Genomic DNA, 72089 nt, shown 5'->3' on the forward strand with positions numbered 1-72089 from the left:
ATGGTTGATGCTTGGTCATGTCACCAGTAATGGTTGATGCTTGGTGATGTCACTAGTAATGCTTGGTGATGTCACTAGTAATGGTTGATGCTTGGTGATGTCACTAGTAGTGGTTGATGCTTGGTGATGTCACCAGTAATGGTTGATGCTTGGTGCGTCGGGATTCTCTGCTGTTACCAAGCAAACATTTAAAAAGTTATACTTTTTAGATAAAACTATACTAAATGTATTCAGGTCACCAAATAATTGATTAAAACAAACTGTTTTACAATGGTCTACAGTAGCCTCAACAGCACCTTATAGGGTAGCACCATGGTGTAGCCAGAGGATAGCTAGCGTCCGTCCTCCTCTGGGTACATTGACTTCAATACAAAACATATGTGGGAACTCTTTCAAGACTGTTGGAAAAGCATTCCAGGTGAAGCTGGTTGGGAGAATGCCAAGAGTGTGCAAAGCTGTCATCAAGGCAAAGGGCGGTTACTTTGAAGAATCTCAAATAGAACATATATTTAGATTTTTTGGGGTTACTACATGATTCCATATGTGTTATTTCATAGTTTTGATGTCTTCACTATTATTGTACAACATAGAAAATAGTAAAAATAAAGAAAAACCCTTGAATGAGTAGGTGTCCAAACTTTTGACTGGTACTGTATGGGGTCATGACCGTGTTCTGACGCTGTGTTAGCTGTCATGACATATTATGACATGGTTATGACCGGGTGTCAAGTAAAGTGTTACCCACTATTTTGTTAAGCTCTACATTTTTTCAGGTAACCATTAGCTAATCTATAACTTACAGCAAAGGGTTTCCCTGTTTAGGTTTTAATGCTCGTTTTTTGCTTCCGTTTGAGTTTACCATGTAGCTAACCCATGTCGTTAATCCATGGTACAAACGCAACACAGTCATAGCTAATTATCATTTTTCTCCACCATAGTTTGGGGTTATAAATCTAAAGCTATCATTGGAGATCGTAGGATATCTATTTTGAGTTCACGCTCGTATTTCCCCTCCGGTATTATGTAGCTCGGTATTATGTAGCTCAGTATAGCCTGTAGCAGCCTAACGCCTCATTGCCATGGAGACGTTTATAAAAGTGTACGTCAGTACATGTAATACCAACTACATCCACTAGAGGGGACACAAGTAAGGGAATGATTTATTGACCTTCATAAATCAAATCCTATTTTATTTGTCACATCCCCCGAATACAACAGGTGTAGTAGACCTTACCGTGAAATGCTTACTTACAAGCCATTAACCAACAATGCAGTTGAAAAAATATAGAGTTAAAGAAAATATTTACTATTGTACAACATATAAATGATGATTACTTTTGTAAGGCACTGTACAAGGGGTTAATACAGCATCTGGTTCAGGGACAGACCAGGGGTCTTATTATATAGTCCTCTGGTTCAGGGAGAGACCAGGGGTCTTATTATATAGTCCTCTGATTCAGGGTGAGACCAGGGGTCTTATTATATAGTCCTCTGGTTCAGAGAGAGACCAGGGGTCTTATTATATAGTCCTCTGGTTCAGGGTGAGACCAGGGGTCTTATTATATAGTCCTCTGGTTCAGAGAGAGACCAGGGGTCTTATTGTATAGTCCTCTGGTTCAGGGTGAGACCAGGGGTCTTATTATATAGTCCTCTGGTTCAGAGAGAGACCAGGGGTCTTATTGTATAGTCCTCTGGTTCAGAGAGAGACCAGGGGTCTTATTATATAGTCCTCTGGTTCAGGGAGAGACCAGGGGTCTCATTGTATAGTCCTCTGGTTCAGGGAGAGACCAGGGGTCTCATTGTATAGTCCTCTGGTTCAGGGAGAGACCAGGGGTCTTATTATATAGTCCTCTGGTTCAGGGTGAGATCAGGGGTCTTATTATATAGTCCTCTGATTCAGAGAGAGACCAGGGGTCTTATTGTATAGTCCTCTGGTTCAGAGAGAGACCAGGGGTCTTATTGTATAGTCCTCTGGTTCAGGGTGAGACCAGGGGTCTTATTATATAGTCCTCTGGTTCAGGGTGAGACCAGGGGTCTTATTATATAGTCCTCTGGTTCAGGGTGAGACCAGGGGTCTTATTATATAGTCCTCTGGTTCAGGGTGAGACCAGGGGTCTTATTGTATAGTCCTCTGATTCAGGGAGAGACCAGAGGTCTTATTATATAGTCCTCTGTGTGAATGGATGTTACTTTTCTTGTTTTTCTTCTGTTGTTTTCTTCCCCTCCACCTCCCTGTCCCCCTTGCAGAGTTTTTCAAAGGTTTTGAATAGCCTTAATCTTAACTATGGCATTGCCAAATAGGCGAGTCGGGGCAGCAACTCCATTTGGCAGTTAGAACACGCGCCGTTTGAACCACCGAGTCAACTGTGGTAGGTCACCCGATCCACTATAGTAGATCACCCAGTCCACTATAGTAGGTCACCCGGTCCACTATAGTAGGTCACCCGGTCCACTATAGTAGATCACCCGGTCCACTATAGTAGGTCACCCGGTCCACTATAGTAGGTCACCCGGTCCACTATAGCAGGTCACCCGGTCCACTATAGCAGGTCACCCGGTCCACTATAGCAGGTCACCCGGTCCACTATAGCAGGTCACCCGGTCCACTATAGCAGGTCACCCGGTCCACTATAGCAGGTCACCCGGTCCACTATAGCAGGTCACCCGGTCCACTATAGCAGGTCACCCGGTCCACTATAGCAGGTCACCCGGTCCACTATAGCAGGTCACCCGGTCCACTATAGCAGGTCACCCGGTCCACTATAGCAGGTCACCCGGTCCACTATAGCAGGTCACCCGGTCCACTATAGCAGGTCACCCGGTCCACTATAGCAGGTCACCCGGTCCACTATAGCAGGTCACCCGGTCCACTATAGTAGGTCACCCAGTCCACTATAGTAGGTCACCCAGTCCACTATAGTAGGTCACCCAGTCCACTATAGTAGGTCACCCGGTCCACTGTAGTAGGTCACCCAGTCCAGACCCGGTCCACTATAGTAGGTCACCCGGTCCACTGTAGTAGGTCACCCAGTCCACTATGGTAGGTCACCCAGTCCACTATGGTAGGTCACCCAGTCCACTATGGTAGGTCACCCAGTCCACTATGGTAGGTCACCCAGTCCACTATGGTAGGTCACCCAGTCCACTATAGTAGGTCACCCGGTCCACTATAGTAGGTCACCCAGTCCACTATAGTAGGTCACCCGGTCCACTGTAGTAGGTCACCCAGTCCAGACCCGGTCCACTATAGTAGGTCACCCGGTCCACTGTAGTAGGTCACCCAGTCCACTATGGTAGGTCACCCAGTCCACTATGGTAGGTCACCCAGTCCACTATGGTAGGTCACCCAGTCCACTATGGTAGGTCACCCAGTCCACTATGGTAGGTCACCCAGTCCACTATGGTAGGTCACCCAGTCCACTATGGTAGGTCACCCAGTCCACTATGGTAGGTCACCCAGTCCACTATGGTAGGTCACCCAGTCCACTATGGTAGGTCACCCAGTCCACTATGGTAGGTCACCCAGTCCACTATGGTAGGTCACCCAGTCCACTATGGTAGGTCACCCAGTCCACTATGGTAGGTCACCCAGTCCACTATGGTAGGTCACCCAGTCCACTATGGTAGGTCACCCAGTCCACTATGGTAGGTCACCCAGTCCACTATAGTAGGTCACCCAGTCCACTATAGTAGGTCACCCGGTCCACTATAGTAGGTCACCCGGTCCACTATAGAAGGTCACCCGGTCTACTGTAGTAGGTCACCCGGTCCACTATAGTAGGTCACCCGGTCCACTATAGTAGGTCACCCGGTCCACTATAGTAGGTCACCCGGTCCACTATAGTAGGTCACCCGGTCCACTATAGTAGGTCACCCGGTCCACTATAGTAGGTCACCCGGTCCACTATAGTAGGTCACCCGGTCCACTATAGTAGGTCACCCGGTCCACTATAGTAGGTCACCCGGTCCACTGTAGTAGGTCACCCGGTCCACTGTAGTAGGTCACCCAGTCCAGACCCGGTCCACTATAGTAGGTCACCCGGTCCACTGTAGTAGGTCACCCAGTCCACTATGGTAGGTCACCCAGTCCACTATGGTAGGTCACCCAGTCCACTATGGTAGGTCACCCAGTCCACTATGGTAGGTCACCCAGTCCACTATGGTAGGTCACCCAGTCCACTATGGTAGGTCACCCAGTCCACTATGGTAGGTCACCCAGTCCACTATGGTAGGTCACCCAGTCCACTATAGAAGGTCACCCAGTCCACTATAGAAGGTCACCCGGTCCACTATAGAAGGTCACCCGGTCCACTATAGAAGGTCACCCGGTCCACTATAGAAGGTCACCCGGTCTACTGTAGTAGGTCACCCGGTCCACTATAGTAGGTCACCCGGTCCACTATAGTAGGTCACCCGGTCCACTATAGTAGGTCACCCGGTCCACTATAGTAGGTCACCCGGTCCACTATAGTAGGTCACCCGGTCCACTATAGTAGGTCACCCGGTCCACTGTAGTAGGTCACCCGGTCCACTATAGTAGATCACCCGGTCCACTATAGTAGGTCACCCAGTCCACTATAGTAGGTCATTTATTTTTTTTGAAAAATCGTTTTCAAATATCGGACAAAAATGTCAGTTTTGTTTTTGTGCAGGGCAAACTATATAACATCCCATTTGTATTCGCCAGTATTTACGCTCCTAATTGGAACCCCGACCAGTTTTATCCTGAGAGTTTCTCCGCTCCTCCCAGATCTGAACACTAATTTATACTAGCGGGGATGTTAAATGTCCTGCACCCCACATTAGACCGCTCTAACTGTCCTGCACCCCACATTAGACCGCTCTAACTGTCCTGCACCCCACATTAGACCGCTCTAAATGTCCTGCACCCCACATTAGACCGCTCTAACTGTCCTGCACCCCACATTAGACCGCTCTAACTGTCCTGCACCCCACATTAGACCGCTCTAAATGTCCTGCACCCCACATTAGACCGCTCTAACTGTCCTGCACCCCACATTAGACCGCTCTAACTGTCCTGCACCCCACATTAGACCGCTCTAACTGTCCTGCACCCCACATTAGACCGCTCTAACTGTCCTGCACCCCACATTAGACCGCTCTAACTGTCCTGCACCCCACATTAGACCGCTCTAACTGTCCTGCACCCCACATTAGACCGCTCTAAATGTCCTGCACCCCACATTAGACCGCTCTAACTGTCCTGCACCCCACATTAGACCGCTCTAAATGTCCTGCACCCCACATTAGACCGCTCTAAATGTCCTGCACCCCACATTAGACCGCTCTAACTGTCCTGCACCCCACATTAGACCCCTCTAACTGTCCTGCACCCCACATTAGACCGCTCTAACTGTCCTGCACCCCACATTAGACCGCTCTAAATGTCCTGCACCCCACATTAGACCGCTCTAAATGTCCTGCACCCCACATTAGACCGCTCTAACTGTCCTGCACCCCACATTAGACCCCTCTAACTGTCCTGCACCCCACATTAGACCGCTCTAACTGTCCTGCACCCCACATTAGACCGCTCTAAAGCTCGATCAGGCTCCCTTTCTAAATCAACACGTGTTAATCATTATTTTAACCAGGCATATGGTGTAATACTGTTATTTAACCTTTATTTAACTAGGCATGTCAGTTAAGAACAAATTCTCATTTTCAATGACGGCCTAGGAACAGAGGGTTAACTGCCTTGTTCAGGGGCAGAACGACAGATTTTTACCTTGTCAGCTCGGGGGATTTGAACTTGCAACCTTTCGGTTACTGGTCCAACGCTCTACTAGGCTACCCTGTCGCCCCAACAGACCCCTGGAGATTTAAAAATCCTACATCTAAACAATATTCTGTATTTTCCCCCAGTCCATCAGGCGTATTCCAGAATTCATCTTTTCCTCCTAGACAAGATTCTCCCGATTCTAAAGTCCACTTATTTATGAGGTCATCTCAGACCACATCTCAGGGGTAATGGTGTTATCATGAGGTCATCTCAGGGGTAATGGAGTTATCATGAGGTCATCTCAGACCACATCCCAGGGGTAATGGTGTTATCATGAGGTCATCTCAGGGGTAATGGTGTTATCATGAGGTCATCTCAGACCACATCCCAGGGGTAATGGAGTTATCATGAGGTCATCTCAGACCACATCCCAGGGGTAATGGTGTTATCATGAGGTCATCTCAGGGGTAATGGTGTTATCATGAGGTCAGGGGTAATGGTGTTATCATGAGGTCATCTCAGGGGTAATGGTGTTATCATGAGGTCATCTCAGACCACATCCCAGGGGTAATGGTGTTATCATGAGGTCATCTCAGGGGTAATGGTGTTATAATGAGGTCATCTCAGACCACAGCCCAGGGGTAATAGTGTTATCATGAGGTCATCTCAGACCACAGCCCAGGGGTAATGGTGTTATCATGAGGTCATCTCAGACCACATCCCAGGGGTAATGGTGTTATCACGAGGTCATCTCAGGGGTAATGGTGTTATCATGAGGTCATCTCAGACCACAGCCCAGGGGTAATGGTGTTATCATGAGGTCATCTCAGACCACATCCCAGGGGTAATGGTGTTATCACGAGGTCATCTCAGGGGTAATGGTGTTATCATGAGGTCATCTCAGACCACATCCCAGGGGTAATGGTGTTTTCATGAGGTCATCAGACCACAGCCCAGGGGTAATGGTGTTATCATGAGGTCATCTCAGGGGTAATGGTGTTATCATGAGGTCATCTCAGACCACATCCCAGGGGTAATGGTGTTACCATGAGGTCATCCGAGGGGTAATGGTACTATCATGATGTCATCTCAGGGGTAATGGTGTTATCATGAGGTCATCTCAGACCACATCTCAGGGTTAATCGTGTTATCATGAGGTCATCTCAGACCACAGCCCAGGGGTAATGGTGTTATCATGAGGTCAACTCAGACCACATCTCAGGGGTAATGGTGTTATCATGAGGTCAACTCAGACCACATCCCAGGGGTAATGGTGTTATCATGAGGTCATCTCAGACCACATCCCAGGGGTAATGGTGTTATCACGAGGTCATCTCAGGGGTAATGGTGTTATCATGAGGTCATCTCAGACCACATCCCAGGGGTAATGGTGTTATCATGAGGTCATCTCAGGGGTAATGGTGTTATCATGAGGTCATCTCAGACCACATCCCAGGGGTAATGGTGTTACCATGAGGTCATCCGAGGGGTAATGGTACTATCACGAGGTCATCTCAGGGGTAATGGTGTTATCATGAGGTCATCTCAGACCACATCTCAGGGGTAATGGTGTTATCATGAGGTCAACTCAGACCACATCCCAGGGGTAATGGTGTTATCATGAGGTCATCTCAGACCACATCTCAGGGGTAATGGTGTTATCATGAGGTCATCTCAGACCACAGCCCAGGGGTAATGGTGTTATCATGAGGTCATCTCAGACCACATCCCAGGGGTAATGGTGTTATCATGAGGTCATCTCAGACCACAGCCCAGGAGTAATGGTGTTATCATGAGGTCATCTCAGACCACATCCCAGGGGTAATGGTGTTATCATGAGGTCATCTCAGGGGTAATGGTGTTATCATGAGGTCATCTCAGGGGTGATGGTGTTATCATGAGGTCATCTCAGACCACAGCCCAGGGGTAATGGTGTTATCATGAGGTCATCTCAGGGGTAATGGTGTTATCATGAGGTCATCTCAGGTGTAATGGTGTTATCATGAGGTCATCTCAGACCACATCCCAGGGGTAATGGTGTTATCATGAGGTCATCTCAGACCACAGCCCAGGGGTAATGGTGTTATCATGAGGTCATCTCAGAACACATCCCAGGGGTAATGGTGTTATCATGAGGTCGTCTCAGGGGTAATGGTACTATCATGAGGTCATCTCAGACCACATCCCAGGGGTAATGGTGTTATCATGAGGTCATCTCAGACCACATCTCAGGGGTAATGGTGTTATCATGAGGTCATCTCAGACCACAGCCCAGGGGTAATGGTGTTATCATGAGGTCATCTCAGACCACAGCCCAGGGGTAATGGTGTTATCATGAGGTCATCCCAGGGGTAATGGTGTTATCATGAGGTCATCTCAGACCACAGCCCAGGGGTAATGGTGTTTTCATGAGGTCATCAGACCACAGCCCAGGGGTAATGGTGTTATCATGAGGTCATCTCAGGGGTAATGGTGTTATCATGAGGTCATCTCAGACCACATCCCAGGGGTAATGGTGTTACCATGAGGTCATCCGAGGGGTAATGGTACTATCATGATGTCATCTCAGGGGTAATGGTGTTATCATGAGGTCATCTCAGACCACATCTCAGGGGTAATCGTGTTATCATGAGGTCATCTCAGACCACAGCCCAGGGGTAATGGTGTTATCATGAGGTCAACTCAGACCACATCTCAGGGGTAATGGTGTTATCATGAGGTCATCTCAGACCACATCCCAGGGGTAATGGTGTTACCATGAGGTCATCCGAGGGGTAATGGTACTATCATGAGGTCATCTCAGGGGTAATGGTGTTATCATGAGGTCATCTCAGACCACATCTCAGGGGTAATGGTGTTATCATGAGGTCAACTCAGACCACATCCCAGGGGTAATGGTGTTATCATGAGGTCATCTCAGACCACATCTCAGGGGTAATGGTGTTATCATGAGGTCATCTCAGACCACAGCCCAGGGGTAATGGTGTTATCATGAGGTCATCTCAGACCACATCCCAGGGGTAATGGTGTTATCATGAGGTCATCTCAGACCACAGCCCAGGAGTAATGGTGTTATCATGAGGTCATCTCAGACCACATCCCAGGGGTAATGGTGTTATCATGAGGTCATCTCAGGGGTAATGGTGTTATCATGAGGTCATCTCAGGGGTGATGGTGTTATCATGAGGTCATCTCAGACCACAGCCCAGGGGTAATGGTGTTATCATGAGGTCATCTCAGGGGTAATGGTGTTATCATGAGGTCATCTCAGGTGTAATGGTGTTATCATGAGGTCATCTCAGACCACATCCCAGGGGTAATGGTGTTATCATGAGGTCATCTCAGACCACAGCCCAGGGGTAATGGTGTTATCATGAGGTCATCTCAGAACACATCCCAGGGGTAATGGTGTTATCATGAGGTCGTCTCAGGGGTAATGGTACTATCATGAGGTCATCTCAGACCACATCCCAGGGGTAATGGTGTTATCATGAGGTCATCTCAGACCACATCTCAGGGGTAATGGTGTTATCATGAGGTCATCTCAGACCACAGCCCAGGGGTAATGGTGTTATCATGAGGTCATCTCAGACCACAGCCCAGGGGTAATGGTGTTATCATGAGGTCATCCCAGGGGTAATGGTGTTATCATGAGGTCATCTCAGACCACAGCCCAGGGGTAATGGTGTTTTCATGAGGTCATCAGACCACAGCCCAGGGGTAATGGTGTTATCATGAGGTCATCTCAGGGGTAATGGTGTTATCATGAGGTCATCTCAGACCACATCCCAGGGGTAATGGTGTTACCATGAGGTCATCCGAGGGGTAATGGTACTATCATGATGTCATCTCAGGGGTAATGGTGTTATCATGAGGTCATCTCAGACCACATCTCAGGGGTAATCGTGTTATCATGAGGTCATCTCAGACCACAGCCCAGGGGTAATGGTGTTATCATGAGGTCAACTCAGACCACATCTCAGGGGTAATGGTGTTATCATGAGGTCATCTCAGACCACATCCCAGGGGTAATGGTGTTATCACGAGGTCATCTCAGGGGTAATGGTGTTATCATGAGGTTATCTCAGACCACATCCCAGGGGTAATGGTGTTATCATGAGGTCATCTCAGGGGTAATGGTGTTATCATGAGGTCATCTCAGACCACATCCCAGGGGTAATGGTGTTACCATGAGGTCATCCGAGGGGTAATGGTACTATCATGAGGTCATCTCAGGGGTAATGGTGTTATCATGAGGTCATCTCAGACCACATCTCAGGGGTAATGGTGTTATCATGAGGTCAACTCAGACCACATCCCAGGGGTAATGGTGTTATCATGAGGTCATCTCAGACCACATCTCAGGGGTAATGGTGTTATCATGAGGTCATCTCAGACCACAGCCCAGGGGTAATGGTGTTATCATGAGGTCATCTCAGACCACATCCCAGGGGTAATGGTGTTATCATGAGGTCATCTCAGACCACAGCCCAGGAGTAATGGTGTTATCATGAGGTCATCTCAGACCACATCCCAGGGGTAATGGTGTTATCATGAGGTCATCTCAGGGGTAATGGTGTTATCATGAGGTCATCTCAGGGGTGATGGTGTTATCATGAGGTCATCTCAGACCACAGCCCAGGGGTAAAGGTGTTATCATGAGGTCATCTCAGGGGTAATGGTGTTATCATGAGGTCATCTCAGGTGTAATGGTGTTATCATGAGGTCATCTCAGACCACATCCCAGGGGTAATGGTGTTATCATGAGGTCATCTCAGACCACAGCCCAGGGGTAATGGTGTTATCATGAGGTCATCTCAGAACACATCCCAGGGGTAATGGTGTTATCATGAGGTCGTCTCAGGGGTAATGGTACTATCATGAGGTCATCTCAGACCACATCCCAGGGGTAATGGTGTTATCATGAGGTCATCTCAGACCACATCTCAGGGGTAATGGTGTTATCATGAGGTCATCTCAGACCACAGCCCAGGGGTAATGGTGTTATCATGAGGTCATCTCAGACCACAGCCCAGGGGTAATGGTGTTATCATGAGGTCATCCCAGGGGTAATGGTGTTATCATGAGGTCATCTCAGACCACAGACCAGGGGTAATGGTGTTTTCATGAGGTCATCAGACCACAGCCCAGGGGTAATGGTGTTATCATGAGGTCATCTCAGGGGTAATGGTGTTATCATGAGGTCATCTCAGACCACATCCCAGGGGTAATGGTGTTGCCATGAGGTCATCCGAGGGGTAATGGTACTATCATGATGTCATCTCAGGGGTAATGGTGTTATCATGAGGTCATCTCAGACCACATCTCAGGGGTAATCGTGTTATCATGAGGTCATCTCAGACCACAGCCCAGGGGTAATGGTGTTATCATGAGGTCAACTCAGACCACATCTCAGGGGTAATGGTGTTATCATGAGGTCATCTCAGACCACATCCCAGGGGTAATGGTGTTATCACGAGGTCATCTCAGGGGTAATGGTGTTATCATGAGGTCATCTCAGACCACATCCCAGGGGTAATGGTGTTATCATGAGGTCATCTCAGGGGTAATGGTGTTATCATGAGGTCATCTCAGACCACATCCCAGGGGTAATGGTGTTACCATGAGGTCATCCGAGGGGTAATGGTGTTATCATGAGGTCATCTCAGGGGTGATGGTGTTATCATGAGGTCATCTCAGACCACAGCCCAGGGGTAATGGTGTTATCATGAGGTCATCTCAGGGGTAATGGTGTTATCATGAGGTCATCTCAGGTGTAATGGTGTTATCATGAGGTCATCTCAGACCACATCCCAGGGGTAATGGTGTTATCATGAGGTCATCTCAGACCACAGCCCAGGGGTAATGGTGTTATCATGAGGTCATCTCAGAACACATCCCAGGGGTAATGGTGTTATCATGAGGTCGTCTCAGGGGTAATGGTACTATCATGAGGTCATCTCAGACCACATCCCAGGGGTAATGGTGTTATCATGAGGTCATCTCAGACCACATCTCAGGGGTAATGGTGTTATCATGAGGTCATCTCAGACCACAGCCCAGGGGTAATGGTGTTATCATGAGGTCATCTCAGACCACAGCCCAGGGGTAATGGTGTTATCATGAGGTCATCCCAGGGGTAATGGTGTTATCATGAGGTCATCTCAGACCACAGCCCAGGGGTAATGGTGTTTTCATGAGGTCATCAGACCACAGCCCAGGGGTAATGGTGTTATCATGAGGTCATCTCAGGGGTAATGGTGTTATCATGAGGTCATCTCAGACCACATCCCAGGGGTAATGGTGTTACCATGAGGTCATCCGAGGGGTAATGGTACTATCATGATGTCATCTCAGGGGTAATGGTGTTATCATGAGGTCATCTCAGACCACATCTCAGGGGTAATCGTGTTATCATGAGGTCATCTCAGACCACAGCCCAGGGGTAATGGTGTTATCATGAGGTCAACTCAGACCACATCTCAGGGGTAATGGTGTTATCATGAGGTCATCTCAGACCACATCCCAGGGGTAATGGTGTTACCATGAGGTCATCCGAGGGGTAATGGTACTATCATGAGGTCATCTCAGGGGTAATGGTGTTATCATGAGGTCATCTCAGACCACATCTCAGGGGTAATGGTGTTATCATGAGGTCAACTCAGACCACATCCCAGGGGTAATGGTGTTATCATGAGGTCATCTCAGACCACATCTCAGGGGTAATGGTGTTATCATGAGGTCATCTCAGACCACAGCCCAGGGGTAATGGTGTTATCATGAGGTCATCTCAGACCACATCCCAGGGGTAATGGTGTTATCATGAGGTCATCTCAGACCACAGCCCAGGAGTAATGGTGTTATCATGAGGTCATCTCAGACCACATCCCAGGGGTAATGGTGTTATCATGAGGTCATCTCAGGGGTAATGGTGTTATCATGAGGTCATCTCAGGGGTGATGGTGTTATCATGAGGTCATCTCAGACCACAGCCCAGGGGTAATGGTGTTATCATGAGGTCATCTCAGGGGTAATGGTGTTATCATGAGGTCATCTCAGGTGTAATGGTGTTATCATGAGGTCATCTCAGACCACATCCCAGGGGTAATGGTGTTATCATGAGGTCATCTCAGACCACAGCCCAGGGGTAATGGTGTTATCATGAGGTCATCTCAGAACACATCCCAGGGGTAATGGTGTTATCATGAGGTCGTCTCAGGGGTAATGGTACTATCATGAGGTCATCTCAGACCACATCCCAGGGGTAATGGTGTTATCATGAGGTCATCTCAGACCACATCTCAGGGGTAATGGTGTTATCATGAGGTCATCTCAGACCACAGCCCAGGGGTAATGGTGTTATCATGAGGTCATCTCAGACCACAGCCCAGGGGTAATGGTGTTATCATGAGGTCATCCCAGGGGTAATGGTGTTATCATGAGGTCATCTCAGACCACAGCCCAGGGGTAATGGTGTTTTCATGAGGTCATCAGACCACAGCCCAGGGGTAATGGTGTTATCATGAGGTCATCTCAGGGGTAATGGTGTTATCATGAGGTCATCTCAGACCACATCCCAGGGGTAATGGTGTTACCATGAGGTCATCCGAGGGGTAATGGTACTATCATGATGTCATCTCAGGGGTAATGGTGTTATCATGAGGTCATCTCAGACCACATCTCAGGGGTAATCGTGTTATCATGAGGTCATCTCAGACCACAGCCCAGGGGTAATGGTGTTATCATGAGGTCAACTCAGACCACATCTCAGGGGTAATGGTGTTATCATGAGGTCATCTCAGACCACATCCCAGGGGTAATGGTGTTATCACGAGGTCATCTCAGGGGTAATGGTGTTATCATGAGGTTATCTCAGACCACATCCCAGGGGTAATGGTGTTATCATGAGGTCATCTCAGGGGTAATGGTGTTATCATGAGGTCATCTCAGACCACATCCCAGGGGTAATGGTGTTACCATGAGGTCATCCGAGGGGTAATGGTACTATCATGAGGTCATCTCAGGGGTAATGGTGTTATCATGAGGTCATCTCAGACCACATCTCAGGGGTAATGGTGTTATCATGAGGTCAACTCAGACCACATCCCAGGGGTAATGGTGTTATCATGAGGTCATCTCAGACCACATCTCAGGGGTAATGGTGTTATCATGAGGTCATCTCAGACCACAGCCCAGGGGTAATGGTGTTATCATGAGGTCATCTCAGACCACATCCCAGGGGTAATGGTGTTATCATGAGGTCATCTCAGACCACAGCCCAGGAGTAATGGTGTTATCATGAGGTCATCTCAGACCACATCCCAGGGGTAATGGTGTTATCATGAGGTCATCTCAGGGGTAATGGTGTTATCATGAGGTCATCTCAGGGGTGATGGTGTTATCATGAGGTCATCTCAGACCACAGCCCAGGGGTAAAGGTGTTATCATGAGGTCATCTCAGGGGTAATGGTGTTATCATGAGGTCATCTCAGGTGTAATGGTGTTATCATGAGGTCATCTCAGACCACATCCCAGGGGTAATGGTGTTATCATGAGGTCATCTCAGACCACAGCCCAGGGGTAATGGTGTTATCATGAGGTCATCTCAGAACACATCCCAGGGGTAATGGTGTTATCATGAGGTCGTCTCAGGGGTAATGGTACTATCATGAGGTCATCTCAGACCACATCCCAGGGGTAATGGTGTTATCATGAGGTCATCTCAGACCACATCTCAGGGGTAATGGTGTTATCATGAGGTCATCTCAGACCACAGCCCAGGGGTAATGGTGTTATCATGAGGTCATCTCAGACCACAGCCCAGGGGTAATGGTGTTATCATGAGGTCATCCCAGGGGTAATGGTGTTATCATGAGGTCATCTCAGACCACAGACCAGGGGTAATGGTGTTTTCATGAGGTCATCAGACCACAGCCCAGGGGTAATGGTGTTATCATGAGGTCATCTCAGGGGTAATGGTGTTATCATGAGGTCATCTCAGACCACATCCCAGGGGTAATGGTGTTGCCATGAGGTCATCCGAGGGGTAATGGTACTATCATGATGTCATCTCAGGGGTAATGGTGTTATCATGAGGTCATCTCAGACCACATCTCAGGGGTAATCGTGTTATCATGAGGTCATCTCAGACCACAGCCCAGGGGTAATGGTGTTATCATGAGGTCAACTCAGACCACATCTCAGGGGTAATGGTGTTATCATGAGGTCATCTCAGACCACATCCCAGGGGTAATGGTGTTATCACGAGGTCATCTCAGGGGTAATGGTGTTATCATGAGGTCATCTCAGACCACATCCCAGGGGTAATGGTGTTATCATGAGGTCATCTCAGGGGTAATGGTGTTATCATGAGGTCATCTCAGACCACATCCCAGGGGTAATGGTGTTACCATGAGGTCATCCGAGGGGTAATGGTACTATCATGAGGTCATCTCAGGGGTAATGGTGTTATCATGAGGTCATCTCAGACCACATCTCAGGGGTAATGGTGTTATCATGAGGTCAACTCAGACCACATCCCAGGGGTAATGGTGTTATCATGAGGTCATCTCAGACCACATCTCAGGGGTAATGGTGTTATCATGAGGTCATCTCAGACCACAGCCCAGGGGTAATGGTGTTATCATGAGGTCATCTCAGACCACATCCCAGGGGTAATGGTGTTATCATGAGGTCATCTCAGACCACAGCCCAGGAGTAATGGTGTTATCATGAGGTCATCTCAGGGGTGATGGTGTTATCATGAGGTCATCTCAGACCACAGCCCAGGGGTAATGGTGTTATCATGAGGTCATCTCAGGGGTAATGGTGTTATCATGAGGTCATCTCAGGTGTAATGGTGTTATCATGAGGTCATCTCAGACCACATCCCAGGGGTAATGGTGTTATCATGAGGTCATCTCAGACCACAGCCCAGGGGTAATGGTGTTATCATGAGGTCATCTCAGAACACATCCCAGGGGTAATGGTGTTATCATGAGGTCGTCTCAGGGGTAATGGTACTATCATGAGGTCATCTCAGACCACATCCCAGGGGTAATGGTGTTATCATGAGGTCATCTCAGACCACATCCCAGGGGTAATGGTGTTATCATGAGGTCATCTCAGGGGTAATGGTGTTATCATGAGGTCATCTCAGACCACATCCCAGGGGTAATGGTGTTACCATGAGGTCATCCGAGGGGTAATGGTACTATCATGAGGTCATCTCAGGGGTAATGGTGTTATCATGAGGTCATCTCAGACCACATCTCAGGGGTAATGGTGTTATCATGAGGTCAACTCAGACCACATCCCAGGGGTAATGGTGTTATCATGAGGTCATCTCAGACCACATCTCAGGGGTAATGGTGTTATCATGAGGTCATCTCAGACCACAGCCCAGGGGTAATGGTGTTATCATGAGGTCATCTCAGACCACATCCCAGGGGTAATGGTGTTATCATGAGGTCATCTCAGACCACAGCCCAGGAGTAATGGTGTTATCATGAGGTCATCTCAGACCACATCCCAGGGGTAATGGTGTTATCATGAGGTCATCTCAGGGGTAATGGTGTTATCATGAGGTCATCTCAGGGGTGATGGTGTTATCATGAGGTCATCTCAGACCACAGCCCAGGGGTAATGGTGTTATCATGAGGTCATCTCAGGGGTAATGGTGTTATCATGAGGTCATCTCAGGTGTAATGGTGTTATCATGAGGTCATCTCAGACCACATCCCAGGGGTAATGGTGTTATCATGAGGTCATCTCAGACCACAGCCCAGGGGTAATGGTGTTATCATGAGGTCATCTCAGAACACATCCCAGGGGTAATGGTGTTATCATGAGGTCGTCTCAGGGGTAATGGTACTATCATGAGGTCATCTCAGACCACATCCCAGGGGTAATGGTGTTATCATGAGGTCATCTCAGACCACATCTCAGGGGTAATGGTGTTATCATGAGGTCATCTCAGACCACAGCCCAGGGGTAATGGTGTTATCATGAGGTCATCTCAGACCACAGCCCAGGGGTAATGGTGTTATCATGAGGTCATCCCAGGGGTAATGGTGTTATCATGAGGTCATCTCAGACCACAGCCCAGGGGTAATGGTGTTTTCATGAGGTCATCAGACCACAGCCCAGGGGTAATGGTGTTATCATGAGGTCATCTCAGGGGTAATGGTGTTATCATGAGGTCATCTCAGACCACATCCCAGGGGTAATGGTGTTACCATGAGGTCATCCGAGGGGTAATGGTACTATCATGATGTCATCTCAGGGGTAATGGTGTTATCATGAGGTCATCTCAGACCACATCTCAGGGGTAATCGTGTTATCATGAGGTCATCTCAGACCACAGCCCAGGGGTAATGGTGTTATCATGAGGTCAACTCAGACCACATCTCAGGGGTAATGGTGTTATCATGAGGTCATCTCAGACCACATCCCAGGGGTAATGGTGTTATCACGAGGTCATCTCAGGGGTAATGGTGTTATCATGAGGTCATCTCAGACCACATCCCAGGGGTAATGGTGTTATCATGAGGTCATCTCAGGGGTAATGGTGTTATCATGAGGTCATCTCAGACCACATCCCAGGGGTAATGGTGTTACCATGAGGTCATCCGAGGGGTAATGGTACTATCATGAGGTCATCTCAGGGGTAATGGTGTTATCATGAGGTCATCTCAGACCACATCTCAGGGGTAATGGTGTTATCATGAGGTCAACTCAGACCACATCCCAGGGGTAATGGTGTTATCATGAGGTCATCTCAGACCACATCTCAGGGGTAATGGTGTTATCATGAGGTCATCTCAGACCACAGCCCAGGGGTAATGGTGTTATCATGAGGTCATCTCAGACCACATCCCAGGGGTAATGGTGTTATCATGAGGTCATCTCAGACCACATCCCAGGGGTAATGGTGTTATCATGAGGTCATCTCAGGGGTAATGGTGTTATCATGAGGTCATCTCAGGGGTGATGGTGTTATCATGAGGTCATCTCAGACCACAGCCCAGGGGTAAAGGTGTTATCATGAGGTCATCTCAGGGGTAATGGTGTTATCATGAGGTCATCTCAGGTGTAATGGTGTTATCATGAGGTCATCTCAGACCACATCCCAGGGGTAATGGTGTTATCATGAGGTCATCTCAGACCACAGCCCAGGGGTAATGGTGTTATCATGAGGTCATCTCAGAACACATCCCAGGGGTAATGGTGTTATCATGAGGTCGTCTCAGGGGTAATGGTACTATCATGAGGTCATCTCAGACCACATCCCAGGGGTAATGGTGTTATCATGAGGTCATCTCAGACCACATCTCAGGGGTAATGGTGTTATCATGAGGTCATCTCAGACCACAGCCCAGGGGTAATGGTGTTATCATGAGGTCATCTCAGACCACAGCCCAGGGGTAATGGTGTTATCATGAGGTCATCCCAGGGGTAATGGTGTTATCATGAGGTCATCTCAGACCACAGCCCAGGGGTAATGGTGTTATCATGAGGTCATCCCAGGGGTAATGGTGTTATCATGAGGTCATCTCAGGGGTAATGGTGTTATCATGAGGTCATCTCAGACCACAGCCCAGGGGTAATGGTGTTATCATGAGGTCATCTCAGGGGTAATGGTGTTATCATGAGGTCATCTCAGACCGCATCCCAGGGGTAATGGTGTTATCATGAGGTCATCCCAGGGGTAATGGTGTTATCCACGTCTCTTCTCAGATGAAGAATTTAACACTTTATACATCATCCCAAATAGATTTTATCCTCGAGGTCAATCGGCTAACAGAGGCAAGTACGTGCACCCTGTGGGAAGCGCTGAAAGCTGAAAACCTACTGTACGTGGCCCAGATCATATCATATAATGCCGCGTGAATAAGAGGTCAGAGCGTCTTACAGAATTTACGAATCTTATAAAACGGCATTGATGAGAGGCACTCAACCTCGCCATCTGCAGATAATAAGGAGAGAATCACACAGAGAATCACATAATAAGGAGAGAATCACACAGAGAATCACATAATAAGGAGAGAATCACATAAGGAGAGAATCACACAGAATCACATAAGGAGAGAATCACACAGAGAATCACATAAGGAGAGAATCACACAGAGAATCACATAATAAGGAGAGAATCACACAAGGAGAGAATCACACAAGGAGAGAATCACACAAGGAGAGAATCACACAAGGAGAGAATCACACAAGGAGAGAATCACACAAGGAGAGATTCACACAAGGAGAGATTCACACAAGGAGAGAATCACACAAGGAGAGAATCACACAGAGAATCACATAATAAGGAGAGAATCACACAATAAGGAGAGAATCACACAATAAGGAGAGAATCACACAATAAGGATAGAATCACACAATAAGGAGAGAATCACACAGAGAATCACACAATAAGGAGAGAATCACACAGAGAATCACACAATAAGGAGAGAATCACACAGAGAATCACATAGAATCACATAATAAGGAGAGAATCACACAATAAGGAGAGAATCACACAATAAGGAGAGAATCACAGAGAATCACACAATAAGGAGAGAATCACACAATAAGGAGAGAATCACACAATAAGGAGAGAATCACACAATAAGGAGAGAATCACACAATAAGGAGAGAATCACACAGAGAATCACACAATAAGGAGAGAATCACACAATAAGGAGAGAATCACACAGAGAATCACACAATAAGGAGAGAATCACACAGAGAATCACACAATAAGGAGAGAATCACACAGAGAATCACACAATAAGGAGAGAATCACACAGAGAATCACACAATAAGGAGAGAATCACACAGAGAATCACATAATGAGAGAATCACACAGAGAATCACATAAGGAGAGAATCACACAGAGAATCACATAAGGAGAGAATCACACAGAGAATCACATAATAAGGAGAGAATCACACAGAGAATCACATAATAAGGAGAGAATCACACAGAGAATCACACAATAAGGAGAGAATCACACAATAAGGAGAGAATCACACAGAGAATCACACAATAAGGAGAGAATCACACAGAGAATCACACAATAAGGAGAGAATCACACAGAGAATCACATAATAAGGAGAGAATCACACAGAGAATCACATAAGGAGAGAATCACATAAGGAGAGAATCACACAGAGAATCACATAATAAGGAGAGAATCACACAGAGAATCACATAATAAGGAGAGAATCACACAGAGAATCACATAATAAGGAGAGAATCACACACAGAATCACATAATAAGGAGAGAATCACATTACAGACTGAATTTGACTCTTTCAAACCGGTTTAGCAGAGCACCGCCACTTCAAATCCAGACCAAACCACAATGAATATGGAGAACGGGCCAGTAAACTTCACACGCCATCAATTGAGTCAATCGTCAACGTCTGGCTCTAATACCTGGAATCACAACCTCAGCAAGTGAGACCACCTCAGACAAAAAGTTGATTAATGATCAATTAAAAATAAAATAAAAAGATTTACGTGGACCTTTACTCATCAGAAGTAGATGGTAGCACTCTAACGCCGCCATTTTGTTTTTTTTTACCACCCTTGTGATTCCTGCACTTGATCCGGAAAACCAATCGGATCTTCAGAATACCACCTCTCTTGTAGCAGATGGACCAATAAAATAAAAAACTATGAAAAGCGCTAAGGCACCGGGTGCCGATAGTTACCCAATTCAGTTTTACAAAAGATTATAAAATGGCACCTTTTATTACGCAACATCTATAATGAGGCACTCAAACAGGAGTTACTCCAACCATGTCACACACTGTAATATCAGTCCTCGTTTTGCTGTGACTATAAAGATACTTACTAAGGCTCTGGCTGTCCGATTAGCTGTGGTTATGCCTAAAAAAAAAAATCTTTACCCAAACTCTTCCCCTATTCCAGAAGCCATGATCTCTCTGGATTCCCAGAAAGCTTTGTTGTTGCCCGTATTGAATTGCTTCTTACAGCACTGAAAGATGTAGATTTTGACACTACTTTGGTCTCTTGGATAAAGGTCCTGTATTCAGCTCCTCAAGCATCTGTTCATACTAACAGCACCCTCTCTCACAGTACTTCTCCCTGCATAGAGGAAATTGTCAGGGCTGTCCGCTGAGTCCTCTCCTGTTTGATATAGCCATCGAACCCCTAACCATCTACCTGAGAGGCGGAGTGGGGGTGACAGGTATAAATCAAAGAGGGCAGGTCCACAAACTGTTTCTGTATGCTAATCCATTTTCAGATTAATTTCCTTTCATGGTAACTTCCTACTGGGCTACCAATATTCACAAGATAAACCTTTTCGGTCTTTTAACTGGACACGTCGAGTGCCTGAGCGTCGCAAAATAAATTTAGAAATCCATGTTATTCAATTATTGCACGCACACTGCTTTCTCGCGCCTTGCGACGCCAAGGGCTAAAATAGAAGTCGTTCCTATTTCTGACGCAGATTGCGCTGAAAGTCATCTCCTCATTAGTTTATAGAAGCAGGTACCCACGTGCCATCTCCTCATTGATTTATAGAAGCAGGTGATTGAAAGACAAAATGTTTTGCCGGTTGTCATGGTAATACTATGAAAGTTTAGATGCGATCACCATATAATTTAAACGATGAAAAAGCCTGGAAAGAGGAGAGATGACTAGAAACGATTAGGTTGCCTGTTTTATGTGTGGATTAATTGTCGGAGTAGAGATCCTTGTGCATTTCAGGTAAAATAACTCAATGTTCATATCCCAGGACAAATTAGCTAGCAACAGCAAGCTAGCTAAATAGGACAAATGAACGTTAGCTAGCAAGTGCAAGCTAACTAGCTAAATTACCATACATGTTTAATGCTTTTCGACCTGTCCCCAAATTAATGCCATTGGTTCAGAGTTTGTTTTGATATTTTAACCTGCGTGTCGTGATCGCGTTTGGTGTCCTCTTTACATACACCGACGTTGACAAGGCATGACAATTAGCTTAGCAACCACGCGATGCAGCATAACGACGTACACGCGATTGGTCGACAGTCTGCTGGTTGAGGCGTCATACATTCCCATCTCCTTTCTGTAATATCTCTGGTAACGGAACCATGTTATGCACCCTGGACTAAAAAGACAAACCGTGCTGGATTTTACGTTAAATTACACATTCAATATAAGAACACCGCAAAAAATATGATTAATGGCTCATTCGAGTTATGACATCAGATAATATTGAAATCTGGCATGTATATGATAAGATGTCTTTGATTAGATACACATTAAAACGACCCAGGGAAAATCGATAGAACACTCAAGACATGCACAAAAATAAATGGATGAACCTTTCCTTTAATAAAACTCCAGAAAGAAAAGGTATTTCCACAAGCATTTATTGAAATGGACAGCTCATTTCTTGGCCTTGAAGTACTCCTCAATCACATCCTTGGCTTGAGACTCCTTGCCATAGTCCTAGGGAGGGAGGATTTATAAATGAAGTGTGATACAGGGGCTAGCTACAAGACCGTTCAGTTCCAAATGACACTATTCTCTATATAGGGAATAGGGTCCCATTAGGAGGTACATGCACTGCATTACAAAAGTATTCAGCCCACTTGAGACATTATGTATTGTTACATCCCTATTGTAAAAATAGATTTCTCATCTACAAACAATACCCCATAATGACAAAGCAAAAATAGGTTGAGAAATTAAAAAAAAAAAAAAAAAATTAAACAGAAATATTCAGACCCTTTGCTAGGATACTCAAAATTGAGCTCAGGCACATCCTGTTTCCATTGATCATCCTTGAGATGTTTCTACAACTTGATTGGAGTCCACCTGGTAAATTCAATCGATTGGACATGATTTGGAAAGGCACACATCTGTCTATATAAGGTCCCACAGTTGACAGTGCATGTCAGAGCAAAAAACCAAGCCATGAGGTTGAAGGAATTGTCCGTGGAGCTCCGAGACAGGATTGTGTCGAGGCACAGATCTTGGGAAGGGTACCAAGAACACAGTGGCCTCCATCATTCTTAAATGGAAGAAGTTTAGAAACACCAAGACTCTTCCTAGAGCTGGCTGCCCAGCCAAACTGAGTAATCGGGGGAGAAGGGTCTTGGTCAGGGAGGTGACCAAGTACCCGATGGTCCTTCTAACAGAGCTCATCTGTGAAGATAGGAGAACCTTCCAGAAGGACAACCATCTCTACAGCACTCCACCAATCAGGCCTTTACGGTAGAGTGGCCAGACGGAAGCCACTCAGTAAAAGGCACATGACAGCCATCTTGGAGTTTACCAAAAGGCACCTAAAGACTCTCAGACCATGAGAAACAAGATTCTCTGATCTGATGAAACCAAGATTGAACTCTTTGGCCTGAATGCCAAGCTTCATGCCTGGAGGAAACCTGGCACCATCCCTACGGTGAAGAATTATGCTGTGGGGGTGTTTTTCAGCGGCAGGGAGACTAGTCAGGATCGAGGGAAAGATGAACGGAGCAAAGTACAGAGAGATCCTTGATGAAAACCTGCTCCAGAGCGCTCAGGACCTAAAACTGGGGCGAAGGTTCACCTTCCAACAGGACAATGACCCTAAGCTTCGGGACAAGTCTCTGAATGTCCTTAAGTGGCCCAGGCAGAGCTCTGACTTGCATCCAACCCGTCAGAGCTTAAGAGGATCTGCAGAGAAGAATGGGAGAAACTCGCCAAATACAAGCGTGACAAGCTTGTAGCATCATACCCAAGAAGACTCTAGGCTTTAAATCACTGCCAAAGGTGATTCAATTAAGTACTGAGTAAAGGGTCTGAATACTTATGTAAATGTGATATTATAATACATTTGCAAAAATCTGCCTTTGCTTTGTTATTATGGGGTATTGTGTGTAGATTGATGGGGGGAAAAATAATTTAATACATTTTAGAATAAGGCTGTAATGTAACAAAATGTGGATAAAGTCAAGCATTGTGGTCAGTATGGTGAAGTAACTAATAAAATGGTCAATGTAGCCATTAATTGGGACCCCAGACACGACAGTGAGGTGTAGGGGCTCGTAATCTGGCAGACACACTCTGGCCAGTTGTATAGGACAAACAGCTGCATGGCACTGACAGCACAGCACCTGCACTTGACTGGCCCATTCAACCCTCATAACTCTGTACACCACGAGGAACATTCCAAGCCCTCCATAAATACAGTTTCCCCCAGGCGTTTCCAGAAGATGTACAGGCCAGTGGTTTATATTTTATATACCTTGATTACAACACAGCTGCAGCCCACCACCTTACGGGGTTTGCCCTCGCGGTCGATTTTACACAAACCGACCCACTCGCCAAGCTTCTTGTTGTCATCGACCTGGTGGACAGGGAAGAGGCAGGAGGAGGAGAGAGAGGTGAAGACAGGAGAAAAGAATGGAAGGATTCAATACAGGTGAAGAGCTGTGCTACATCCCAGTAGCAAGACTTAAGTGGTTGTGTCTCAAACAGAAACCTATATAGTGCACTAAGTGTTGACCAGGGTCCATAGGGGCTCTGGTCAAAAGTAGTGCACTAGAGGATAGGGAGCAGAATAACCTCCACCCTCATTCAACACCATCACATAGCAACACTTTACTTTTCAGTGGTTCCCACAGGTCAAAACAGCCTACTTTCTCTCAACTTGTAAAGATGCACCGGTTTCTGCTTTCCCATTGGTGTAACCTGTACATGTCTCCTCCCACACACCATTTATACCTTGATGAGGTTAATCTGATGCTCAGCGCAGAGGGCTTCCACCAGCTTGACGTACATGGGCTCGTCACAGTTGGCAGCAAGAACGCAGAGGTGGGCCTGACGCCTGGACACAGGAGAGGACGGGAGAGTGAGTCTCAGTTAACATACGGAATATAACTAGGCAACATACGGAATATAACTAGGCAACATACGGAATATAACTAGGTAACTACTTTAGTGTGCGAGGGCTGGGAATTACCAGGGACCTCACGATATCTAGGTGCCGATATATTACGTATTGTGACTATAACGATTTGATGTTCCAGACATATTGCAGAGCGACAGGAGCCATGACAACACATTTTGATCAGTCATGGAAATAAGTGCTGAAAACAAATTGGCTCCCTATTTCTAAAAGAAAGCAACAAGCTATGAAAGAAAAGTTCTGGTGCTGGTACAGCCGACCACAGCACAAACGTTACGATGTTGTCAAAACGATACAGTGCCGAAAATATCCTAAAATGTAACCGCATCTACCCCCCCCCCCCCAATCACTAGTGTTTACCTCCCAAATGACACCCTATTACCTAGTATGTAGAACACTCCTTTCAAAAGTAGGGCAGTAGCTAGGGAATAGGGTACCATTTGGGACAGAGTTTGGATTTTGGGTAACAAAGGCAGCTAAACTATCAGCCATACTTCACCACACTTTGCTAGCTAATAGAACACAACAGGGAAAAATACAATCAATTTCTGGTCTGTCATTACACATGGAATGAAAGGGGTGCCATTTAGGACACATACAATGACAGGAAATGTTCAGACTCACTTGTCCAGCGCCTTGGCGGCCTCACGGATACCGCGGGCCAGACCGTCGTGGATGAGGGCGGTCTTGAGCACCTCAGGTAGAGCGGTGTTGACATCCATCACACCTCCGGCAGCGATGCTGAGGGGAACAGGACACGGACGACGAGGTGGGAGAAAGGGGGCAGACCGGAGAGGAAATGGGGAGACGCGTGGGATGGGAGAGGGGGTAGAAGAGTTAGTTGGCTACAACTGACCGGTAAAGACGCTAGTCCACCGGGTTGAATGTGCGCAATCTCCCGGCGTGTCAGACAGGGGATCTCACTCATAATTTAGAGTGAAGGGGTATCCGACTAAAGAAAGTAAATCATCACACAAGCGCCGGGACTATCTAGTTACTCCGTTAGCATTGCAGCTATATTCACATAGTTACTTGGTTGCAGCCACCGGACTAAAACGCATGCATTAACTAGCATTACAGCTAGCTAGATAACGTTAGCTTGGGGGACTTCAGGTACGGGATATGCCATAGTGTTGTCAAGACTATTAGAAGTGCAAGTAGAAGCGTGGAAATTATATTTTTTTAACACAGCACCACTTGACACGCAATTAAACGTTGAAAAGTTCACATTTGTTGGCTAGCTAGCCTTGGTTCAGGAGCTAGAGTACAACAGTCACGCTTACCCTTCCTCGGCCATTGTAGATTATCGATGGATGGGGTGGACCTAAAGTTCTGCAATATTTATCAAACATGAAAGAAACGTTACTATTCATGATGATAAAGTGATTGTGGTGAATTTTCAACAAACGATGTTTGATAAATTCGACAGATTATTTGCTGAGATGTAGAAACCCACCCAAACTCCTCTCTGGCAGTGGGTAAAAGAGAACGTAATGTCGTCAGCGACATTCATTTAAGGGCAGAAGGAGGACCCGAGAAGTAGGTAGTCATGACTCTGCCTGTCTAATAGTAACGGCTCAGAGTACAGAAGTTTGTAGAATTTCCGTTGTAAAATCGAAAATATACAATTCGTTGAACATATTTAAAATTACACAGTTCATACAAGACATTAAATGTTTATTTGCGTTATTTTAATATGTCGGTCGACTGACGTGTTTTTAATTACATCTATTGCCGCTAAATGGCGCCTAAACTAAAATGCATTACAGTGGTTGGATCGCATACCGTTCATGGCTGTAGCTTTCTGTGATTGTAGAATGCATCACATGCATATTGTTGTATGCACATTTTCATATTTTCTTAAAAATGCAAAACTGAGGTTATTTTTTTTTTGCTGTACTTTGAAAGTGGAAGTCTATGGGCTATGCCAAATATTACATAAACTCTGACATTTTATTTGATGTTTTAATTTTTTTTACCATTATTTAACTAGCCAAGTCAGTTAAGAACAAATTCATGGCATGCCACTGTGTGTATGAGTGCTGTGTATCGTTGTTTTGATGTTGATGGAATATTCTCCTAACCTACAGGAAACATGAATGTTCTTGCAACGTTCCCATGAAACGTGTCTAGAACATTAATATTGTATATTATGAGAACCAGGCAGCCACGTTCTGGGTATGCTCTGTTTGACATTAAGGGAATATTCTCCTAACCTACAGGAAACATGAATGTTCTTGCAACGTTCCCATGAAACGTGTCTAGAACGTTAATATTGTATATTATGAGAACCAGGCAACCACGTTCTGGGTATGTTCTGTTTGACATTAAGGGAATGTTCTCTTAACTAACAACAAAACATGCTAAACAGGTGATCGGAAGGTTTTTGCTAACAGATTGAATTAACTAACGGAAAACTGGACGCTGAAACATTAGAAAAACGTTCTCGCTCCCTAGACTTGTTAGCTGGGAAGTAAATCTGATTATATGGGGTGATGAATTGAGTTCCTCTGCTGCATTTCTATGGTGAGTAACTCATTTGTTTTGCAGAAGTGTATTTGTTATTTTTAACCTTTATTTAACTAGGCAAGTCAGTTAAGAACAAATTCTTATTTTCATTGACAGCCTAGGAACAGTGGGTTAACTGAACTGTTCAGGGGCAGAATGACAGTTTTTTTACCTTGTCAGCTCAGGGAGTTGATCTTGCAACCTTGCGGTTACTAGTCCAACGCTCTAGCCACTAGGCTACCTGCTGTTTGGTTTGTTACTCCTACTGTAGCGGTTTCAGCCTCATCCTAATTGTAATGCACTTGAGTCGCTCCGCTCAAGGTACTGTACTGTCTGATAGATAGTATATTATCTATCAGACAGTACAGTATATTATCAGACAGTATATTATCTGATAGATAATATACTATCAAACAATACATTATCTGTCTGATAGATAATGTACTGTCTGATAGTAATCTATCAAACAGTACATTATCTATCAGACAGTATGTTATCTATCAAACAGTACATTATCTATCAGACAGTACATTATCTATCAGACAGGTAATGTATTGTTTGATAGATAATGTACTGTCTGATAGATAATGTACTGTCTGATAGATAATGTACTATCAAACAATACATTACCTGTCTGATAGATAACATACTGTCTGATAGTACATTATCTATCAGACAGGTAATGTATTGTTTGATAGATAATGTACTGTCTGATAGATAATGTACTATCAAACAATACATTACCTGTCTGATAGTATATTATCTATCAGAAAGAACATTATCTGTCTTGATCATGTACTGCCTGAAAGATAATGTACTATCAGACAGTACATTATCTATCAAACAGTACATTATCTATCAGACAGTACATTACTGATAATGGCATACAGTGGGGCAAAAAAGTATTTAGTCAGCCACCAAAAGTTTTCCCACTTAAAAAGATGAGAGAGGCCTGTAATTTTCATCATAGGTACACTTCAACTGACAGACAAACTGAGAAAAAAACAACACTTTTTTTCACTCAAAATCTCACGATACATGGCCCCATTCATTCTTTCCTTTACACGGATCAGTCGTCCTGGTCCCTTTGCAGAAAATCTGCCCCAAAGCATGATGTTTCCACCCCCATGCTTCACAGTAGGTATGGTGTTCTTTGGATGCAACTCAGCCTTCTTTGTCCTCCAAACACGACGAGTTGAGTTACCAAAAAGTTCTATTTTGGTTTCATCTGACCATATGACATTCTCCCAATCTTCTTCTGGATCATCCAAATGCTCTCTAGCAAACTTCAGACGGGCCTGGACATGTACTGGCCTAAGCAGGGGGACACGTCTGGCACTGCAGGATTTGAGTCCCTGGCGGCGTAGTGTGTTACTGATGGTAGGCTTTGTTACTTTGGTCCCAGCTCTCTGCAGGTCATTCACTAGGTCCCCCCGTGTGGTTCTGGGATTTTTGCTCACCGTTCTTGTGATCATTTTGACCCCACGGGGTGAGATCTTGCGTGGAGCCCCAGATCGAGGGAGATTATCAGTGGTCTTGTATGTCTTCCATTTCCTAATAATTGCTCCCACAGTTGATTTCTTCAAACCAAGCTGCTTACCTATTGCAGATTCAGTCTTCCCAGCCTGGTGCAGGTCTACAATTTTGTTTCTGGTGTCCTTTGACAGCTCTTTGGTCTTGGCCATAGTGGAGTTTGGAGTGTGACTGTTTGAGGTTGTGGACAGGTGTCTTTTATACTGATAACAAGTTCAAACAGGTGCCATTAATACAGGTAACGAGTGGAGGATAGAGGAGCCTCAAAGAAGAAGTTACAGGTCTGTGAGAGCCAGAAATCTTGCTTGTTTGTAGGTGACCAAATACTTATTTTCCACCATAATTTGCAAATAAATTCATAAAAAATCCTACAATGTGATTTTCTGGATTTTTTTTTTTCTCAGTTTGTCTGTCATAGTTGAAGTGTACCTATAATGAAAATTACAGGCCTCTCTCATCTTTTTAAGTGGGAGAACTTGCACAATTGGTGGCTGACTAAATACTTTTTTGCCCCACTGTATGTTTTAATAAATCGGAGCCCATAGTGTAGCCAGTAGTGGTGGTGGTCGTCAGCGCCCTGAGGAAGACAGCGTCAGTGTAGAAGCTACAGCATCTGCGTACCAGGTGTCCGTACGCGCTGAGCAAGACAGCGTCAGTGTAGAAGCTACAGCATCTGCGTACCCGGTGTCCGTACGCACTGAGGAAGACAGCGGGGACAGTGGCTCAAAACGATTTGAGATTTTAATATCACAATGCTGCGAGAGAAAAAAAGATAACACTGGGGGTGCGGGTCACGTCCTCCTCCTGGATCCAATCACACTCCAGTCACTCCCGCCTGGGGTAGAGCTGATAACATCTGTATTTTGGTTCAGAATGCCGTAAGGTGGGAAAATGCTCAAGATCCATAAACGCTCCATTACAGTGGCATCAACAAATGCGGTTAAACGTGAGGCGTCCTTATTCAAAATTAGACGCTCATCCAGATGTTTAATTTCCTCACGTAAAGTAATGATCCTCTTCTTGGTAACATTTAGTTTTTGTGGTATTTGACAAAAGGTGAAATTCAGAAAGATCCATCACTGGGATGACTGTCACATAAAATGCATTTAATGGCGCAGAAATGGTTAGCGATAGAGTCAAAGGAGTTTTCACTGCTTTGTGTAGAACATCCTTTAACTCAATTCAGCCATTTTGCTTGCTAGCCAACGGGCTACTAAAAGGATCAAGGGACAAATCTAGAGGTATCAGCACTGTGGCTGTATGCGTTGCTGGATACCAAATAAATCATAAATACTGGATATAAAATGAAATAATTAGATGCTTAAAAATATTCATTTTAAACCGTTTGTCAGAGAAACCACCACGGCAGCATTCATAGTCATCGTCTGTACCAAATTTGGTTTTATATAAAACTTTTTTTAACGTTTTTTTTTAACTGTTGAGTCAACATTTAACATAGCATACAAAATAGATTATTTTCCAATCCTCCATAATAACACAGAAATTATAGCAAATATTTGGCAACTAGTTGGCTTGACAAAATTTCAGAAATAAATGTTTTTTTGTTTTTTTTTTACACGTTGGTGCTTTAGGGTTAACCGTGTTTTAAAGTTGTTACAGTGTTTGTTTACAATTACATCGTTTACAAACACAGCAGTAAAACAAATTCTGATGTGGTATTTTGGGTTCTGACGGGGCACGATAGTCGAAACGTACTGTATATTTCAAGAATCAGTGGGGTAGGCGTAGGCTATATACAATGAGTGTACAAAACATTAACACCTTTTGAATAATATTGAGTTGCACCACCCCTTTTAACTTTCAGAACAGCCTCAATTGGTCGGGACTCTACAAGGTGCCAAGGTGTCCACAGGGATGGGGGCCCCATGTTGACTCCAATGCTTCCCACAGTTGTGTCAAGTTGGCTGGATGTCCTTTGGGTGGTGGACCATTCTTGATACACACAGGGGAAACTGTTGAGCCTGAAAAACCCAGCAGCATTGCAGTTCTTTATTCAAACTGGTGCACCTGGCACCTACTACCACCATACCCCTTTCAAAGGGCTTCAATATGTTGCCTTGCCCCCTTCACCCTCAACAGCACACAATCCATGTCTCTATGATCTCAAGGCTTAAACATCCTTCTTTAACCTGTCTCCTACCCTTCATCTACACTGATTGAAGTGGATTTAACAAGAGACAATAGCTTTCATCTAGATTCACCTGGTCAGTTTGTGTCATGGAAAGAGCAGTAGTTCGTAATGTTTTGTACCCTCAGTATATATATATAATTACTTTAAAAAGTCCAAAGATGGATAAACAAATGCTAACACCAATATAGTGTTTCAACCTTTCCCTTTTTGTCAAAAACATCTTTATATGCCCAGTGGGAAAACATTTAAAATGGAGTGCAGAGAGATAATTCAGAATGGGATTCTGATATAATATGTGAGTTTTAGAATAGTGTTTAAAAATATGCATTAGACATATTTGCATATTGCATTATAGTCAATGGCAAGTAGGACTCAGCAAAATGTGACAACCAATTTTCTCTGTAATGAATCAAAACAATAAAATAGAAAAAAACAGTTTGGGGTATCAACTATGGCAGGGGTATATAAACTTTTACCCTACGAGGTCCAGAGTCTGCTAGTTTTCTGTTCTACCTGATAAAATAAATTGCACCTATCTGGTATCCCAGGTCTAAATCAGACCCTGATTAGAGAGGAACAAGGACAACAACAACAAAAAGTGGAACTGTCTGCGAGGTCCAGAGTTGAGTTTGAGGGATCTACAGTAATATTTTATTTGTGGAGTCTGGGGGGAGCATCTACAGATGGTCTATCAACATACAACAATGTCATTGTAACAAAAAGGTTGATTTTGTTTTCTGAACATCGTGTAGAGCATTGGTTCCCAACTCCGGGTCCTCCAGTACCCCCCCCAACAACACACATCTCTGTTGCAGCGCTGGCCAAACACTCCTAATTCAACTCGTTGAAGACCTGATGATTAGTTGACAGGTGGAAATCAGGTGTGCTCGTTTCGGGACTACAATAAAAATGTGTACTGTTGGGGGGGGGGGGGGGGGGGGGGTACTGGAGGACCCGGAGTTGGGAAAACACTAGTGTAGAATCATCAATGACAGTTTTAGTTAGCCAGGTCAAAAGGGCATGTTCGTCAGTCACAATTTACCCATGATACATTGCGGTTGTGATGCTCTTGAACACGGCCAAAGCCAAACACAACACACAGACAACTAACATAATTTATAGGGACGGATTCCCAGATCCAGATTAAGCCTAGTTCCTGGATAAAATTTTTAAAAAAATATGTAAATGGAGAATCTCAGGTCTATTGCCTTAATCTGGGTCCGGGAAACCAGGCCATAGTGATTGTCACAGACGGGCGGTACAGACAGAGTTCTCATACTAAAAACAGGTGTTGATTCTACTATATATATATATATATTTAACTACTATAAAGAGTACATATAAATGGCATGTATCAAAAGGAATGTTGTTTTAGTCAGGTTAACAGTGGCGGATCAAAACACAAGATGGAACCTACATTCACTAGGAATGGGTCTCTGAGTCAGTGGGGGAACATGTGTGTGTGTGTGTGTGTGGGCAGAGTGTAAGCCTGTCATGTGTAAACATAACAATGATTCACCCATCCATGATCATTTAATAAAAGAGTGGGCGAGGGGAGACAGGGGGGGGGGGGGGGAGAAGGGAGGGGGAAGAGGGGAGAGAAAGAGAGAGGAAGGAGTCATTTAAAACGCACCAGTTCCCAGTTGGTCTCCTCTTCCATTACTTAACACAGCCTTCATTGGTCTCATTACAATCCCACAAGTCGGCCCTTCGTATGTCAAGACATCTGCTTTCACAGCGATTCAGAGCGGGACTTGAATGAGAGTCTATGGACTGTTGGACATTGAAGCCTACACTGTAGGCGACTGCCGACTGCCTGATCTACAAATCACCATAAATAAATATTCATTATAGAATTATTATTTGTAGATCAGTCAGTCACAATTTACCAATGATGCATTGCGGTTTTGATTCTCTCGATATAGGCCTATGGCAGGATCGGCGAAAACAGCCGCTGGTTTTAATTGTCCGATCTCTTAGTCCTCTCACCACCTACCGTAACTATTAAAACCTCCCCTTACATTGGGGAAGCCAATACGTGAGCAGAGCAAGTGATTTCAACGCAGGAAGTGAGTTCTGAAAATACTTTTAAAGAAATAGTTCTCACATATAAAACTTTAAATATGCAAGGAACTCAGAATCAACATGAGATTTCACGAAAATAATATGGTCAATGTTGATAAAAATCCGCAAATCTAAATAAACGTTGTATGGAAAATGTTCAAAGTCCCATCTAATATAGCTCTAGCGGACTCCATCTCCCTTTGATTTTAACCGGAAGTCCAACTTTAAAGAACAGTGTTACCAGATTCGACCTCAGGTCAGCTTTATCCGTCTGTCTGCATACAGAACCTGGCTACACACTGACAGGAGAGCTACATTCTGCTGTTGATAGAAGAGCAGGACAACCTGGCTACTGACAGAAGAGCTACATTCTGCTGTTGATAGAAGAGCAGGACAACCTGGCTACTGACAGAAGAGCTACATTCTGCTGTTGATAGAAGAGCGGGACAACCTGGCTACACTGACAGGAGAGCTACATTCTGCTGTTGATAGAAGAGCAGGACAACCTGGCTACTGACAGGAGAGCTACATTCTGCTGTTGATAGAAGAGCGGCTACACAGTGTTTTGAACAATCGTTCAAAGAATACATAGCAGTAAAGAAAACTCAATCTAATTCGTTACCGCTAACACAAACAGAAACCACTGACTAGATCGTCATGAGTACCAGTAGTTGTACAACAACGTAAAAAAAATAATAAATCAAGAAATCATTGTCCATTGTTTTAGGGTGAAGCCCCGCCTCCCATGGTCTGAAGTTCCTTCTATTCGTCTGATTTTCCTCCACTTGGTCTGAAGCCCCTCCCCTCCTCCTGTGTCAGGTTAGATGGCTGTAGGTGGGGGAAGAGGGTGAGGTGTTTTTTCGGGGTGGGGTGGGGGGGTCAGAGAGGTCAGAGTGTTGGGGTGTTTGGCAACATGGTGGTGTCATTATGGTGAGATCTCCGGGAGAGGTGAAGTGATGTAATACAGGAAGTGATGTGCTCCGCGACCTCTGACTCCCCATGCTACCTCCTACGACTCGGAATCCTGAGGAGATATGAGATATGAGAAAAAGGGTCAACCAATCACTCAAAACTATCAATTAATCAAATGAGCAACCATCTGATTGTGTTCATAACATTTACAGAAATATGAAATGATGTGCATCGTCCTTGTCAAACAAACAAGAACGACCTCATGGATCAGAACAAAGCCACTTAGTCAATGAATGGCTGCAGTTACACAGGATGCCCAATTATGATCTTTTGCCCAGTTACCGTAAATCGGATCAGTCAAAAGTGTAAATGCAGCCATAGACAAGGATCCAGCACCGTATAGGCAACACAATACATTATCACAGCATGAAACAACACATTATCAGAACATGCTGAATCCACACATTATCAGAACATGCTGAATCCACACATTATCAGAACATGCTGAATCCACACATTATCAGAACATGCTGAATCCACACATTATCAGAACATGCTGAATCCACACATTATCAGAACATGCTGAATCCAAGCTGAAAGGTTCCTAAGGGACCCTGTTAATTCAGGAGTCTCCTGAGAGAGATCACCATGTTCTGTTTGTCAGCAACATCCACCTTATTAAAAGTCCTCGTCAACAAACAAACCAGGATGTGTCCCAAATGACAGCCTGTTCTTGAACAGGGCTCATAGGGCCGTAAAGGGGGCCTTCGAGTGGCTCCGGTAAAAGGTAGTGCACTGGAATAGGGAATAGAGTGTCCTTTGGGACGAACCACTCATTAAAGTCCACTGGTCTATGTTAATCACATCCCAGCCAATTAGTGGATTCATCCAAATCAGACGCCAGACTGGAGACAGACCAGGCATGTGATTGGAGGAAAATCTAATGATCCTGGTTACTGATCATCTGTGGAAAAGGAGACAATGAATTCGTCCCAATTGGCACCCTATTCCCTATATAGTGCACTACGTTGGACCAGAGCCTATAGAGCCCAGGTAGTGCACTACATTGGACCAGAGCCTATAGAGCCCAGGTAGTGCACTACATTGGACCAGAGCCTATAGAGCCCAGGTAGTGCACTACATTGGACCAGAGCCTATAGAGCCCAGGTAGTGCACTACATTGGACCAGAGCCTATAGAGCCCAGGTAGTGCACTACATTGGACCAGAGCCTATAGAGCCCAGGTAGTGCACTATAGAATAATTGGGTGCAATTTGGGACCATGTGATTGATGTCTGCCGGACAAGTGAATCAGACTGTGTTCCTTCTCAGGGTCATTTATCAAGACAGGAACATCCTGTATATTCTCAGGAATCAGATACGAGTCATCTAGAAGACGGGAACATCCTGTATATTCTCAGGAATCAGATATGAGTCATCTAGAAGAAAGGAACATATTCAGCCACTCTAGGAGAACAATGGAAGTGTGCTCGTCCACCCCTGTAGATGCCGAGGGCCCCTCCACCCCTGTAGCTGCCAAGGGCCCCTCCACCCCTGTAGCTGCCAAGGGCCCCTCCACCCCTGTAGCTGCCAAGGGCCCCTCCACCACCGTAGCTGCCAAGGGCCCCTCCACCACCGTAGCTGTACAACTAGTGGAGCCTTATAGTCTTATAGTAGTGTGTGTGTGTGGGTCATACCTTTACTGAGGGCGGTGAGCTGAGGCCTAGGAATGTAAACACAGTGTTGTTCTCCTTGGACTGGAAGAAGTCCTCATAGTCCTGATGGAATGAACACACACACGTTTTCATTTTGCCATGAAAAAAAATATTGCGATACTTTGACCCCTTAACCTAACCTTAACCCCCAAAAACAGCCTTTCTCCTTGTGGGAAAATGACATATTTTCTTTGTTTTACTATCCTTGTGAGGACTTCTATTCACCACAAAGATAGTACACACACACACACACACACACACACACACACACACGTGATGCGCGGGTTGAGTCATGATTCGCGGTTATGTCCGCGCGGTGGACGGGTTTAGTGTCAATACATATTGTGTGGTTGAAGGGCGGCTGGAATAAAAGACAAGCAATACCTTAAAAATAAATCCATAAATTATTCATTCTTGTGCCATTTATATCTATAGGCTACATTGAGGTTTTCTTTCATTATTTGAGGCTCTGGTATTAGTGCATAAGCCTCAGCTTTAGGGCTTAACTGTACATATGCCAAATACCCTACACAGCTAATCGACAAAATAATGCTTTTGGGAACAGGCAGAAAACGTTTACGTCAATCCATGGAGGCAAAAAAGAACATTGTTGAAGTTTAATTCAAAAAGACAAAAGCTCTCGAAATGTAGAGTTGAAAATAAAAAGAGAAAAGGAGGGCTAGGAAAGTAATGTTTGGAAAAGATTAGGTGAAGTGGTAGAAGAGGATGATAACCGGCTACGTTATGATGTGATGATTGTGAGGCACTATACATATTCGACAGTCACAAGACGGGACTTCAAATTAAGCCCGTGGTACGTCAAGGGAACTGTAGCCTACTGTTCAGGTTAAATGGAAACTGAAATCTGGACACTGACTGTAGGTCTATAACCTCTCACAGAGAATTAATAATAACTCCTGCAGAATTAAGATTTGCTTGCAGTTAAATTATATTTATTTCTGCGTCTTGAGAAAATGCAATGCTCAGTTAGATACCATCTGTAGAGGTGATGTCTTTATCATCAAAGCATCATAGAAGCTGATAGTATTTCAACCACATGAAATATCCGAGCTGAACTGAAATCTTATCAGAAACACATTGGGTCGTTTTCCCAGCATTCTATTTCCTTACAACCCGGTCAAACCGATATCGTGATTTTTTGTTGTTGTTGCGTTATTGTATTTTCTCTCCCCGGTCCTTAAAAGTCCTTAAAACGTATTCTGCTCCGCAAAAGATGCCAGAAAACTTTACAGATGTCAACTAGATTGAAGCGTTCGTTCATTCTATCGATTAATGACATTATTCTGGTTAGCATGGGTTTATTGAGTCTACTAGGGCAACATAACGACAGAAGAAAAGCTACATGCATCTAATTATAGACAAGTTGACTAACAAAATGTTGGAAATTAGAACCCGAAACATATCTAAAGTTAGGTAACAAGAAATTCCTTACAGCCCCTGTCAATTCTTGTGTTGTTGCAGTCTTTGACTGAAGCCGATCTCGCATTTTCTATATTTGCGGGCCTCAGGTTTCCACATATAGTCATGAGTTTGAGGTTGTTAGCAATTGTGGGCGGGTGATCAAATAGCTGACACACACAATTTTTGTTGTTGAGATCGCCATTAGCAACAGCTTGTCTTACTCGGGTCCGACAAGACATTACAAACAAAATACTTTACAATTTACATACATTTAAAAAACATTAACATTGCTGTTCACTTGCGCTGTATGAGATGGAAGGGAGTTGCATGGACTCATGTCTCTGTATAATACTGTACGTTTCCTTGCGCGTACACACACACACACACGCTCATTCAACACTCAGCACAGGGCACAGGACGGCTGACGTTAGCACCGCTAGCTAGCTCGCTCATCGATCACAGGGCGCAGGACAGCTAATATTAGCTAGCTCGTTCACCAACTGATCATTCAGGCTACATGCTAACATTAGAACAACTAACACAGGCTATATGCTACATGCTAACATTAGAACAACTAACACAGGCTATATGCTACATGCTAACATTAGAACAACTAACACAGGCTATATGCTACATGCTAACATTAGAACAACTAACACAGGCTATATGCTACATGCTAACATTAGAACAACTAACACAGGCTATATGCTACATGCTAACATTAGATTACTTAATACAGGCTAAAAGCTATCATTAGAACAACTAACACAGGCTATATGCTACATGCTAACATTAGAACAACTAACACAGGCTATATGCTACATGCTAACATTAGAACAACTAACACAGGCTATATGCTATCATTAGAACAACTAACACAGGCTATATGCTATATGCTAACATTAGAACAACTAACACAGGCTATATGCTAACATTAGATTACTTAATACAGGCTAAATGCTAGACTAGAGGGCTGCATCTGCAAGTCTCGCGGCCATTCCTGTAGACGTATGTGCGTCATCACATACGCCTACATTAACATTACGTGCCTGCGTTTGGGTTCAGGACCAGTTCTTGTGTTGGCGGGGAATTGGACAGAAAACCATCCATCTATCTTATCCCACAGTAGCTGTGGGGGAAGCGGGTTGCCCTTGTGTAACGGATGTGAAATGGCTAGCTAGTTAGCGATGGTGCGCGCTAATAGCCTTTCAAATCGGTGACGTCACTTGCTCTGAGACCTTGAAGTAGTGGTTCCCCTTGCTCTGCAAGGGCCGTGGCTTTTGTGGAGCGATGGGTAACGATGCTTCGTGGGTGACTTGTTGATGTGTGCAGAGGGTCCCTGGTTCAAGCCCGGGTCGGGGGGGGACGGACTAAAGTTATACTGTTACACTTGTCTGGGTGTTTCTCCTGGGTTAGGGTTAGTGAGGATCACTACGGTATCTATCTCTTACCCCACAGTAGCAGTCTCCGTTGAAGATCTGTGGGGGCAGCGGGTTGCCCTTGTCTGGGTGTTTCTCCGGGGGGATGTGTTGGTACATCCACAGTCTTCTGTCCTCCACATTGGTGATGTCCACCTCCTGGAAGGAGATCCGGTTGGCCTCCAAGAACCCTACCACAGCTTGCTGGCGCTTCTTCACCTGTAGTGGGGGGGGGGGGGGGGGGGGGGGGGGGGGGGGGGGGGGGTGGGGGATAGAGACTTTCAATCATCGAGTCAGGATACAGGATTTGGAAGGAAGTCACACGATATACAAGAGAACCATACTGGAGAAGGTCTGTCACCTGCCCCCACCCCCCCACTGTGTGTCACCTCCCCCCCACCCCCCTGTGTGTCACCTGCCCCACACCCCCCCCTGTGTGTCACCTGTCCACTGCCTGCCGAAAAAAGGAAAACCTGTAGAAAGAGATCAGACGTGCTGAGACTCCCGTATGGACAGACTAAACAAAACACAGTGTATTGTATTGATCACGGTGTCCATCTCTGACGGTAATGGATGAAATTAAGGACCTTGTTCTCACATTTAGTACATTACTGTTGATTAAAGCCCTATTCGTTAATGTCACCTTTCTAGAAAGATGTTGTTGTGGTTTTACTCAAATTAGCCTCAAATTGTTTGCTAGATTACCACCTGTTTAGTTTGTAGCTTTGTTGGTAGAACACACACTACGGGTCCAAGCCAGGCCAGCTACTACGGAGTGGTCTTGTCCCTACAGAAGTCATGAGAGGATAGTCTATGACAGTTTAAAACCTGGTGTGTGACGGTGACGAGTAGGGATAAACATCCCAGTGAGAACAAACTCCCACACTTCTCTGTAGGTTATTTAAAACACACACACTCTATCTGCTGACGGTGCCACTTTCCTGTGTCTCAGTCTGCTGAGTGCTCCAGCTGGACCCAGTCACCGAGAGAACTAACAACATTGGACACTTTATGGAACACAAAGCCTTCACTATCTCATCCTGGAATAACCAAGGTCTGAGGTCATCTGCCTTTGGCCTAAAGAGCAGGAACCTGGACTTCACCAAAGAAATTTGAAATACAGACATTGTCATCCTACAAGAAACATGGTATAAAGGAGATGGACCCACTGGTTTCCCTCTAGGTTACAGAGAGCTGGTAGTCCCATCCACCACACTACCAGGTGTGAAACAGGGAAGGGACTTAGGCGGTATGCTAATTTGCTATAGAGCAGACCTAGCCCACTCTTAAATTAATCAAAACAGGAACATTTTACATTTGGATAGAAATTTAAAAAGAAATTATCTTAACAGAGAAAAATGTCCTCCTGAGTGCTACATACAGTTGAAGTCAGAAGTTTACATACACCTTAGCCAAACACATTTAAACTCTGTTTTTCATAATTCCTGACATTTAATCCTAGTAACAATTCCCTGTCTTAGGTCAGTTAGGATCACCACTTTATTTTAAGAATGTGAAATGTCAGAATAATAGTAGAGAGAATGATTTATTTCAGCTTGTATTTCTTTCATCACATTCCCAGTGAGTCAGAAGTTTACATACACTGTATTTGGTAGCATTGCCTTTACATTGTTTAACTTGGGTCAAACGTGTCGGGTAGACTTCCACAAGCTTCCCACAATAAGTTGGGTGAATTTTGTCCCATTCCTCCTGACAGAGCTGGTGTAACTGAGTCAGGTTTGTAGGCCTCCTTGCTCGCACATGCTTTTTCAGTTCTGCCCACACATTTTCTATGGGATTGAGGTCAGGGCTTTGTGATGGCCACTCCAATACCTTGACTTTGTTGCCCTTAAGCCATTTTGCCACAACTTTGGAAGTATGCTTCTGGTCATTGTCCATTTGGAAGACCCATTTACGACCAAGCTTAAATTTCCTGACTGATGTCTTGAGATGTTGTTTCAATATATCCACATAATTTTCCTTTCTCATGATGCCATCAATTTTGTGAAGTGCACCAGTCCCTCCTGCAGCAAAGCACCCCCACAACATGATGCTGCCACCCCCGTGCTTCACGGTTGGGAAGGTGTTCTTCGGCTTGCAAGCTTCCCCTTTTTCCTCCAAACATAATGATGGTCATTATGGCCAAACAGTTTTATTTTTGTTTCATCAGACCAGAGAACATTTCACCAAAATGTACAATCTTTGTCCCCATGTGCAGTTGCAAAACATAGTCTGGCTTTTTTATGGCAGTTTTGGAGCAGTGGCTTCTTCCTTGCTGAGGGGCCTTTCAGGTTATGTCGATATAAGACTAATTTTACTGTGGATATAGATACTTTTGTACCCGTTTCCTCCAGCATCTTCACAAGGTCCTTTGCTGTTGTTCTGGGATTGATTTGCACTTTTTGCACCAAAGTACGATCATCTCTAGGAGAGAGCGGTATGACGGCTGTGTGGTCCCATGGTGTTTATACTTGCGTACTATTGTTTGTACAGATGAACGTGGTACATTCAGGCGTTTGGAAATTGCTCCCAAGGAAGAACCAGACTTGTGGAGGTCTACAATTTATTTTCTGAGGTCTAGGCTGATTTCTTTTGATTTTCCCATGATGTCAAGCAAAGAGGTACTGAGTTTGAAGGTAGGCCTTGAAATAAATCCACAGGTACACCTCCAATTGACTCATATGATGTCAATTAGCATATCGGAAGCTTCTAAAGCCATTACATACTTTTCTGGAATTTTCCATGCTGTTTAAAGGCACAGTCAACTTAGTGTATGTAAACTTCTGACCCACTGGAATTGTGATACAGTGAAATATAAGTGAAATAATCTGTCTGTAAACAATTTTTGGAAAAATTACTTGTGCCATGCACAAAGTGGATGTCCTAACCGACTAGCCAAAACTATAGTTTGTTAACAATACATTTGTGGAGGGGTTGAAAAATTAGTTTTAATGACTCCACCCTAAGTATATGTAAACTTCCGACTCAACTGTATATCCGTCCACTAGAATCCACATACCTTAATGAAGACAGCTTCTCCATCCTGGTGGGGGAAATCAATTATTTCCAGGCCCAGGAACATGTACTGGTCTGTGGCAAACTAAATGCCAGAACTGGACAAGAACCTGACACCCTCAGCACACAGGGGGACAAACACCTACCTGGAGGTGACAGCATTCCCTCCCCCATATGCCCCCCTAGACACAACATAACCAACAAAAACGGGTCACAACTCCTGCAGCTCTGTCGCACGCTGGGTATGTACATGGTCAATGGTAGGCTTCGAGGAGACTCCTACGGTACATACACATATAGCTCATCTCTTGGCAGTAGTACTGTAGACTACTTTATCACTGACCTCAACCCAGAGTCTCTCAGAGCGTTCACAGTCAGCCCCCCGACACCCCTATCAGATCGAAGCAAAATCACAGTCTACTTGAACAGAGCAATACTCAATCATGAGGCATTGAAGCCAAAGGAACTGAATAATATTAAGAAAGGATATAGATGGAAGAAAAGTAGTGAGGAAACCTACCAAAAAACAATTAGGCAACAACAAATTCAATTCCTTTAAACAACTTCCTGGACAGAACGTTCCACTGTAATCGTGAAGGTATAAACTTGGCAGTAGAAAACCTACACAGTATATTTGACCTCAGCTTCCCTATCAACAAATAATAATAAATCAGAAAACCAAAGAAAATGAACAATGACAAAATGGTTTGATGAATAATGCAAAAACATAAGAAAGAAATTGAGAAACCTGTCCAACCAAAAACACAGAGACCCAGAAAACCTGAGTCTACTCCTTCACTATGGTGAATCACTAAAACAATACAGAAAACCTGAGTCTACGCCTTCACTATGGTGAATCACTAAAACAATACAGAAAACCTGAGTCTACACCTTCACTATGGTGAATCACTAAAACAATACAGAAAACCTGAGTCTACACCTTCACTATGGTGAATCACTAAAACAATACAGAAATACACTACGGAAAAAGAAGGAACAGCACGTCAGAAATCAGCTCAATGTAATTGAAGAATCCATATACTCTAATCACTTCTTGGAAAATTGGAAAAAACTCTTCATGTTGTTTGTTTAGTTATCTATCCAAACTGGAGATGTGTGGTTAAAAAACTTACCAAAGAACTATCAGCCAAAAATTATATGTGATCAAATACAAATCTTAGAATCAACTATTGAAGACTACCAGAACCCACTGGATTCTCCAATTATATGAATGAACTACAGGACAAACAACAAACCCTCCAACCCAAAAAGGCCTGTGGTGTTGATGGTATCCTCAATGATATGATCAAATATACAGAACACAAATTCCAATTGGCTAAACTTAAACTCTTTAACATCATCCTCAGCTCTGGCATCTTCCCCAATATGTGGAACCAAGGACTGATCACCCCAGTCCACAAAAGTGGAGACAAATTTGACCTCAATAACTACCGTGGGGATATGCATCAACAGCAACCTTGGGGAAATCCTCTGCATTAATCATTAACAGCAGTCTAGTTCATTTCCTGAAAACAATGTACTGACCAATTGTCTATTTGGCCCTAAACAGAGAGTACACAGTGGTAGAATACCTGACCACTGTGACTGACCCAAACTTAAGGAAAGCTTTGACTATGTACAGACTCTGTGAGCATAGCCTTGCTATTGAGAAAAGCCACTGTAGATCCACAAAGAATTCTTAAAAAAAAATCAATTTTGATGAACTCCCATATCTATTGAGTGAAATACCACAGTGTTCCATCACAGCAGCAAGATGTGTGACCTGTTGCCACAAGAAAAGGGCAACCAGTGAAGAACAAATACCCTTGTAAATACAACCCATATTTATGTTTATTTATTTTCCCTTTTGTACTTTAACTATTTGCACATCGTTAAAACACTGTATATTTACATAATATGACATCTGAAAATGTCTTTATTATTTTGGAACTTCTGAGTGTAATGTTTACTGTAAAATGTTTATTATCTATTTCACTTGCTTTGGCAATGTTAACATATTTTTCCCATGCCATTAAGCCCTTACATTTAAATTGAGAGGGGGGGGGGGGTTGTGGTCTCAGAGCCTTGTAGCTATGTCACAATGGGACACGGGACAATCGCGTCCACTGTCTATGGACTATGATTTACGCTTAACTGTCAAAAAAACTCTCTCCTCATAGCAGGCATGAACTATTGTTTAGTTTCTTACAATCTCATCTCGGCTGGAGGTCTATTGTGTATAGATACCATCACCGTGTGTGTGTGTGTGTGTGTGTGTGTGTGTGTGTGTGTGTGTGTAAGCCTGTGCCTGTGTGTGTGTGTGTGTGTTTAGGGATGGTGAGAGCACAATGAAACCATTGTTATGACGCAAAGACAAATGAGGCCAGGGCAATGTAAAGGAGATTCATGTAGTAGTACTGAACAATCATTGACAGACAGACAGGCAGACAGGCAGACAGGCAGACAGGCAGACAGGCAGACAGGCAGACAGGCAGGCAGACAGGCAGACAGGCAGACAGGCAGACAGGCAGACAGGCAGACAGGCAGACAGGCAGAACACGGTGACGTAGTGTATTACTGTACGTGTAGTAGTACTGTGCTGTAGTTCAGAGATTAACAGAGGTTAAGACAGAGAACTAATCCTTTTCTCGTCACCACACAACTAGTGTATGTGTGAAAGAGAGAGACAAAGAAAATGAAAAAGAGAGAATGACTACGTGAAAGAGAGAGAAATACAGAGATAATATGTGGGCGGTCACATCTTTGGTTGTAAAAGAGGATGTGGGATCATGACTGTTTACAGTAACATAGTGCCTCTAAAACAACACTACGGTTTACAGTAACATAGTGCCTCTAAAACAACACTACGGTTTACAGTAACATAGTGCCTCTAAAACACCATGGTTTACAGTAACATAGTGCCTCTAAAACAACACTACGGTTTACAGTAACATAGTGCCTCTAAAACAACACTACGGTTTACAGTAACATAGTGCCTCTAAAACACCATGGTTTACAGTAACATAGTGCCTCTAAAACAACACTACGGTTTACAGTAACATAGTGCCTCTAAAACAACACTACGGTTTACAGTAACATAGTGCCTCTAAAACACCATGGTTTACAGTAACATAGTGCCTCTAAAACAACACTACGGTTTACAGTAACATAGTGCCTCTAAAACAACACTACGGTTTACAGTAACATAGTTCCTCTAAAACACCATGGTTTACAGTAACATAGTGCCTCTAAAACAACACTACGGTTTACAGTAACATAGTGCCTCTAAAACAACACTACGGTTTACAGTAACATAGTTCCTCTAAAACACCATGGTTTACAGTAACATAGTGCCTCTAAAACACCATGGTTTACAGTAACATAGTGCCTCTAAAACACCATGGTTTACAGTAACATAGTGCCTCTAAAACTACTGTTTATAGTAAGATACCGCCTCTAAAACAACATAACTAAAGTCTCTACATATGTTGTGTGGAATCACAACGAGGTGTCATCTTCCCAACTCATCCTTCCATCTAAAGGGATGAAGTGTGGTTGTCACCTCGTCCATTCCGGGCGGATGATTACCACTCCACTAATCTGATCTAATCTGGAGCTGCTCATTTCAGGGTTTTGACATCACTTCTTATAATGATTCACACTGTTCGGCTAGCTCTACCCCTCTGTTTCACTCCTACTTGCTTTCTCTATTTCTCTATGTATCTTTCCCTTTCTGCTATTCTCTCTCCCTCTCTCGCTCTTGCCCTCTCCTTCCTCTCGCTTCCCTCTCTCTTGCCCACTTCCTCTCACTGTACTTAAACAGATGAGGGCTGCATGTCCCTTTCCATTCTTCCTCGTCAAATGGTAATTTTACAATTCTATTTAATGGCATCCAATGTGAATGAAAACTCAAAAACAGAGAGATGACACCAAGGGTATTCAAGTGTGTGTGTGTGTCTCACCGGCTTAAAAATAACTTTTGTAAACACTACAGCAGCAATTGTGTTTTGTTTTCCCATTCCAGAGATACGGTAAACTAGAATGCATTAATAATTTATCCCGTTACCTAAGACTAGAGGCATTTCTTAAGAGAGACTTTAATAAATATTATCCTCTAAAGGGCCCGCCTCTCTCTTCTCATGTGAAACCCGAAGAGCGACAGGCCGCCCCCATGTTCTTTCGGAATGGGAGGTTAGAGGTTAGAGAGATGGGACAGTCAGTCCAAACTGCATGTCCAACAGGGGAAAATATTGTTGGAGTAGGGAAGCAAATTGGAGGGTTAGGATAAAGCAGAAGCAGAATTTCCGTGGCCCTTTAAGGAGAATAAATCAATACAGTATTCTTCTTCTAATTAATACCATTTAGATCAATCCATTTCCTCAGGTCACACTAGAGGACATAACTAGAGGACATAACTAGAGGACATAACTAGAGGACATAACTAGAGGACATAACTAGAGGACATAACTAGAGGACATAACTAGAGGACATAACTAGAGGACATAACTGATCATGGGGAGATAAGACTTTATTTATAATAAAAGGCTCTAAAAAAAAAAAGTTTGAAATTCAGCGGCGCATGTTGACATGAAAACAACCTGCATATTTAGTTAAAATAAGTTCATGTTAGCAGGCAATATTAACCAGGGAAATTGTGTCGCTTCTCTTGCGTTCATTGCACGCAGAGTCAGGGTATATGCAACAGTTTGGGCCGCCTGGCTCATTGCCAACTAATTTGCCAGAATTTTACATAATTATGACATAACATTGAAGGTTGTGCAATGTAACAGCAATATTTAGACTTATGGATGCCACCCGTTAGATAAAATACAGAACGGTTCCGTATTTCACTGAAAGAATAAACGTTTTGTTTTCGAGATGATAGTTTCCGGATTCGACCATATTAATGACCTAAGGCTCGTATTTCTGTGTGTTATGTTATTATCAAATCATAGACTTAATTGAGCAGTCTGACTTGAGCGGTGTTAGGCAGCAGCAGGCTCGTAAGCATTCATTCAAACAGCACTTTCCTGCGTTTGCCAGCAGCTCTTCGCAATGCTTCAAGCACAGTGCTGTTTATGACTTCAAGCCTATCAACTCCTGAGATTAGACTGCCAATACTATAGTATCTATAAGAACATCCAGTAGTCAAAGGTATATGAAATACAAATGATATAGAGAGAAATAGTCCTATAATGACTACAACCTAAAACTTCTTACCTGGGAATATCGAAGTCTCATGTTAAAAGGAACCACCAGCTTTCATATGTTCTCATGTTCTGAGCAAGGAACTTAAACGTTAGCTTTTTTACATGGCACATATTGCACTTTTACTTTCTTTTCCAACACTTTGTTTTTGCATTATTTAAACCAAATTGAACATGTTTCATTATTTATTTGAGACTAAGTAGATTTTATTTATGTATTATATTAAGTTAATTATAACAATACTGAATGAACGCTTATTTTATCACAAGCACACGCACGCACACACCGATTAATCAGTATCGGCTTTTATTGGTCCTCCATTAATCGGTATTGGCGTGGAAAAATCATAATCGGTCGATCTTTAGTTTGAACAGCACATACCAAAGGGGGCAGGGCCGTCTGCAGTACATTACAGGACTGCATCTCAAATGGTACCCTATACCCTACATAGTGCACTACCTTTGTCCAGGGCCCATAGGGAGAATGGTGTCATTCGGGACACAGTTCAGTTGAGGAGGACATCCTGGTTCAGAGAAAAAGGGAGCATTGTTAGAAGAGGCAAACATGGACTTCGGTCAACCTTGGCGCTGATAAGATAAAAACAGGGTCCTTCCCAAATGGCACCCTATTCCCTATGAAGTGCACTACTTTAGACCAGGACCCAGTTGGGGGGGGGACAATCGTATGCATTTCTTTGCACTTAAAGACAGACAGTGGAAAGTAAGCCTACATCATGTACAGCTGGCTATGTTTTAGTTTTGTTGCATGGACCTACACGGACCTGCACGGACCTGCATGGACCTGCACGGACCTGCACGGACCTGCACGGACCTGCACGGACCTGCACGGACCTACACGGACCTGCACGGACCTGCATGGATCTACATGGACCTGCACGGACCTGCACGGACCTACACGGACCTGCACGGACCTGCACGGACCTGCACGGACCTGCACGGACCTACACGGACCTACATGGACCTACATGGACCTACATGGACCTGCATGGACCTACATGGATCTGTATGGACCTACATGGATCTGTATGGACCTGCATGGACCTGTATGGACCTACATGGACCTGCATGGACCTGCATGGACCTGCATGGACCTACATGGACCTACATGGACCTACATGGACCTACATGGACCTACATGGACCTACATGGATCTGCATGGACCTGTATGGACCTGCATGGACCTGCATGGACCTGCATGGACCTGCATGGACCTACATGGACCTACATGGACCTGTATGGACCTGTATGGACCTGCATGGACCTACATGGACCTGCATGGACCTGCATGGACCTGCATGGACCTGCATGGACCTGCATGGACCTGCATGTCCAGAAATAATGATGTAAAAGATATCCAACATGGAGGTTGAACCTCTGAGACCTGCATCTAGTGTAGAGTCATTAAACCTCACCCCTAAAACATGGAGGTGTAGTAGGCTAATGGGTTGGATTTCAGAATAAAAAAAAAAACACAGAATGAACCAAAACACAGACACAAAAAAAATCACATGTCTATGTCTATAGCCATGTTTACAAAAAATCTAAGTAACCTAGACACGTTTGCAGTGAAGGCAATAGCAGGCGGCGTTACAGAATCTTGCTTCTCACTAGCATATAGGAGATCAGTCAGAGAACTTACATAAGCCCCCCCCCCCCGACGTCAACAACAATTTTAAAAGGCATGATGAACATATTCCCTCCTCACGGCACTGTCTGCATCTATACAATTGATGCGACTCACACAGAAGAATATAAACCCTACAGATTTGATTACGGGTAGGCGACATACTGACAGCGCCCGAACTCACTCACCGCCACAGATCCCGAGGAGGAGGCGATGTAAACCTTGATCATCATAGTATTATTGGTGCTGTGCGTCGCACGGGCGAGCGACACTCGACTAGAATTCGAGCGGTTTATATTCCGTTTCACTTGAGGCGTTTATCCCAGTAGTAGAGTTTCCTAATGTAAGTGCCTTTCCTCGCAGTTCAACCCGTGTTTAGATCAATGCCCGTGTTGGTAGGTAGGCTGCGCGCCTCCTGGTATTTATAGGCTACAGTCAGTGCCACGATAACGTCGTACTGCCGCGAACCGCGCTCCCCCATCCGGTACCCTGTCAGCACTGATCTGAACCACACTGAGCCTGCTTGACACACGCGTTATGTGAAATGTAGTTTGTTTGTATGCAATGAAAGGTTACTGCAGCCAGGAGGAGCTTTTTAATGCCTTTTTGAAAGTAGGACAAATATGGACAAATAACAGATCTGGACAAATGCACAGAACAGCACGCCAGACCGTTACACCAATTTAATGAATCACACACCCCTTAGGGCTAATGGCAATCAAAAACAAATTCCTAATATAGATCTTTATATAGACTCTTTATTCAGAATAGATTAATACAAACCTAGAAACATCCATTAGGTGACGTCCCCTTGTTCATTTTTATGAATTCTTGAATAAATCTGGATATCTTGAACTCATGCAACAAGTGGTCACAGTGCAACTCTCTGGCGTAACGACGTAACTACAGTATGCGGAAGAACGGGGGTTGCCATGGCACCAGCTAACACGTTAGCTAGCAAGATAAATAGCTAGCTACTCAGTCGATCAGACAGAGACCCTACCTTGAAAGGGATAAGTCATGACTGAGCATGGAGACGTGAAGCCAAAGTAATCTGAACGGGGTGGGTTGATGTACCTTTCCTAAATGCTTACGTTAACTAGCTTGATAGATAGCAAACAACAACAGACTAGACATGGAATAGCTTGATTGCAAGCAGCTAGCTAATAACACACATTAATTGCTGTTACAAGTAGCTAGCAAAGACGTTATTGAACAGTCAAGGTAGCTAGCTAGCTGAAAGCCTAAACAAATAATCGACTCATATGTTGATGAAATAGCTAAATTAGCTAGCTTTAAGCTTAAACTACACAGGCTTAGAAGGATCCAGGTCACAGACTGCACTGACAGTCGTTGCAGTGCTTCTGCCTTGAAGTCTTGGAGCCCCAAAAACATATCGGCAGCAGATATGATGTCCAGCTTTTTGGACTTCTTGGACACTTGTGCAGTACCATTACCCAACTTTATCAGGAGTTATCCTGAGCCTATTTGCAAGTTGGAAATGCAGAAGTATTTTATTTTTCATTATGGTCAGCTTGTCCCCCCCCCAAAAATGGCTGACACAAACTTGAAACCACTGATCATGACAATGGGAGGTGAAACGGAGGTATGGAGGTATGGAGAGAGAGGCCAGGTCAGGGACACTGACTGGTATGGAGAGAGAGGCCTGGTCAGGGACACTGACTGACTGGTATGGAGAGAGAGGCCAGGTCAGGGACACTGACTGGTATGGAGAGAGAGGCCAGGTCAGGGACACTGACTGGTATGGAGAGAGAGGCCAGGTCAGGGACACTGACTGACTGGTATGGAGAGAGAGGCCAGGTCAGGGACACTAACTGACTGGTATGGAGAGAGAGGCCTGGTCAGGGACACTAACTGACTGGTATGGAGAGAGAGGCCTGGTCAGGGACACTGACTGACTGGTATGGAGAGAGAGGCCAGGTCAGGGACACTAACTGACTGATATGGAGAGAGAGGCCAGGTCGGGGACACTGACTGACTGGTATGGAGAGAGAGGCCAGGTCAGGGACACTAACTGACTGGTATGGAGACAGAGGCCAGGTCAGGGACACTGACTGACTGGTATGAAGATAGAGGCCAGGTCAGGGACACTGACTGACTGGTATGGATAGAGCGGCCAGGTCAGGGACACTGACTGACTGGTATGGAGAGAGAGGCCAGGTCAGGGACACTGACTGACTGGTATGGAGAGAGAGGCCAGGTCAGGGACACTAACTGACTGGTATGGAGAGAGAGGCCAGGTCAGGGACACTGACTGGTATGAAGACAGAGGCCTGGGACACTGACTGACTGGTATGGAGAGAGAGGCCAGGTCAGTGACACTGACTGGTATGGAGAGAGAGGCCAGGTCAGGGACACTGACTGACTGGTATGGAGAGAGAGGCCAGGTCAGGGACACTGACTGGTATGGAGAGAGAGGCCAGGTCAGGGACACTGACTGGTATGGAGAGAGAGGCCAGGTCAGGGACACTGACTGGTATGGAGAGAGAGGCCAGGTCAGGGACACTGACTGACTGGTATGGAGAGACAGGCCAGGTCAGGGACACTGACTGACTGGTATGGAGAGAGAGGCCTGGTCAGGAACATTGACTGGTATGGAGAGAGAGGCCAGGTCAGGGACACTGACTGGTATGGAGAGAGAGGCCAGGTCAGGGACACTGACTGACTGGTATGGAGAGAGAGGCCAGGTCAGGGACACTGACTGACTGGTTTGGAGAGAGAGGCCAGGTCAGGGACACTAACTGGTATGGAGAGAGAGGCCAGGTCAGGGACACTGACTGACTGACTGGTATGGAGAGAGAGGCCAGGTCAGGGACACTGACTGACTGACTGGTATGGAGAGAGAGGCCAGGTCAGGGACACTGACTGGCATGGAGAGAGAGGCCAGGTCAGGGACACTAACTGACTGGTATGGAGAGAGGCCAGGTCAGGGACACTGACTGGTATGAAGAGAGAGGCCAGGTCAGGGACACTGACTGGTATGGAGAGAGAGAGGCCAGGTCAGGGACACTGACTGACTGGTATGGAGAGAGAGGCCAGGTCAGGGACACTAACTGACTGGTATGAAGAGAGAGGCCAGGTCAGGGACACTGACTGGTATGGAGAGAGAGGCCAGGTCAGGGACACTGACTGACTGGTATGGAGAGAGAGGCCAGGTCAGGGACACTAACTGACTGGTATGGAGAGAGAGGCCTGGTCAGGGACACTGACTGGTATGGAGAGAGAGGCCAGGTCAGGGACACTGACTGGTATGGAGAGAGAGGCCAGGTCAGGGACACTGACTGACTGGTATGGAGAGACAGGCCAGGTCAGGGACACTGACTGACTGGTATGGAGAGAGAGGCCAGGTCAGGGACACTGACTGGTATGGAGAGAGAGGCCAGGTCAGGGACACTAACTGACTGGTATGGAGAGAGAGGCCAGGTCAGGGACACTGACTGGTATGGAGAGACAGGCCAGGTCAGGGTCACTGACTGACTGGTATGGAGAGAGAGGCCAGGTCAGGGACACTAACTGGTATGGAGAGAGAGGCCAGGTCAGGGACACTGACTGGTATGGAGAGAGAGGCCAGGTCAGGGACACTAACTGACTGGTATGGAGAGAGAGGCCAGGTCAGGGACACTGACTGGTATGGAGAGACAGGCCAGGTCAGGGACACTGACTGACTGGTATGGAGAGAGGCCAGGTCAGGGACACTGACTGACTGGTATGGAGAGAGAGGCCAGGTCAGGGACACTAACTGACTGGTATGGAGAGAGAGGCCAGGTCAGGGACACTAACTGGTATGGAGAGAGAGGCCAGGTCAGGGACACTAACTGACTGGTATGGAGAGAGAGGCCAGGTCAGGGACACTAACTGACTGGTATGGAGAGAGAGGCCAGGTCAGGGACACTAACTGACTGGTATGGAGAGAGAGGCCAGGTCAGGGACACTGACTGACTGGTATGGAGAGAGAGGCCAGGTCAGGGACACTAACTGACTGGTATGGAGAGAGAGGCCAGGTCAGGAACATTGACTGGTATGGAGAGAGAGGCCAGGTCAGGGACACTAACTAACTGGTATGGAGAGAGAGGCCAGGTCAGGGACACTAACTGGTATGGAGAGAGAGGCCAGGTCAGGAACATTGACTGGTATGGAGAGAGAGGCCAGGTCAGGGACACTAACTAACTGGTATGGAGAGAGAGAGGCCAGGTCAGGGACACTAACTAACTGGTATGGAGAAAGAGGCCAGGTCAGGGACACTAACTAACTGGTATGGAGAGAGAGGCCAGGTCAGGGACACTGACTGGTATGAAGAGAGAGGCCAGGTCAGGGACACTGACTGGTATGAAGAGAGAGGCCAGGTCAGGGACACTGACTGGTATGAAGAGACAGGCCAGGTCAGGGACACTAACTGACTGGTATGAAGAGAGAGGCCAGGTCAGGGACACTGACTGACTGGTATGGATAGAGCGGCCAGGTCAGGGACACTGACTGACTGGTATGGAGAGAGAGGCCAGGTCAGGGACACTGACTGACTGGTATGGAGATAGAGGCCAGGTCAGGGACACTAACTGACTGGTATGGAGAGAGAGGCCAGGTCAGGGACACTGACTGGTATGGAGAGAGAGGCCAGGTCAGGGACACTAACTGACTGGTATGGAGAGAGAGGCCAGGTCAGGGACACTAACTGACTGGTATGGAGAGAGAGGCCAGGTCAGGGACACTGACTGGTATGAAGACAGAGGCCTGGGACACTGACTGACTGGTATGGAGAGAGAGGCCAGGTCAGTGACACTGACTGGTATGGAGAGAGAGACCAGGTCAGGGACACTAACTGACTGGTATGGATAGAGAGGCCTGGGACACTAATTGACTGGTATGGAGAGAGAGGCCTGGGACACTAACTGACTGGTATGGAGAGAGGTCTGGTCAGGGACAATAACTGACTGGTATGGAGAGAGAGGCCTGGGACACTAACTGACTGGTATGGATAGAGAGGCCGGGTCAGGGACACTAACTGACTGGTATGGAGAGAGAGGCCAGGTCAGGGACACTGACTGACTGGTATAGAGAGAGAGGCCAGGTCAGGGACACTGACTGACTGGTTTGGAGAGAGAGGCCAGGTCAGGGACACTAACTGGTATGGAGAGAGAGGCCAGGTCAGGGACACTGACTGGTATGGAGAGAGAGGCCTGGTCAGGGACACTGACTGACTGACTGGTATGGAGAGAGAGGCCAGGTCAGGGACACTGACTGACTGACTGGTATGGAGAGAGAGGCCAGGTCAGAGACACTGACTGGCATGGAGAGAGAGGCCGGGTCAGGGACACTAACTGACTGGTATGGAGAGAGGCCAGGTCAGGGACACTGACTGGTATGAAGAGAGAGGCCAGGTCAGGGACACTGACTGGTATGGAGAGAGAGAGGCCAGGTCAGGGACACTAACTGACTGGTATGGAGAGAGAGGCCAGGTCAGGGACACTGACTGACTGGTATGGAGAGAGAGGCCAGGTCAGGGACACTAACTGACTGGTATGAAGAGAGAGGCCAGGTCAGGGACACTGACTGGTATGGAGAGAGAGAGGCCAGGTCAGGAACACTGACTGACTGGTATGGAGAGAGAGGCCTGGTCAGGGACACTGACTGACTGGTATGGAGAGAGAGGCCAGGTCAGGGACACTAACTGACTGGTATGGAGAGAGAGGCCAGGTCAGGGACACTGACTGACTGGTATGGAGAGAGAGGCCAGGTCAGGGACACTGACTGGTATGGAGAGAGAGGCCAGGTCAGGGACACTAACTAGTATGGATAGAGAGGCCAGGTCAGGGACACTAACTGACTGGTATGGAGAGAGAGGCCAGGTCAGGGACACTGACTGACTGGTATGGAGAGAGAGGCCAGGTCAGGGACACTGACTGGTATGGAGAGAGAGGCCAGGTCAGGGACACTAACTGACTGGTATGGAGAGAGAGGCCAGGTCAGGGACACTGACTGACTGGTATGGAGAGAGAGGCCAGGTCAGGGACACTGACTGGTATGGAGAGAGAGGCCAGGTCAGGGACACTGACTGGTATGGAGAGAGAGGCCTGGTCAGGGACACTGACTGACTGGTATGGAGAGAGAGGCCAGGTCAGGGACACTGACTGACTGGTATGGAGAGAGAGGCCAGGTCAGGGACACTAACTGACTGGTATGGAGAGAGAGGCCAGGTCAGGGACACTGACTGGTATGGAGAGAGAGGCCAGGTCAGGGACACTGACTGACTGGTATGGAGAGAGAGGCCAGGTCAGGGACACTAACTGACTGGTATGGAGAGAGAGGCCTGGTCAGGGACACTAACTGACTGGTATGGAGAGAGAGGCCTGGTCAGGGACACTGACTGACTGGTATGGAGAGAGAGGCCAGGTCAGGGACACTAACTGACTGGTATGGAGAGAGAGGCCAGGTCAGGGACACTGACTGACTGGTATGGAGAGAGAGGCCAGGTCAGGGACACTAACTGACTGGTATGAAGAGAGAGGCCAGGTCAGGGACACTGACTGGTATGGAGAGAGAGAGGCCAGGTCAGGAACACTGACTGACTGGTATGGAGAGAGAGGCCTGGTCAGGGACACTGACTGACTGGTATGGAGAGAGAGGCCAGGTCAGGGACACTGACTGACTGGTATGGAGAGAGAGGCCAGGTCAGGGACACTGACTGGTATGGAGAGAGAGGCCAGGTCAGGGACACTAACTAGTATGGATAGAGAGGCCAGGTCAGGGACACTAACTGACTGGTATGGAGAGAGAGGCCAGGTCAGGGACACTGACTGACTGGTATGGAGAGAGAGGCCAGGTCAGGGACACTGACTGGTATGGAGAGAGAGGCCAGGTCAGGGACACTAACTGACTGGTATGGAGAGAGAGGCCAGGTCAGGGACACTGACTGACTGGTATGGAGAGAGAGGCCAGGTCAGGGACACTGACTGGTATGGAGAGAGAGGCCAGGTCAGGGACACTGACTGGTATGGAGAGAGAGGCCTGGTCAGGGACACTGACTGACTGGTATGGAGAGAGAGGCCAGGTCAGGGACACTGACTGACTGGTATGGAGAGAGAGGCCAGGTCAGGGACACTAACTGACTGGTATGGAGAGAGAGGCCAGGTCAGGGACACTGACTGGTATGGAGAGAGAGGCCAGGTCAGGGACACTGACTGACTGGTATGGAGAGAGAGGCCAGGTCAGGGACACTAACTGACTGGTATGGAGAGAGAGGCCTGGTCAGGGACACTAACTGACTGGTATGGAGAGAGAGGCCTGGTCAGGGACACTGACTGACTGGTATGGAGAGAGAGGCCAGGTCAGGGACACTAACTGACTGATATGGAGAGAGAGGCCAGGTCGGGGACACTGACTGACTGGTATGGAGAGAGAGGCCAGGTCAGGGACACTAACTGACTGGTATGGAGAGAGAGGCCAGGTCAGGGACACTGACTGACTGGTATGAAGATAGAGGCCAGGTCAGGGACACTGACTGACTGGTATGAAGATAGAGGCCAGGTCACGGACACTAACTGACTGACTGACTGACTGGTATGGAGAGAGAGGCCAGGTCAGGGACACTGACTGGTATGGAGAGAGAGGCCAGGTCAGGGACACTGACTGACTGGTATGGATAGAGAGGCCTGGTCAGGGACACTGACTGACTGGTATGGATAGAGAGGCCTGGTCAGGGACACTGACTGACTGGTATGGAGAGAGAGGCCAGGTCAGGGACACTGACTGACTGGTATGGAGAGAGAGGCCAGGTCAGGGACACTAACTGACTGGTATGGAGAGAGAGGCCAGGTCAGAGACACTGACTGACTGGTATGGAGAGAGAGGCCAGGTCAGGGACACTAACTGGTATGGAGAGAGAGGCCTGGTCAGGGACACTGACTAACTGGTATGGAGAGAGAGGCCAGGTCAGGGACACTAACTGACTGGTATGGAGAGAGAGGCCTGGTCAGGGACACTAACTGACTGGTATGGAGAGAGAGGCCAGGTCAGGGACACTGACTGACTGGTATGGAGAGAGAGGCCAGGTCAGGGACACTAACTGACTGGTATGAAGAGAGAGGCCAGGTCAGGGACACTGACTGGTATGGAGAGAGAGAGGCCAGGTCAGGAACACTGACTGACTGGTATGGAGAGAGAGGCCTGGTCAAGGACACTGACTGACTGGTATGGAGAGAGAGGCCAGGTCAGGGACACTAACTGACTGGTATGGAGAGAGAGGCCAGGTCAGGGACACTGACTGACTGGTATGGAGAGATAGGCCAGGTCAGGGACACTGACTGACTGGTATGGAGAGAGAGGCCAGGTCAGGGACACTGACTGACTGGTATGGAGAGCCTTTTTTTTGCCTTTTGAAAGGGGTATGGTGGTTGTAGGTGCCAGGCGCACCGGTTTGTGTCAAAAACTGCAACAGTGATGGGATTTTCACGCTCAACAGTTTCCTGTGTGAATCAAGAATGGTCCACCACCCAAAGGACATCCAGCCAACTTGACACAACTGTGGGAAGCATTGGAGTCAACATGGGCCCCCATCCCTGTGGACACCTTGACACCTTGTAGAGTCCCGACCAATTGAGGCTGTTCTGAAAGTTAAAAGGGGTGGTGCAACTCAATATTATTCAAAAGTTGTTCATGTTTTGTACACTCATTGTATATAGCCTACGCCTACCCCACTGATTCTTGAAATATACAGTACGATAACTTTTGAATCCCGAAGAATTGAGGCTGTTCTGAGGAGGAGCCTTGGTCAGGAAGGTGACCAAGTACCCGATGGTCACTCTGACAGAGCTCCGGAGTTCCTCTGTTGAGATAAAAAAAAAAATGTCTGCGCAAAAAATAATAATAAACTGAAATATTATATTTACATACGTTTTCAGACCCTTTACTTAGTACTTTATTGAAGCACCTTTTGGCAGTGATTACAGCCTCAAGTCTTCTTGGGTATGACGCTACAAGCTTGGCACACCTGTTTCTCCCGTTCTTCTCTGCAGATCCTCTCAAGCTCGTCTCAGCTATTTTCAGGTCTCTCCAGAGATGTTTGATCGGGTACAAGTCTGGGCTCTGGCTGGGCCACTCAAGGACATTCAGAGACTTGTCCCGAAGCCACCCCTGCATTGTCTTGGCTGTGTGCTTTGGATCGTTGTCCTAGAGGTCGACCGATTATGATTTTTCAACGGCGATACCAATACCGATTATTGGGGGACCAAAGAAAGCCGATACCGATTTAATCGGCCTATTTTATTTTTAAAAAACATTTCATTTTTTATTTATTTTTGTAATAATGACAATTACAACAATACTGAATGAACACTTATTTTAACTTAATATAATACATTGATAAAATCAATTTAGCCTCAAATAAATAATGAAACATGTTCAATTTGGTTTAAATAATGCAAAAACAAAGTGTTGGAGAAGAAAGTAAAAGTGCAATATGTGCCATGTCAGAAAGCTAACGTTTCAGTTCCTTGCTCAGAACATGAGAACATATGAAAGCTGGTGGTTCCTTTTAACATGAGTCTTCAATATTCCCAGGTAAGAAGTTTTAGGTTGTAGTTATTATAGGAATTATAGGACTATTTCTCTCTATACGATTTGTATTTAATATACCTTTGACTATTGGATGTTCTTATAGGCACTTTAGTATTGCCAGTGTAACATTATAGCTTCCATCCCTCTCCTCGCCGCTACCTGGGCTCGAACCAGGAACACATCGACAACAGCCACCCTCGAAGCAGCGTTACCCATGCAGAGCAAGGGGAACAACTACCCCAAGTCTCAGAGCGAGTGACGTTTGAAACTCTATTAGCGCGCACCCCGCTAACTAGCTAGCCATTTCACATCGGTTACACCAGCCTAATCTCGGGAGTTGATAGGCTTGAAGTCATAAACAGCTTAATGCTTGAAGCATTGCGAAGAGCTGCTGGCAAGACGCACGAGAGTGCTGTTTGAATGAATGCTTACGAGCCTGCTGGTGCCTACCACCGCTCAGTCAGACGGCTCTATCAAATCATAGACTTAATTATAACATAATAACACACAGAAATACGAGCCTTCGTTTCCGGAATCGACCATATTAATGACCTATCATCTCGAAAACAAAACGTTTATTCTTTCAGTGAAATACGGAACCGTTCCGTATTTTATCTAACGGGTGGCATCCATAAGTCTAAATATTGCTGTTACATTGCACAACCTTCAATGTTGTGTCATAATTACGTAAAATTCTGGCAAATTAGTTCGCAATGAGCCAGGTGGCCCAAACTATTGCATATACCCTGACTCTGCGTGCAATCAATCGATCGGTCGACTTCTAGTCTGTAATGTATTACTCCAGCTCAGGTGCAATTTAGATTTTGGCCACTAGATGGCAGCAGTGTATGTGCAAATTTATTATACTGATCCAATTAACCATTACATTTCTATTCAAAATGTTGTGTCAAGACTGCCCAAATGTGCCTAATTTGTTTATTAATAACTTTTCATGTTCAAACTGTGCACTCTCCTCAAACAACAGCATGGTATTATTTCACAGTAATAGCTACTGTAAATTGGACAGTGCAGTTAGATTAACAAGAATTTAAGCTTTCTGCCAATATCAGATATGTCTATGTCCTGGGAAATGTTCTTGTTACCTACAACCTCATGCTAATCACATTAGCCTACGTTAGCTCAACCGTCCTGTGGACGGGACACCTCACGTTACGTTAGCTCAACCGTCCTGTGGACGGGACACCTCACGTTACGTTAGCTCAACCGTCCTGTGGACGGGACACCTCACGTTACGTTAGCTCAACCGTCCAGTGGACGGGACACCTCACATTACGTTAGCTCAACCGTTCCGTGGACGGGACACCTCACATTACGTTAGCTCAACCGTTCCGTGGACGGGACACCTCACATTACGTTAGCTCAACCGTCCCGTGGACGGGACACCTCACATTACGTTAGCTCAACCGTGCCGTGGACGGGACACCTCACATTACGTTAGCTCAACCGTCCCGTGGACGGGACACCTCACGTTACGTTAGCTCAACCGTCCTGTGGACGGGACACCTCACATTACGTTAGCTCAACCGTTCCGTGGACGGGACACCTTACATTACGTTAAAAGAAAACAAGTTGCATCAGAATTTAGTGCGAATAGAAACAAGGTACTTCTGCTTTCAGATGTTCGCCCTTATCTTAGAGACAGCCCTTATCTTAGAGACAGCCCTTATCTTAGAGACAGCCCTTATCTTAGAGACAGCCCTTATCTTAGAGACAGCCCTTATCTTAGAGACAGCCCTTATCTTAGAGACAGCCCTTATCTTAGAGACAGCCCTTATCTTAGAGACAGCCCTTATCTTAGAGACAGCCCTTATCTTAGAGACAGCCCTTATCTTAGAGACAGCCCTTATCTTAGAGACAGCCCTTATCTTAGAGACAGCCAGCCACACCCAGCCAGCCAGCGAGCCACACCCAGCGAGCCAGCCAGCCACACTCAGCCAGCCAGCCCGCCACAGCCAGCCAGCCAGCCACACCCAGCCAGCGAGGCAGCCAGCCACACCCAGCCAGCGAGGCAGCCCTCCACACCCAGCGAGCCAGCCAGCCACACCCAGCCAGCCACACCCAGCCAGCCAGCCCGCCACACCCAGCCAGCGAGGCAGCCCGTCACACCCAGCGAGCCACAGCCAGCCAGCCAGCCCGCCACAGCCAGCCAGCCAGCCCGCCACACCCAGCCAGCGAGGCAGCCAGCCACACCCAGCGAGCCACAGCCAGCCAGCCACACCCAGCCAGCCAGCCAGCCAGCAGTAAGAGGATATTGCTGCTATATAAACCCTCTGGATCAGGTGTCAGTTGAAGCTGTCCCATCAGCTCCACACCAGAGAAATAGTGTCAACATTAAACTATTGATCAATGACAGTCTATCCATCAATAGACTAAAGAAAGCATACAGCAGGTACTCATTAGACAAACAGTTGGTCAGTCAATTGAAATCGTGGGCAAATATACATATATATTGTTCAGTTGTCTGAAATCAAAACGTACAAAATCCTAAATCCTTGTAAAGAACGCTGACTGCATATTTAGGTCCAGTTTATCTCTTGGAATATAACCTGTGGCTGAGTCCCAAATAGAACTATTAAGTAATCCATTTAAATAAGGACTGGTTCTGTTTTTGTCCAGGATTTGGGATGGACATGGCAACTCACTGCACCCTCTCTGATGATTAACTGGAAAACGTGTGTGGTCAAGTCAAGCTCCCAGAATGCATCAAATGGCGAGGCTTTATTTGATAACCTTAGCGTTTCAGGACATCCTCTCTGACTGTGTCCCAAACGGCTCCCTTAAATAAGGACTGGTTCTGTTCCCGCTGCGATGGGATTAACCTGTCACAACCAATCAGATCACATTAACGTGTGACCGTCCGACCAAATCAGATCAGTTGATACCTCTGCCTCTATGTAGCATGAGAAGGCAGGCAGGCCTCGTCCATTCTGCAAAGGGGTCAAAGGTCCTCTCTCTTTACCCTTTATAGGTTCTGACAAAACAACGGCTGCTTCCTAAATGGCACCCTATTCCATATATAGTGCACTACTTTTGACCAGGGCCCATATGATTCTGGTCAAAAGTAGTGAACTACATAGGGAATAGGGTACTATTTGGGAGGTAGCCTGTATCTGAAGGCACAATGACTGGTTACAGGTTAAGAGAGTAAACAGAAGCACACATTTTACCAACTGCTCTCCCTGATTTGAGAGAAGGGTAAACCTTGGTAGGAAGTGATTGGCTGAGTGTAAAACATGAAATTACCTTGGTAGAACATGATTGGCTGAGTGTAAAACATGAAATTACCTTGGTAGAACATGATTGGCTGAGTGTAAAACATGAAATTACCTTGGTAGGAAGTGATTGGCTGAGTGTAAAACATGAAATTACCTTGGTAGAACATGATTGGCTGAGTGTAAAACATGAAATTACCTTGGTAGAATATGATTGGCTGAGTGTAAAACATGAAATTACCTTGGTAGAACATGATTGGCTGAGTGTAAAACATGAAATTACCTTGGTAGAACATGATTGGCTGAGTGTAAAACATGAAATTACCTTGGTAGAACATGATTGGCTGAGTGTAAAACAGGCCTCTACATAAAGCCTCAGCCATGTTAGTCAGGAATTACAGGCCTCTATGTAAAGCCTCAGCCATGTTAGTCAGGAATACAGGCCTCTACGTAAAGCCTCAGCCATGTTAGTCGGGAATACAGGCCTCTACGTAAAGCCTCAGCCATGTTAGTCAGGAATACAGGCCTCTACGTAAAGCCTCAGCCATGTTAGTCAGGAATACAGGCCTCTACGTAAAGCCTCAGCCATGTTAGTCAGGAATACAGGCCTCTACGTAAAGCCTCAGCCATGTTAGTCAGGAATACAGGCCTCTACGTAAAGCCTCAGCCATGTTAGTCAGGAATACAGGCCTGTACGTAAAGCCTCAGCCATGTTAGTCAGGAATACAGGCCTGCACGTAAAGCTTCAGCCATGTTAGTCAGGAATACAGGCCTCTACGTAAAGCCTCAGCCATGTTAGTCAGGAATACAGGCCTCTACATAAAGCCTCAGCCATGTTAATCAGGAATACAGGCCTCTACGTAAAGCCTCAGCCATGTTAGTCAGGAATACAGGCCTCTACGTAAAGCCTCAGCCATGTTAGTCAGGAATACAGGCCTCTACGTAAAGCCTCAGCCATGTTAGTCAGGAATGCCTCTACGTAAAGTCTCAGCCATGTTAGTCAGGAATGCCTCTACGTAAAGCCTCAGCCATGTTAGTCAGGAATACAGGCCTCTACGTAAAGCCTCAGCCATGTTAGTCAGGAATACAGGCCTCTACGTAAAGCCTCAGCCATGTTAGTCAGGAATACAGGCCTCTACGTAAAGCCTCAGCCATGTTAGTCAGGAATACAGGCCTGTACGTAAAGCCTCAGCCATGTTAGTCAGGAATACAGGCCTGCACGTAAAGCTTCAGCCATGTTAGTCAGGAATACAGGCCTCTACGTAAAGCCTCAGCCATGTTAGTCAGGAATACAGGCCTCTACATAAAGCCTCAGCCATGTTAATCAGGAATACAGGCCTCTACATAAAGCCTCAGCCATGTTAATCAGGAATACAGGCCTCTACGTAAAGCCTCAGCCATGTTAGTCAGGAATACAGGCCTCTACGTAAAGCCTCAGCCATGTTAGTCAGGAATACAGGCCTCTACGTAAAGCCTCAGCCATGTTAGTCAGGAATACAGGCCTCTACGTAAAGCCTCAGCCATGTTAGTCAGGAATACAGGCCTCTACGTAAAGCCTCAGCCATGTTAGTCAGGAATACAGGCCTCTACGTAAAGCCTCAGCCATGTTAGTCAGGAATACAGGCCTCTACGTAAAGCCTCAGCCATGTTAGTCAGGAATACAGGCCTGTACGTAAAGCCTCAGCCATGTTAGTCAGGAATACAGGCCTGCACGTAAAGCTTCAGCCATGTTAGTCAGGAATACAGGCCTCTACGTAAAGCCTCAGCCATGTTAGTCAGGAATACAGGCCTCTACATAAAGCCTCAGCCATGTTAATCAGGAATACAGGCCTCTACGTAAAGCCTCAGCCATGTTAGTCAGGAATACAGGCCTCTACGTAAAGCCTCAGCCATGTTAGTCAGGAATACAGGCCTCTACGTAAAGCCTCAGCCATGTTAGTCAGGAATACAGGCCTCTACGTAAAGCCTCAGCCATGTTAGTCAGGAATACAGGCCTCTACGTAAAGCCTCAGCCATGTTAGTCAGGAATACAGGCCTGTACGTAAAGCCTCAGCCATGTTAGTCAGGAATATAGGCCTGCACGTAAAGCTTCAGCCATGTTAGTCAGGAATACAGGCCTCTACGTAAAGCCTCAGCCATGTTAGTCAGGAATACAGGCCTCTACATAAAGCCTCAGCCATGTTAATCAGGAATACAGGCCTCTACGTAAAGCCTCAGCCATGTTAGTCAGGAATACAGGCCTCTACGTAAAGCCTCAGCCATGTTAGTCAGGAATACAGGCCTCTACGTAAAGCCTCAGCCATGTTAGTCAGGAATGCCTCTACGTAAAGTCTCAGCCATGTTAGTCAGGAATGCCTCTACGTAAAGCCTCAGCCATGTTAGTCAGGAATACAGGCCTCTACGTAAAGCCCCAGGCATGTTAGGCAGGAATACAGGCCTCTACGTAAAGCCTCAGACAATATAATATTGAATTTCCCAAGACCAGACAGTCACTCCTTTGGTGATTCTGTCTCAAAGGGCAGCATATTCCCCATAATATAAGGGAGAATGGGAATCCACCACCCTTCTACCACTATCAGATTAGAGCCATAAGGGACACTAGGAATCTACCACCACACTACCAAAGTCATATTAGAGCCAAAAGGGACACTAGTAATCTACCACCCTGCTACCACTATCAGATTAGCGCCAATAGGGACAATGGGAATCTACCACCCCACAACCACTATCAGATTAGAGCCATAAAGGACACTAGGAATCTACCACCCCACTACAACTATCAGATTAGAGCCATAAAGGACACTTGGAATCTACCACCCCACTACAACTATCAGATTAGGGGGATTGGGGTGGAGGCATGTTGGCATGTTGGCTGGGTGGGGTTGAAGGTGGAGGCTTGTTGGCTGGGTGGGGTTGGAGGTGGAGGCATGTTGGCTGGGTGGGGTTGGAGGTGGAGGCTTGTTGGCTGGGTGGGGCTGGTGGTGGAGGCATGTTGGCTGGGTGGGGTTGGTTGAGGGTGAAAGCATGTTGGCTGGGTGGGGCTGGTGGTGGAGGCATGTTGTCTGTGTGGGGCTGGTGGTGGAGGCATGTTGGCTGGGTGGGGTTGGTTGAGGGTGGAGGCCAACGATTTTGTTTTTCTTTTCCTGTTTATACTGAATGTATTATTAGTTAACTCTGAAATGTAACTAAATGTAATCTAAAATGTATTCTATATAATCCCTGAAAGAAATGATATGTCATGAGATGACCATAAACAATAACTAGTAATGCTGCGTACTCCAAGAATGATTAAAAACGGACCTTTCTGGTAAAAATAGTTATACATTGCTGAGGTGTACTGTGACGTGTTGCGCTGGGAGTTGGGGAAGCAAGTTCAGGGAGTGAATCATTTAATAAATAAATGAAACATAATACAAAACAAGAAACACGAACAACACACAGACATGAAACTGAAACAGAAACAATGAGGCTTGGGGAAGGAATGAAAGGGAGTGATATATATATATATGGCAGGTAATCAACGAGGTGATGGAGTCCAGGTGAGTGTAATTTTTTTCTCTGATGCGCGTTACGATGGTGACAGGTGTGCGCCATAACGAGCAACCTGGTGACCTAGAGGCCGGAGAGGGAGCACAGGTGCGCGTAACGATGGTAAAAGGTGTGCTCCATAACGAGCAGCCTGGTGACCTAGAGGCCGGAGAGGGAGCGCAGGTGCGCGTAACGATGGTAACAGGTGTGCGCCATAACGAGCAGCCTGGTGACCTAGAGGCCGGAGAGGGAGCACACGTGACACGTACTCACTTTTGAAGACACAAGCTCAAGTACACAGCACAAATATGATAAAAAATGATGCCAACACATTTTACCGGACTGGTAGTCTGAATCTGTACAATTCAACATCGCCATCTAGGGGGCACTATCAGACAGTACTGGTTCTTGTCCAGTGGATTAGATAGCAGTCTGTCTGTTTCCTCCAGTGCACTGTCAAGACTTTTTCCCAAGCACAGTAGTTCTTTCTCTCTATCTCTCTATCTATCTACGTCTTCCTAGCCTGGTCCCAGATCTGTTTGTACGGTCTTGCCACTTTGAGAATGACCGTAGGAGTTGGCAAAACAGCACAAACAGATCTGGGACCAGGCTAATGCCTTCGTAGCCTCTAAATCAAAACTGTCCCATCCCTGATAATGCCAACAAATGGAGGAGGAGAGAATTCATCTTCAAATATACAGATAGTTTTAGATGTGTGAACAAGTTCCAATTGGAATGTGGTGACAGACTAGAGGAATGAGTGTTACTTCCTGTCTGGCTACTGGAAACCATGCGCTCCTTTCACCCACCACCGGCATGAACGAGTGTTACTTCCTGTCTGGCTACTGGAAACCATGCGCTCCTTTCACCCACCACCGGCATGAACGAGTGTTACTTCCTGTCTGGCTACTGGAAACCATGCGCTCCTTTCACCCACCACCGGCATGAACGAGTGTTACTTCCTGTCTGGCTACTGGAAGCCATGCGCTCCTTTCACCCACCACCGGCATGAACGAGTGTTACTTCCTGTCTGGCTACTGGAAACCATGCGCTCCTTTCACCCACCACCGGCATGAACGAGTGTTACTTCCTGTCTGGCTACTGGAAACCATGCGCTCCTTTCACCCACCACCGGCATGAACGAGTGTTACTTCCTGTCTGGCTACTGGAAACCATGCGCTCCTTTCACCCACCACCGGCATGAACGAGTGTTACTTCCTGTCTGGCTACTGGAAGCCATGCGCTCCTTTCACCCACCACCGGCATGAACGAGTGTTACTTCCTGTCTGGCTACTGGAAACCATGCACTCCTTTCACCCACCACCGGCATGAACGAGTGTTACTTCCTGTCTGGCTACTGGAAGCCATGCACTCCTTTCACCCACCACCGGCATGAACGAGTGTTACTTCCTGTCTGGCTACTGGAAACCATGCGCTCCTTTCACCCACCACCGGCATGAACCAGAGAGAGAAACATGTTCACATGTGTGTATGTCTCACAGAGTGAGTGTGAACCAGAGAGGAAAACAGTTGTGTTGTGACAAGGTAGGTGTAGTATACAGAATATAGCCCTATTTGGTAAAAGACCAAGTCCATATTATTGATAAGAACAGCTCAAACGGCAGTCCATCATTACTTTAAAACATGAAGGTCAGTCAATCTGGAATATTTCAAGAACTTTCAAAGTTTCTTCAAGTGCAGTCGCTAAAACCATCAAGCGCTATGATGAAACTGGCTCTCATGAGGACCGCCACAGGAAAGGAAGACACAGAGTTACCTCTGCTGCAGAGGATAAGTTCATTAGAGTTACCAGCCTCAGATTGGAAAGGAAGACCCAGAGTTCCCTCTGCTGCAGAGGATAAGTTCATTAGAGTTACCAGCCTCAGAATGGAAAGGAAGACCCAGAGTTCCCTCTGCTGCAAAGGATAAGTTCATTAGAGTTACCAGCCTCAGATTGCAGCCCCAATAAATGCTACAGAGTTTAAGTAACAGACACATAAACATCAACTGTTCAGAGGAGACTGTGTGAATCAGGTCTTCATGGTTGAAGGGCTGCAAAGAAACCACTACTGAAGGACACCAACAAGATGAAGAGACTTGCTTGGGCCAAGAAACACGAGCAAATGGACATTAGACTGGTGGACAAATTATCACTTTTTTGGTTACTACATGATTCCATATGTGTTATGTCACAGTTTTGATGTCATCACTATTATTCTACAATGTAAGAAATAGTAAAAATAAAGAACCATGGAATGAGTCCACACTTTTGACTGGTACTGTGTGTATGTGTATATATATATATATGTATGTATGTGAGTGTGTGTGTATATATATATATATATAGTGGGTATGTAACGGTCGACATAGTCGTTCTCCTCCTCAGACGAGGAGGAGCATGGATCGGACCAACACGCAGAGTGGGTAGTGCTCATGATAATTTATTAAATCGAAACTGAACACGAAACAAAATAACAAAATGAATACAACCGACAACAGTCCCGTGTGGCACGAATACAAACACGGAAACAAACACCCACAAAATACACGTGAAACCCAGGCTGCCTAAGTATGATTCTCAATCAGGGACAACGATTGACAGCTATCTCTGATTGAGAATCATACCCGGGCCGAACACAAACATCCCAACATAGAAAATCATACATAGACAAACCCACGGCGGCTCTGGCGCTGGTCGTGGTCGCCACCCCACCATAGTCAATCCCCTCTTCCGTAGCCTTCTCCAAATTAACCCCACTAGATTAAGGGGCAGCACCGGACTAAGGGGCAGCACCGGACTGAGGGGCAACACCGGAATGAGGGGCAACACCGGAATGAGGGGCAGCTCCGGACTGAGGGGCAGCACTGGACTGAGGGACGGATCCTGGCTGGCTGGCTCTGGCTGGTCCTGGCTGGACGGCTCTGGCTGGTCCTGGCTGGACGGCTCTGGCTGGTCCTGGCTGGACGGCTCTGGCTGCTCATGGCTGGCTGGCGGCTCGGGCTGCTCATGGCTGGCTGGCTCTCGCAGCTCCTGGCTGGCTGGCGGCCCTGGCGGATCCTGGCTGGCTGGCTCTGGCTGGTCCTGGCTGGCTGGCTCTGGCTGGTCCTGGCTGGCTGGCTCTGGCGGATCCTGGCTGGCTGGCTCTGGCGGATCCTGGCTGGCTGGCTCTGGCAGCTCCTGGCTGGCTGGCTCTGGCAGCTCCTGGCTGGCTCTGGCAGCTCCAGACTGAACTGCTCTGGCTGGTCCTGGCTGGACGGCTCTGGCTGGTCCTGGCTGGACGGCTCTGGCTGGTCCTGGCTGGACGGCTCTAGCTGGTCCTGGCTGGACGGTTCTGGCGGATCCTGTCTGGCGGAAAGCTCTGGCTGCTCCTGTCTGGCGGAAGGCTCTAGCAGCTCCTGTCTGGCGGAAGGCTCTGGCTGCTCCTGTCTGGCGGACGGCTCTGGCTGCTCCTGTCTGGCGGATGGCTCTGACGGCTCGGGACAGACGGGCAGCTCTGACGGCTCGGGACAGACGGGCAGCTCTGACGGCTCGGGACAGACGGGCAGTTCAGACAGCGCTGGGCAGGCAGACAGTTCAGACAGTGCTGGGCAGGCAGACAGTTCAGACAGCGCTGGGCAGGCAGACAGCTCATATACTGGCTGCGCTGGAGAGAAGGAAGGCTCTGACAGCGCTGGACAGGTGGGAGCAACTGGAGAGAGAAGACGGAGAGACAGCCTGGTGCGGGGGGCTGCCACCGGAGGACTGTTACGTGGAGGTGGCACTGGAAAAACTGGACCGTGAAGGAGGACACGCGCTCTTGAGCACCGAGCCTGCCCAATCTTACCAGGTTGAATGGTCCCCGTAGCCCTGCCAGTGCGGCGAGGTGGAAAAACCCGCACTGGGCTATGCTGGCAAACCGGGGACACCATTTGTAAGGCTGGTGCCATGTACGCCGGCCCGAGGAGACGCACTGGAGGCCAGATGCGTTTTGCCGGCTTCATGACACCCGGCTCGATGCCCAACCTAGCACGACCAGTGCGGCAAGGTGGAATAGCCCGCACTGGACTAAGCACGCGTACTGGGGACACCGTGCGCTTTACCGCATAACACGGTGTCTGACCAGTACGACGCCATCTCACTCCACGGTAAGCACGGGGAGTTGGCTCAGGTATCCTACCCGGCTTTGCCACACTCCGCGTGTGCCACCCCCCAAGAAATGTTTGGGTCTGACTCACGGGCTCCCAACCGCGTCGCCTCGCTGCCTCCTCATACCAGCGCCTCTCTGCCTTCGCTGCCTCCAACTCCGCCTTGGGACGGCGATATTCCCCTGGCTGAGCCCAGGGTCCCTTGCCGTCCAGGATCTACTCCCAACTCCATGAGTCCTGTGTCTTCGGTCTCTGCTGCTGCTGCTGTCTGTCCCCACTCTGCTTGATCCTTTCTTGGTGGGTGTTTCTGTAACGGTCGTCATAGTCGTTCTCCTCCTCAGACGAGGAGGAGCATGGATCGGACCAACACGCAGAGTGGGTAGTGCTCATGATAATTTATTAAATCGAAACTGAACACGAAACAAAATAACAAAATGAAACAACCGACAACAGTTCCGTGTGGCACGAATACAAACACGGAAACAAACAACCACAAAATACACGTGAAACCCAGGCTGCCTAAGTATGATTCTCAATCAGGGACAACGATTGACAGCTGCCTCTGATTGAGAATCATACCCGGCCGAACACAAACATCCCAACATAGAAAATCCCACATAGACAAACCCACCCAACTCACACCCTGACCAACTAAATAAATACAAGACAAAAGAAAACAGGTAAGGAACGTGACAGGGGGGAACAAGTATTTGATACACTGCCGATTTTGCAGGTTTTCCTACTTACAAAGCATGTAGAGATCTGTAATTATTTTATCATAGGTACACTTAAACTGTGAGAGACGGAATCTAAAACAAAAATCCAGAAAATTACATTTTATGATTTTTAAGTAATTAATAATTAAGACCAGAGGTATAGGCCAGACCAGAGGTATCGGCTAGACCAGAGGTATAGACCATATAGACCAGAGGTATAGACCATATAGACCAGAGGTATAGACCATATAGACCAGAGGTATAGACCATATAGACCAGAGGTATCGGCCAGACCAGAGGTATAGACCAGACCAGACCAGAGGTATCGGCCAGACCAGAGGTATAGACCAGACCAGAGGTATAGGCCAGACCAGACCAGAGGTATAGGCCAGACCAGACCAGAGGTATAGACCAGACCAGACCAGAGGTATAGACCAGACCAGACCAGAGGTATAGACCAGACCAGACCAGAGGTAAAGACCAGACCAGACCAGAGGTATAGGCCAGACCAGACCAGAGGTAAAGACCAGACCAGACCAGAGGTATAGGCCAGACCAGACCAGAGGTATAGGCCAGACCAGACCAGAGGTATAGGCCAGACCAGAGGTATAGACCAGACCAGAGGTATAGACCAGACCAGAGGTATCGGCCAGACCAGACCAGAGGTATAGGCCAGACCAGACCAGAGGTATAGACCAGACCAGAACAGAGGTATAGACCAGACCAGACCAGAGGTATAGACCAGACCAGAGGTATAGACCAGACCAGAGGTATAGGCCAGACCAGACCAGAGGTAAAGACCAGACCAGAGGTATAGGCCAGACCAGACCAGAGGTATAGGCCAGACCAGACCAGAGGTATAGGCCAGACCAGACCAGACCAGAGGTATAGGCCAGACCAGACCAGAACAGAGGTATAGACCAGACCAGACCAGAGGTATAGACCAGGCCAGACCAGAGGTATAGGCCAGACCAGAGGTATAGACCAGACCAGACCAGAAGTATAGACCAGACCAGACCAGAGGTATAGACCAGACCAGACCAGAGGTATAGACCAGACCAGAGGTATAGACCAGACCAGACCAGAGGTATAGACCAGACCAGAGGTATAGACCAGACCAGACCAGAGGTATAGACCAGACCAGACCAGAGGTATAGACCAGACCAGAGGTATAGACCAGACCAGACCAGAGGTATAGACCAGACCAGACCAGAGGTATAGGCCAGACCAGAGGTATAGACCAGACCAGAGGTATAGGCCAGACCAGACCAGAGGTATAGACCAGGTGAGACCAGAGGTATAGACCAGGCCAGACCAGAGGTATAGACCAGGCCAGACCAGAGGTATAGACCAGGCCAGACCAGAGGTATAGACCAGGCCAGACCAGAGGTATAGACCAGGCCAGACCAGAGGTATAGACCAGGCCAGACCAGAGGTATAGACCAGGCGAGACCAGAGGTATAGACCAGACCAGAGGTATAGACCAGACCAGAGGTATAGACCAGACCAGAGGTATAGGCCAGACCAGAGGTATAGGCCAGACCAGACCAGAGGTATCGGCCAGACCAGACCAGAGGTATAGGCCAGACCAGACCAGAGGTATAGACCAGACCAGAACAGAGGTATAGACCAGACCAGACCAGAGGTATAGACCAGACCAGAGGTCTAGACCAGACCAGAGGTATAGACCAGACCAGAGGTATAGGCCAGACCAGACCAGATGTAAAGACCAGACCAGAGGTATAGGCCAGACCAGACCAGAGGTATAGGCCAGACCAGACCAGACCAGAGGTATAGGCCAGACCAGACCAGACCAGAGGTATAGGCCAGACCAGACCAGAACAGAGGTATAGACCAGACCAAACCGAGGTATAGACCAGGCCAGACCAGAGGTATAGGCCAGACCAGAGGTATAGACCAGACCAGACCAGAAGTATAGACCAGACCAGACCAGAGGTATAGACCAGACCAGACCAGAGGTATAGACCAGACCAAAGGTATAGACCAGACCAGACCAGAGGTATAGACCAGACCAGACCAGAGGTATAGGCCAGACCAGATGTATAGACCAGACCAGAGGTATAGACCAGACCAGAGGTATAGACCAGGCCAGACCAGAGGTATAGACCAGGCCAGACCAGAGGTATAGACCAGGCCAGACCAGAGGTATAGACCAGGCCAGACCAGAGGTATAGACCAGACCAGAGGTATAGGCCAGGCCAGAGGTATAGACCAGACCAGAGGTATAGGCCAGACCAGAGGTATAGGCCAGACCAGAGGTATAGACCAGGTGAGACCAGAGGTATAGACCAGACCAGACCAGAGGTATAGACCAGGCGAGAACAGAGGTATAGACCAGACCAGACCAGAGGTATAGACCAGACCAGACCAGAGGTATAGACCAGACCAGACCAGAGGTATAGACCAGACCAGAGGTATAGACCAGACCAGACCAGAGGTATACACCAGACCAGAGGTATAGACCAGACCAGACCAGAGGTATAGACCAGACCAGACCAGAGGTATAGACCAGACCAGACCAGAGGTATAGACCAGACCAGAGGTATAGACCAGACCAGAGGTATAGACCAGACCAGAGGTATAGGCCAGACCAGAGGTATAGGCCAGACCAGAGGTATAGACCAGACCAGAGGTATAGACCAGACCAGACCAGAGGTATAGA

General features: G+C 46.5%; 2 protein-coding genes and 1 non-coding gene across 5 annotated transcripts; all 3 read right to left on the reverse strand.

Annotated features, from left to right (window-relative positions):
- Positions 1-22106: 22106 nt before the first annotated feature.
- Positions 22107-26158, reverse strand: rps12 (ribosomal protein S12). The gene is made up of 6 exons (XM_055885636.1): positions 26101-26158; positions 25928-25976; positions 25269-25385; positions 24461-24563; positions 23982-24083; positions 22107-22201 (listed from the first exon to the last, which is right to left on the reverse strand). Exons 2-6 carry the CDS (start codon positions 25939-25941, stop codon positions 22139-22141), a joined length of 399 nt encoding a protein of 132 aa, XP_055741611.1. The 5' UTR covers positions 25942-25976; positions 26101-26158; the 3' UTR covers positions 22107-22138.
- On the reverse strand, positions 25546-25623 carry LOC129825734 (small nucleolar RNA SNORD101). The gene has a single exon (XR_008754934.1). It is a non-coding gene; the product is annotated as a small nucleolar RNA SNORD101 (small nucleolar RNA).
- A 5302-nt stretch (positions 26159-31460) lies between the features above and the next one.
- Positions 31461-48742, reverse strand: sh3bgrl2 (SH3 domain binding glutamate-rich protein like 2). Of its 3 annotated transcripts, none has more exons than XR_008754894.1 (5): positions 48423-48742; positions 38401-38586; positions 35510-35590; positions 33353-33925; positions 31461-33189 (listed from the first exon to the last, which is right to left on the reverse strand). XR_008754894.1 is itself a non-coding variant. In XM_055885637.1 (4 exons), exons 1-4 carry the CDS (start codon positions 48465-48467, stop codon positions 33911-33913), a joined length of 327 nt encoding a protein of 108 aa, XP_055741612.1. In that variant the 5' UTR covers positions 48468-48742; the 3' UTR covers positions 31461-33910. The 3 variants fall into 3 exon arrangements, 1 of the variants encoding a protein (XP_055741612.1); XR_008754893.1 differs by having other exon boundaries at positions 31461-33246; XM_055885637.1 differs by having other exon boundaries at positions 31461-33925.
- Between the last annotated feature and the right edge of the window lie 23347 nt (positions 48743-72089).

This window comes from Salvelinus fontinalis, chromosome 27, assembly GCF_029448725.1.
Source record: "Salvelinus fontinalis isolate EN_2023a chromosome 27, ASM2944872v1, whole genome shotgun sequence".
In the NCBI taxonomy this organism is placed as follows: domain Eukaryota; kingdom Metazoa; phylum Chordata; class Actinopteri; order Salmoniformes; family Salmonidae; genus Salvelinus; species Salvelinus fontinalis.

What these genes read in the sequence shown, in the direction of transcription:
- rps12 (XM_055885636.1), bottom strand. An exon ending in GCCGCCAAGGCGCTGGACAA is followed by an intron (nt 24,564 to 25,268) that starts GTGAGTCTGAAC and finishes TCCTGTGTCCAG; the next exon opens with GCGTCAGGCCCACCTCTGCG. An exon ending in ATCAGATTAACCTCATCAAG is followed by an intron (nt 24,084 to 24,460) that starts GTATAAATGGTG and finishes CCTGTCCACCAG; the next exon opens with GTCGATGACAACAAGAAGCT.
- sh3bgrl2 (XM_055885637.1), bottom strand. Translation starts at nt 48,467, where the DNA reads ATGATGATCAAGGTTTACATCGCCTCCTCCTCGGGATCTGTGGCG. An exon ending in CCTCCTCGGGATCTGTGGCG is followed by an intron (nt 38,587 to 48,422) that starts GTGAGTGAGTTC and finishes CCCCCACTACAG; the next exon opens with GTGAAGAAGCGCCAGCAAGC. An exon ending in ACGGAGACTGCTACTGTGGG is followed by an intron (nt 35,591 to 38,400) that starts GTAAGAGATAGA and finishes TCATTCCATCAG; the next exon opens with GACTATGAGGACTTCTTCCA.